The sequence below is a fragment of the Peromyscus eremicus genome, chromosome 12 (genome assembly GCF_949786415.1).
Source record: "Peromyscus eremicus chromosome 12, PerEre_H2_v1, whole genome shotgun sequence".
Lineage (NCBI taxonomy): Eukaryota > Metazoa > Chordata > Mammalia > Rodentia > Cricetidae > Peromyscus > Peromyscus eremicus.
The window spans coordinates 30,612,194-30,684,282 of NC_081428.1; positions in this window are offsets into that span (position 1 = coordinate 30,612,194).

Consider the following 72,089-nt stretch of genomic DNA (forward strand, 5'->3'; position numbering starts at 1 on the left):
CCTGTATAAAAAATTATCTCAGAAAATCAGTAGCCCTCCTATACATAAATGACAAACAGAATGAGAAAGAAATCAGGGAAATAACACCTTTCACAATAGCCTCAAGTAATATAAAATATCTTGGCTTAACTCTAACCAAGCAAGTGAAACAATTGTTTGATTAAAAACTTTAAGACATTCAAGAAAGAAATTGAAGAAAATATCAGAAGATGAATGGTATTCCATGCTCATGGGTCTATAGTATTAATAGAGTAAAAATTGTTATCCTTTTGAGAGCAGTATACAGATTCAATACAATCCCCATCAAACTTCCAACAAAATTTTTCACATTTTGAGACAACAATTATCAGTTTCACTGGAAACATAAATAATCCACAATAGCAAAAACAATCTTGAACAATAAAAGAACTGAGGGACGTATCACTACCTTCAAATTCAAGTTGTACTACAGATCCATAGTAATAAAAACAACATGATACTGGTACAAAAATAGACATTTTAATAAATGGAATAAAATTGAAGACATGGATGTAAATCCACACACATATGGACACCTGATTCATTTTTTTAAATTTTATATTACTTTTTTTATTTTGTTTCATTGCTATTCTTTAGATGCCTATCCGTTTTCTAAGGAGAGACAAAAACATTGTGGGTGTGGATGGGAAAAGATGTAGGCAGGAAATCAGAAGAATTGAAGAAGGGAAACAATAATAAAAATATATTGCATGAAATCTCTATTTAAAAAAAACTAGAAGAAAGGATTATTAGAAAAAAATATTTAGCAGCCCAAATTATGTAGGTTACAGCTTCTATAGAGAGTAGCTTATTTCTCCATCCTGGGTATCACAAGATCAAAGGCACTATTTCATTTTTTTTCACCTTTTCGTTAAACTCACCTGAATCATTTGGTTGTGTGACTTCCATCATATTCAAAGACAATGCACAGAATTCTCCTTGAGATTCAACTATCCATTGGGTGGAAGACCCTCTCCTCCATCCTAAGTGCTTTCGAGTTTGGAAAATCTTACCAGGTAATTTCCAGTTTTTCTTTTTTCATTCTTTGAGCCAAATTTGAAGCAAGCTTTATTAAGTACTGGCCAGGAAGTTGGACACTGGCCATGTCCATAACCAGGATTCCCAGAGAATGGCTGTGAATTATGTTAGTTAGGTCCTTATAAAGGCAAGATATTCATCAAATCTTTGAAAATCCCTTCATTTGGAATGGAATAAAACTGGAAGTAAAAAAAATTATTTGGAGGTAATTAGAATATCATAGCAGCATAGATGAACAATTACATTAACATGAGTTCTGCAGTGATGTCCTTTGATGCTGAATTTGCAAGAGATATTTGGTGGAAAGAAGTCAAGAATGATGATCAAATATTTGGTCTCCACTGTGCTGGATAAGGCAAACATACAGTAAGTTAAGAAAGCCTCAGGAGTGAGTAAATTCTAGAAGAAAATCACATTATGTCTTTTAATTAACTAACAAATAATGATGTCACTCTAGGTATACATGGCTGGCCTCTAATTCCTAAGCATGAGCTATCCTCCTACCTATGCATGCACAGTAGCTGAAACTATATGTAAGCCCACCTGCTTAGAACAAATTAATTTTGGAGCAATTAATATCTCAATTATCATAGAGAAAGTTTAGTGTTGGGGTGACATTTATGTTGTGGGTGGAATATAAAATTGAGAGTTTGTTTTGAAGAAAACACTTAAAGCAGTGTTTAATTTTGATAAAATGAAAAAAATAAATGAACATAAGAGGTGTAATGATTCATGGGCTGATTCATAGTCTCTCCAATATTAGAGATAAGGTTATGAATCTTATAATGGCAGGCTACTAGCAGAAGACTCAAGAGGAACAATATTTCAAACTTAATTGAGTAAAGTATTTCATGGGAGAATATCTATTAATATGCTTTCAATAAAAGGGTTAAATAGGTTTCTGAGAAAAATTACTATTGAATATGACAATATAAATAGAATTGAAGAATTGGACAAGAATGATTTCTGTGGACTAATGGAAACCAAATGGATTCAAAATAAAATGTGATGTCAGGAGGTTCAAATATTGAGTGGAGGTTTTGCTGTAAATAGATAGACCTGAGAAAACAAATGAATACATTAACTTAAGTAAAGAAGAAAGTTTGATTTGTTTATGGGTTTTGTTCATAAATCAGTAATAACATGACTGTCATCATATAAAACAATGTATAAAATTCATGCCAATGTACATTGGGGCCATTTAAGACAAACATTTCAAATTCACATTATGAAAATTGGAATTATAATGTTTATATTCTAATGAATAAAGAAACAGGAGTAAAATTGAAGTAAATATGAGTGTAACACCTTTGGAACTGATGTCCTTAAGTGAATAACAAGTTTTATCCCATGGATGCAGAGTCACGATTATAGATTTCTCAGTCAGTGTACAGCAAGCAAGAAAAAAATCGTAATATAATACTTTGCTAGAAATTTCTATCCTCATAGTTTTTCTTCATTGATACATAAGCAGAAAATAATTCTTAAAGTTGTTTTCAGTACTAGTAAGAGAAATATATAAGCACTTTATTTAAGCTTTAAGAAGTAGAGGTTGTACACATTTGAAAACAGAAGAGCAAAATGAGAAAGATAATAACTGCTTACATAAATGACTCAGACTTGTTGAATTATGCTACAGTCCATCTTCCCATTACCAAGAGTTTTATACATCTAAAGGTATGTTACTGTTATTTTGCATGTCTGATCATTGTTGGAGATCATTGAGATTTGAATTTAACATGATACAAAGTTTCACAAGAAGCATGAGAGAGGTCAAGAGGCCAAAACAAGGAAAGTTCTTTAAGGAAATTGCAATAAGAACAGAAATGAAATCTAAGAACATTGAGAGGTCTGCAAGTATTGCTAAAAGTATAATCTGGTGCATGGCCACAAGGAGTGGCTGAAGTACATTTGAGATGAAAAAACCCAAAGTAACTGTATTCAAAAAATCAGGAACAGGAATTTAACAAGATTATTTAAAACCTACTAAAATCATTTAGAAACTCTTCTAGAATAATGCCATATTAACTACAATAGGGATGAGCTGGATCCCTAAAAGGGATGTTTTTAACTCAACAAGGAATAGTCATAGGCAGTGTAGTCTAAAGACATGAGCTTCGGAGAAGTAGAGAATTAAGTCAGCACAATAATTAATGATCTGTAATGAGGGCAAATTGTAGTCCTCCTAGATTCACACCCTAGTAGGTTCTCCCAAAACTGGAAGACAATACAATGTTTGAATGGGTTGTAAAGAAGCAGTATATTAAAGTAGAGGTCAAGATTCCTATTATGGAAAGTGATAGAACTTTAGGAGAAAATTATAAAAATAAATTAGGAGCTTAAGAAATTATGAGAGCCGGGTGGTGGTGGTGCATGCCTTTAATCCCAGCACTCGGGAGGCAGAGCCAGGTGGATCTCTGTGAGTTCGAGGCCAGCCTGGACTACCAAGTGAGTTCCAGGAAAGGCGCAAAGCTACACAGAGAAACCCTGTCTTGAAAAACCAAAAAAAAAAAAAAAAATTATGAGAAATTATAAGGTTATAGAATGGGAGATTTTTGACATTCACAGTACTCTTGGGGATGCATAGTCTAGAGATAGAATTGATTTGACACACACGGGACACTTACATTCCTATGGACAGAAATAAATCAGAAATGAATGACTTTCTATTTTTAAACAAATTAGCCAGATTTTGTGCATGAGAACATGCCTATCTCTAACGATTGAAGATACTTACCAGCATATTTCCAAGGCTGAAGGAGATCTAGACTAAACTGCCATTGTGGCTGATTATTAGAAACTGGAAGAGGAATAGCAAATAGAAAAATCCCAAACACCCATCAATCATCATCTTTCATATTTATCCACCACTTCTGTGTGTGACTCTTACTCCAGACTCCTTCTACCAAAACTTTAAACTTAAATCTAAACATGAAGGTGTCTATGCATAAACTTGTCAGAAAGGATGAACTTGTGCCTTTTTTAAATCAAACATTCTAGATAATTATAGAAAAATACACTAAAACCATTAAAATGTGCTTAAAAGCACATTCCTAAATTTCTAAGAAATTTTTCATATACCTCTTATGAAGCAATTTCTTCCATGTTGATGCATTCCATCATGGAGGGAAACTAATTTAAACTTACTTTACAAACGTAAATAGCACACAAGTTTCCAGAAGTCCCTGAAATTACAAGATTCACACGGCCTTATCCCCAAGGTTATAGAAGCAGTAAGAATTTAAGGAGAAGAGACTGTCTAGCCTGTCCAACTACCCACACATTGTGAAGAAAACTTTAGGTTATAGAGTTCCAGGGGAAGCACCTGAACCAGGGTGGACTTCTCAGGGATGCAGCTGCCTTAGTTATCACTATGTCTGTCAGTAACGCTAATAAAGTTCTGGTTTAGCAAGCTAGACTTTGGGATCATGTGGTCTTTGCTCAGTACCTTAATCTGGGGATGATAGATGTTTGGTCATGTCTTCCACAGAAATATTTCATACAATCATTTTTCTTTCTTTCATTCTGTTGATAGTGTTAAAGCTCAAATTACAAAAACATGTCCAACCATGTTTAGGATTTCAATTAAGGTTATCAAACAGATGGATAGTTAATTCCTAGTTGCAATCACAACTCCTCCTAGTCACTCTTGGATATGTATGACTGAACTATGGTGTGACTTAAACTCATTTTAGACTTTAGTAAATAGGCAAGAAAATTTTAATACACATTTCTATGAAATACATACACTATATTTGTAACAACTTTCTAGTATTTAAATGATGCTTTTGTATATCTGTATCTGATAAATTTGTGTGTGTTTCAAAGCCAATCTCTCAAGGTGGCTTTGGATCAAGCTAGTTTTCACTTCTCTTCCCTTGCAGTTTTCAAGATCAGCTATAAAAATCGTTGGATTTGCAGGATTCTGAGGTCAGGAGGAGTCAGCAAGAGCAGCCAAGGCTCCATTTAAGTCTCCTAAAAAAACAGGCTTTCTTTTAATAATCTAGCTGGTGTGTCATGTGGGTAGAATACAGGACAAGCCGTGTTCTATATTACAAGTGAAATATGCACTGTGAAGTCTTCCTCTTCCCTACACTGCATTGAGAGCCTTGAGAGACCAGCTAGCACTGAAGTCTAGGCTCTTGTTTTTCCCTCATTGCCTATCTGTAATTTTAATCTGTAATTTTACTTGGTGGAACCTGTCATGCATATGTATATTCTGCCTCACTGACCTTAGGCAACAAGGTAACCAGTGCACCGTAACTTCCTTCAAATATACATATACATTACACACAGTTTTATATGCTTGCAAGTGTTCCAGGTTTCCTAAGTCCTTAAAAATGCAAGTCACCCAAAGTTACCCTAACTATGTTCTAACAGAACTAGAAATGTATTGTTCAGTTCAGAGTGTGTAGCATTATATCTTACCATCTGAGCAGCAAGGGTTGATGGCACAAGTAAACCGTGTATTCATAAACCTCTGTGATAACAAATCACATTTCATGGAAACAGTGATTTTCAAAGACATATTAATTTTCACCCTTAGAAAAACAGTTATTGATTTTTTTTATTCGTATTATCACATGTAATATATACCATACACATATTTTAGTAACTTTTCAAATTACAGAAGTTTGATCAGCTCCCATTTCCCAATTTTAAGGAGGGAGACATCATTGTCATCAAAATTTTATCAACAATGAAATGATAACTTAAAATTAATCTTACTAAGGCCTCAGATATAAGAATATCAGAAAAAATGTCCGGCCAAAATGAGACTTAGAACATTGGCAACACTTCACAGAGCAAAGGGCAAACCAAGGGTTCAAAACAATTTCCTACCTCTGCTAGAGACTTTGTGGCAGGAAAATTTCCCACAGTAGTCCTTAAGGAAACACAAAAACTCGCCTTGTTTTAGACTGCAATGCCCAGAGATCCTTTAGAAGACAGTGAACAAGAAGTAACTGTTGGCTGCCTGTTGAGTCCAAAGATAAATGTGTGTTTTGGCCTTGTACTCTTTGTAATTGTGATATTGAATAAGACACTAAGTTGTTATTACTAACTTAAGCAAAATAAGTTATTAACTCCATTGAGTCTTTTTTAAAAATAAAAATAGATTTGTATACAATAAAAGTTATCCCATACTCTAACTTTAATTGACACTAAGCTGCATCGTACTACCATCATCTTTCATTGGAAATATATACAATGTCAGATGTGACTATAAAACATGAAGTCTGTTCTTAAAGTACTAGCCACACTGGGGGAGGGGAAGGAGATCAAGAGAGGGGAAAGTAGGACGCAGGTCCAATGGAGGAGAGAATGAGAAAAAAACAAGGGGTGGGTGATGTAACTGGAAAGGGGGAGGGGTGGGAACTCAGAGGGAGGGGGGATAAATAACACTACAGACGATTGCAAAGTCATAGGAAAACATATTTTCCTGTTGCCTTAAAAGGGAAACGTATCTCTTTTGTAAATATATGTACTACCAGGCAAACCAAACCTCCCCTCCCTTAAGCTGTTTCTGCTACATATGTTCTTGGAGCAATAAAGGAAGTGATGAATGTGTTCTGCCTCCTTCAGAATAAGCTTCCTCTACGATCACGTAGACCTATTACAGACTATGATTGCAATGATCTGTTTTGTATTTAAAATGTCATTCTGGACATTCTACTTTTGTAGTGCACCAAGTGTCTGCTGACTTGTACAGTACCACCTGTGAGTGTAGACGGAGCTTTCCTGTGTCTCGGCAGTTGCTCTCAAATAACCACAAAGAGGCTTGATATTAATTATAAATATTCAGCCTATAGCTCAGGCTTAGTACCAACGAGCTCTTACAACTTAAATTAACCATTTCTATCAATCTTTATTCTGCCATGTGGCATGTGGCTTTACCTGTCCTCCAGTATGTCGTGTTCCCTCTGTGTCTCCTGGGAATTCTTCTGACTCTGCCATTCTTCTTCCCAGCATGCTCTCTGCCCTAAAAATCCTGCCTAGCTATCAGTCAAACAGCTTTTATTAACAATGAGAGCAACCCATTTTCACAGTGAACCGAAGGGTTATTCCATAGCATGTGAGTTTAAATGCCAGATAGGTATGATGGTTTGAACAAGATTGGCAACCATAGGCTCACACGTTTAAATGCTTCATCCCCAGTTTGGGAACTGTTTGGGAAGATTTGGAAGTTGTGGCCTTATTGCAAGAGGTGTGTCACTGGGGATGGGCTTTCCATTTACAAAAGCCCATGCCATTCCAGTTAGGTCTCTCTGCCTGGTGCTTGTGGGTCAAGATGTAAGTTCTCATCACCTGGTGCAGCACCATGCCAGCCTTTCTGTTGCGGTGCTCCTGGCAATAATGATTACGGACTCTCTCCATCTGAAACCATGAAACCCAAACTAAACACTCTTGTTTTGTTTTGTTTTATAAAACATCTTGATTATGGTGTCTTATTATGATATTAGAAAAGTAACTAAGAATTTGCCATTGGATTTGCTTATAATTCTTGGGGTTAGCCTTCATTAGGTAGTTGTCTGTATGTAAATTCTTCTCAATTAGTCGAAATACATCAAGAGGTCAATAGACAAACTGGCTAGAGTTTTTGGCAAGTGAAAATAAATAATCTAATATTTATCTTGCCTTCCCTACTATAGTGCAATAAAATACCAGGTGAAGGTTATACTTTTTATAAGAAATTCAGTTAATAAGTGAAACCCCAAGTGACAGAAAGAAGCTACATTTTTGAGATGCAAACATCAAGGAGATTGCCAATCAGGTGAGAATTGTCTACTGAGAATGATAACAAAATATCCATGCTAACCACTACCCACGGTCTTACAGAGGTGGTTACACATGCATCTGGCTGTTTGAATGTAACCAGCACTGTATGCAGATGCAGAGGACAAAGCATTCTGCCTTATACAACAATATTCCATTAGCAGTGCAGACGGAAAAGTGTAATAGGTTAAGTAACGATAATTCAAACCTAGGAAAATAAGGAATGAAAACTGACTCCATAGATTTAAAATACATACCACTTTAAAATAAAACACCTTCAAGACAGATAACATCTGAGGATGAATGCTTGAGTGATAAAACTCTAAAGAAAGGCAAGCGCATTTCTCACAATAAAAGTGAAAATATTTTTGGAGTTATAGAGACTGTAACAAGGACAGAGAACGAGAGGGGTTCAGAGATGGCATGCTAAGCTACTATTTTTAATACTGCAGAACATTTAATGGAGTAGTAGGACAGTGTGTGTGTGTGTGTGTGTGTGTGTGTGTGTGTGTGTGTGTGTGTGTGTTATGGGAACAAGATTATAGAAATTTGAGGTACCATTCATAGACATTCAGTGTAATTCTATTAAAAGTATCTTCAGTGTTTCTTGTAATAGAATATAGTACCATTTCTGCACAAACATGCAATATTTAAAAGTGACTACTTCAAAGGTTTAGTGATATTTAAAAGTCTATAGTCTGAAGTTTATTTAAAAAGTCACAATACCATATGAGCACAGATAATGTGTATATTTTCATGACCAATTTTATAGTTGAGAAAATACAGTTGTGTTAGTATGAAGAGTTAGAATTTTCATGCATAAAGGCTTAAGAAAAATATTTTATTTATAAAAGCAGTGTGTGCCAGAGTATGTTTCCAAGGTATATATTTATTCTATATCTGAAATGAGGACTATATAACTAAAGAATGTTTCCAGGAATAAGATTAGAAAATGTATGAGGTCTAGACACTTTGAGCAACCGTGGTTAAGAGAGTGGAACCACGTAACAGGGAAGACATTTGATTGACAGGCTTGAGGATGACTCAACTTGTGAAGAGAAGAATAACAATAGCGCTTCAAGCAAACTTTCTATTTCTGCTTGGATTATTTGAGAAACTCAGGCAAAATTCAAGCCGTTGCTTCGACTCTGCACATCACTTCAGCAGGCGCAGAAGGCTGTGCTGGGAAAATGAAGCACGCTGATTTAATAACTGACAAGAATGCACGGTATGTAGAAAGCACTGGTGACGGGCATTGCTTTGCAAATGCCCTGACTTTGATTCTCTATAATGTAAGGCACAAAAATGTGAGATAATCAATTTGAACACTGTAGGAAAAAAAAGATGCCTAGTCACTTTACTATTCCTATGAAATGTGCATGCAAATAATTATCAGAATGCATTTTGGGCAAATAACCTTAAATTGTAAAGAACACTCTATTTTAGAAATTTTGTCACTTTAGTTTATAACATCACTAAATAAATGCAATCAACTTCAGATTACTAAAACATCAAAGAAATAACTGGGATGTTTGAAGAGATATTTAGATAATACGAAAGAGAAAAATCTTGAATTAAAAAGAGTACAAGCTTGAGAAATGGAAAGAGGCATAATAGCAAGGATTTCTTTAATAGAACTGCAATTGGTTTTCCCAGAACTGCAATATTGAGGGAGGTAATGAACTGGAAAGATTCTGGGCCAAAATCAGCCAGGAGGTTATTGCCATGAACCTGAGTTGTCCAATTCATCCAGGGGAAATGCAAAGATATGCAAGTAGATTATACTCTTGACTCTAGTCCTAATGTGTTTGGACCTAAATGGCAAACAAATTGTTGCTCATCTGTAGCGGTCATTTCCTCTTGCTTCAGAACCTAGGTTTATAAGCTCTATGGCCTCTGCTTCACAATGCCTTTCTTGACTATAACCCAGTTTTTTTTTCTTTAATTGAAAATAGATTCTTTTCTCATACAATATATCCTGATTATAGTTTCTCCTCCCTCAACTCCTCCCAGTTCCTCCCCAACTTCCCTCCCTTCAGGATCCAATCCCTTTCTGTCTTTCATTAGAAAAGAACAGGCTTCTAAGGATAAAAATAAAATATGACAAAATTAAATATAACAAGATGAAGCAGAAACTTTCATAACGAAGTTGGACTCAGCAACCAAACCGGAGTCTTAAGAGCAGGCACAAGAGTCAGCGACCCACTCAATCTCCCAGTCAGGAGTCCCATAAAAATACTAAGCTAATAGTACAATATACTCACAGAGGACCTGGTGCAGACCCATGTAGACCCTGTGCTTGCTGCTTCAGCCTCTGTGAGCTATCATGCAGCTTGCTTAGTTGATTCAAAAGACCAAGTTCTCCAGCTGTCCTCCATCCCCTCTGACTCTCATAATCTTTCCGCCTGCTCTTTGGCAGGATTTCTTGATCTCTGCAGGTAGGGATTTGATGGAGACCCCCAATTTAGACTCTCACTTTCTGCATCTGGCTGTGAATGTCTACATTTGTCCCCATCTCCTGTCAGGGGAAGATTCTCAGATGATGACTAGATAAGGCAACTGGTCTATGAGTATAGAAGAAAAGCATCAGAAATCATTTTTTAAAAATGTTACCTTTAAAAAAACTTTGTATTATCTTCACACATCTGTGTATTTCTCCTTCCACAAGAGTAAACACTGATCTATTTAAATATTATTTCTTCATTTTAGACAGGATACATAAACTATCTTGGATATTTCTCTAAAGAGTTTCACTATCTCTGGTTTTTATGCCAAAGTAGAATCTTTATAATCTCTCTTTATATTATCTGGTCATTTAGCAGCTCCATCTCACTGTAGGTGTTAAGGTTTGTTATTCTAATCATTATAAAAGAAAGTATACACATCAAAACTAAACACAATCTAATTATGTAAAATACTAGCAAATTAATGATGTCATATTTAATATTTATGTTCTTGTAAATTATTCTGTACAATAAATACATATTGGTTTATTTTGTGCTTATAAACGTATGTGCTTGGTTTATGTGTATATAGTATAGCTTTAGATAACAATGATATGAATTGATATATATTTGATTAATTTGGTAACTTCTAATGACTGTTTTTTTATGATGTTAAATAAGTTAGTTAGCATTTAGCCTTCAGTTTCATAACATATAGAATTAGTATTTTAGTAGTGTCTCTGTCATTTGGTTTCACTTACCTCTGCTACAAATACAGAATAACCTGGAAGAATTTAAACAGGTGTCTTCATACCAACAACAAACTATAGATGACACCTGTTTTCTGATTGGTGATATCGTCCAAGATTACTCTGCTGAAAATTTAGTATAATGCTAGCACTGTCTGGGGGACTTGATATTTAGCCAAGTTCAAGACATGACTATTGAAGCAAGTGTGAGATGTCAGTCCACTAACAAAAAGGTTTTTTTTTTTTTTTTTTTTTTAGTATTTTAGTGACACATTTTACTAGTCTGAACTTAAGTGTTGCTGAGCAGGATAAGAAAGTTCTATAGATAATTCTCTGGTTATGTACATAAAACTGTCTGAGACAGGATCAAACCCTGGCCCCTTGCATCAAGGCTGGGCAAGGTGTCCGACCATAGGTATTGGGTTCTAGAAACCCAACTCATGCACCAGGAATAGATCTCGATCCCACTGCAGGGGGCTCTTCAAAGAGAGCAAACTACACAACTGTCTCCCATATGCAGAGGGCCTAGCCGGGTCCTATGCATGTTCCACAACTGTTGGTGTAGTTTGAAAGTACCAGGTTTTGCTGACTCCCCACAGAAACCCTTACCTTTTGGGGAAGCTGTGGGGGGAATGGGAGGAAGCCTGAGAGGGGGATCTGTGGTTGGTATGTAAATGAATACAAAAATTTCTTTAAAAAAAGTGGTTGAACATAAAACTACACTCATTTTCAAGTTGTAACATGTTTTCATAATAAATGATAAACTGAAAGTTTGTTTAATTGGAATTTGACACATAGTTTCTACAACTTGTGTGTAATTCAATGTTTATGGCAGACCATTAAAAGACATCTAGATGGTATTTTGGTGGTATGGGTTGAAAGTTATGAAAATAACATTGCTTCTAAATAGTTATAAGCAAAACCTAAGCTGAATTCGTAGTTAAATACCTGGGAGAGGAATTCAAAACCTGGTAGATACTTTTAACAGAGAAAGAGACTGGGGTTACTTTTGACCTTGGCAGGATAGTAGTAGGAGAAAGAATTTGCATTAATGTATGGTAAAAAACAGCTGAATACACAACACAGTTTTAAAGATAAAGAGTGAGTTGATAAGAAAATTTATCATCCCCAGGTCTCTGATTCAAGGGGAACCTGTATTTGCATGCCAATTCTTTTCTACAGGCTCTCTCTTAAGTAATCATGAGTGTAGTTGCTAGAGGAAGGAAAGCTGGGAGAGACCACTGCCGAGGCCCAACATGAGACACATCTTAAATGCTAAAAGAGAAGTTAAGATTGCAAGCTATGCTTGATAGTCTAGATGTAAGAATGCAGTCTCTAAAAGTAAATGTGATGTTTTCAGAATGACAAAAGAGTTTATACCTAACAAACTATACTGTAAAAATATTAGAAGAATTCCCAGGTTAAAGGATGAAATCCAGATCCACGATTATGATTTTGTGAGAAAAGATGGAGTAGCATCATAGAAACTAATGGTACACAAAGGATAGTGACATCACGGCATAAAATTGACAAGTTAGGGGACACAGCATATTTCTTGAAATATCACAACTTACCAGATTTAAATCAAGGAACAAGACATTTTAAACAGTCTTTTATCTGTACTCCATTTTTGTACTTAAAAAAAAAATCACACAAAGAAAATTCCGGACAGCATAGTGTCTTCATCGGTGAGTTCTGTAAAACACTTAAGAAGTTATACAAAAAATGTCATGCAACGCTTTTGAAAAACTGATGAAGGAATGCTCCCAACCTGCTTCCATATAGCTAGTATAAAACTGACATAAAACTTAGATGAAAATATTATAATATGACAAAATTTCAGGCTATATTGCTGATAAATATAAAATATTGTCAAAACCAATCCAGCAATACATAAAAAGGTAATGGATCATGAACTGGTTAATTTTATACCAGATTATAAAGTGAGTTAACACAACACATTGATGTAATCTGTTCTATATTTAAAAAAAATCATGACAGTGGATATGAAAACATCTTTTGGCAAACATTAATACTGATTCATGATACAAACTAAATCGGGAATCTATAAAACACTATAGCTTATGTCATCTTTAGTGATATGTTAATAATCTTCACATCTCAATACTGGGGGCCAGGAAGCCATCCTTTCGATATTTCTTTCAAGCTCCATATCTGCCTACCAACTTATAAACAGGGTGACATTTACCAGCCAGCCATGACAATGTTGGCCTTCACCAAAAATTCAACAAGAATATTTAAACTGAAGTTATATCACATGGGTGAATCATAAAGAACAGGGATTAAAAAAACAAACAAACAGATGTTCTCCTTTTCATGGAATCCATGATAATGGCAGATGATCCAACTGTTTAGCACTTCCCTTTACTGACAGATCAGCAAGCATTTGGAATGGACATTGAAATTATATGGGAACGAAAACAACCTAAGAGTGGTAGTTAAAGACTCATAATCTCAGTTAGTTCAATTTGCCACTTCTGAAGCAGTTGGTACAAGATGCCTCAAACATAGGCTTTATCTGTAAAAGATATTGGGGTGTATAATGGAATTTTATGATACCTATGGTTAAATTAATATAAAGTATCTCAAATAAAGTACATTGTTGTATGAAATACATGACTTAGAATTACATCTATTTGCTAGACAATAGCATAACAATTCCTAGTGATGCTTTAATAAGATATAAATGGAGAGAGAACATTTTAATAGCATTCTTTCTCATTAAAAAAAAAGAAAAAAGGCAACATATACAAGAAACTTCCAACAAGCTCCAGTTGCACTGTCTTTAAATAAAGATTCAAGTATAATTTCAGATACAAAAGTTCTTGCTAATGAATTGGAAAAGTGAAAAATGCTTAGTTCTATAGATGTGGTCTTCTAATCTGATTAGCGTCATTCATTGATTGTCCCCTGAGCAGTTAGCTGTTGAGAACTGACCATATGCCCAATACCACACTTCACAATGCAAAACTGGAAAGGCAGCAGTACATATACCATGGCTTGTTTCTAATCTCTGCTAAGACATAAAACAGAAAATGGAAAATGAATTACACTGTACCTTATAATGACCTACAGATGTATAAACAGATGTTGCATTGTGTAGAGCATAAAGTTACGTCCTGACTTGAAAAGACACTTGACGATGTGACCTTTCCCACTAACTTGCTTTCGAATGAGATATGCTCAGAAAAATAGAGGTTTGGTGTGTGCACTGTAAGAAGAACACTGCACGTGTACAAAAAGACCTCTCTGGTTTTGAAATTGTATAAAGCTAATTTAGAATGAACACTGAGCACCGAAATGGGAAGTTTTACATTCTAGAAGTCTAGTGAAAAAATGGTAAGAGAGATACGAAGGTTGGAACTGAAGGTGCTTCAAAGCAGCACATGGCCTTAAAGCCCAGGTTAAAGAAAGAGTTAATATCCAGGGCATGCACAGTAGTGGATGTCTGTTTGTTTAAACTAGTCTGCTGTGCTGTGGGATGTTCTCTATGCTCTGAATATGTTGTTCTGTTTGATTAATAAATAAGGTGCTGATTGGTCAGTAGCCAGGCAGGAAGTATAGGCGGGACAAAGAGAGAGGAGAAGTCTGGGAAGTGGAAAGCTGAGTCAGCAGACACTGCCAGCTGCCACCATGAGATGTAAACTACCAGGAAGACACAAGCCACGTGGCAAGGTATAGATTTATAGAAATGGGTTAATTTCAGATGTAAGATCTAGATAGCAAGAAGCCTGAGCCACGCAGCCATACAGTTTATAAATAATATAAGCATCTGTGTGTTTATTTGGGTCCGAGCAGCTACAGGATTGGTGGATGAAAGAGATTTGTCCTGACCGTGGGCCAGGCAGGACCAAGAGATAACACCAGCTACACTGTTGCATGACAGTTTATACTCTAAAGACGTTTATTCTGTGTGTGAGAGTTCATAATATGGATTTGACTAGAGAGAACCTTATGTGGAGGTCCCCAGTCAGGCAACTGAACAGCTATTTCAAGAGAGAGATGAGGACCCGGCCTATACAGAGGTACCAGTTTCATCTCAAATGCATTTCTATATAATCATTATGCAAGAATATAGTGATTTTTTAAAAGAAAAAACCCTAAACTACACTTTACTCAGAGAGCTGGCAGTCTAAGAAAACAGTGGATCAATGTCCTAAACACCTTCCTAGCTCTAATCTCCATGCAAGAGTCTTTATAAGTAGTCTGTGTGGCGTGGAGGAAGGGAAAGGCTATCTTTCAAGAGCCAATATTGTGCCTCTAGACAGATGGTCAGCCACATTTCTGAGACTAGTAGACTTTCACTTTCTCTTTTTTTTTTTTATTTCCCTCATCCTGTGGATGTGTGTGTTCAGTATTTCCTTTAAATTTCTTTCTTTAATTTTGAGATTTTCACACATGTACACAATGAGAAAAACATCTATTCCCCAGTACCCATCCACACTAATTTATCTATATCTTCCCAACACAACCCTCCCAACTTCAAACCTTTCTTAAAAAATAACCTACTGAATACAATGAATGTTTTCCATATGTGTGTGAGTATGATCCAGCCATTGGAACATGGAAAACTTAAGAGTGGGTATATCCTCAACAGATAATGATAATTCCTCCCAAGGAATTACCCACTACAAGTAGTTTCTTAGTAAGTGGTGAAGCCTGGGGATCATCTACCTCCTCATGACAGCAGAAGTCCTGGCTAGTTTACTCCTGTGTAGGAAATAAGGCTGTTGTGAATTCAGAAGCACAATAGCCGTGCCATGTCTAGAAGAGCATTTCACAGCCTTCCTCTCCATCCTCTGATTCTCACACTCTTCTCTTACATTCTGCCTCTTCTTTTGTAGTATCCTCTGAGCCTTAGGGATGGGAAGTTTAATACAAGTATCTCTGTCGGGGTAGAGTCTTCAGTCTCTCATTCTCGGCACTTTGACCAACCTTAGCAATGGGGGTTTAATGCATATATCTTGTTTGGAGTGGAACCTTTCACCTCTCGTTCTTAGCATGTTGACCAAATGAGATCTGTCTGTTGCACCTTCTATCCACTGAAAAAGAAGCTCCCCTGAATAAAAGGTTGAGAACAACACAGCTCTGTGGATATCTAGATAGATATTTAGAGGGCAAAGGGCAGCATGACTATTCAGCAAAATAAAAATAGCAGGTTCTACCCTAGGGTCTATGAACTTTCCAGCCATGGACTGTTGGCCAGGATTTCAGTACAAGGCATGGAATTACCTCCTGTGGACCAGGCTTCAAACTGAATCAGAAGCTACTGCAATACTGACCTGCAGGGCAAGATATTGAAATAATGGCACAATTGTTATGGGGTGGTGTTGATTTTTAAGATACTTCATTCAGTGGATTGCTTAAAGAAATGTATATAGTATCTATAATATTCCAACATTTTAGTCTTTCTCTTTAGAAATTCCCCTTTTACACTTACCTGTACAGCCAAATACTCACCCTTTGTTACAAGAGTGTTAAAACTCTGTTTGCTCTTCAGTGTTTGCTTTTGGATGACTTAATAGAACACTAGTGGAAATACTGGAATTGCTTCAGTGTGTGCTGTAGCATGTTTTAGAGATAAAAGTCCTTACCTATGTCAGCCTTCCTCCTACTCTCTCATGGTTTGATTTTGATGAGGGAAGCAAGTGACATAATAAATAAGAGGTTTAAAATTTTCCTTGGTAAGAATTATAATATTATGCTACTGAAAAAACAATAGGATTCAGGTGTGAATTTGAGTGAGGAGCTAATTCATGCTCTGATGACTTTAGTAAGGGGAAGAAAGAAATGAGGTCTAAGGTCCAAATATTAGACGGTTTAATTTGAAATTTTGTATGTTCCTTTCCAAATAGTACATATATATTACGTTTATGAAGTCATTTTATTTTAATTTTGGAAAATAAGTAATAATTGCCAAAATAGTGTATGTATAAGGACAGTCATATTGGGAGAAAAAAAAACCAGTCTGGTTCATATTGGAATATCTAGAACAAAACATCATTTTCAAAATTTTAGATAGTCCCTTCTTCTGTTCCATTCAAATACAAGTGAATTCTCAAGTTGTCTTTGACTACAGACTGCTATTTTCCAAAGGATCACTTTTAAGACAAAACCTGTTTATCTGTTCAGAGGATGTGATTCCTAGGGGTCTGTCTAGCCCTCGAGGTGTAGGTGTGAAGGATGTGGGAGAAAAAGGCACTATCTCCCACCAGGATTTGATGACAGGCTGCTGTAACCTCCTACCAGAGAGAATTGGTCGGTTTGTTCTGTCTGGAGTCAACCCTTAGCCTCTGCATACATATCAGCTCAGTGAGGAGTGCAGAGGCACTTGCTTATCCATGTGTCTTTGTGTCTCACTACTAAATGCAATCCCAAACATGGAAGATGATGAGTAACTACTCAGGCAGTACCAACAATGTCTGACTCAATAAGCATTCTCCTATCTTCACAATCCCAGTATTAGCTTAACAAAGCTACTTTGGAAGCAAAATTAAGTCCGCATATTCTTAAAAGTCAGTCTTTGTGACAGAAAAGGAAGGTCCTTAGGAAATCTCAGTTTGGGTAGCAGTTTTCTAAAACTGTTCTGATGCAGGCAAGGTCCCTAGCCTTGACACACTTGCACAGGCAAGATGATCAGGAGGTAAAGGCATTTGCAGTTCAATCCTGATGATCTGAGTTCGATCCCTGGGACCCATGGAGAAAGGAAGAAGCTGCTTTCCAAGAGCTGTTCTCTGACCTCAGCATTCACCATGGCATAAGCCATCCAAATACATTAGATGAAACCCACAACAATAAGAAATAAAACAAATTTTCAAATTTATTTGATGTGTTTTGAGTGTTTTGCCTCTTTGTATTTGTGTTCCTGGTACCCACAGGAGTGATAAGAGGGTGGCAGATCCCCTGGAACTGGCATTATGGATGATTGTGAGCTGCCAAGTCGGTGCTTGAAACAAAATCCTTCCTTGAGAAACAAATGTTCTTATCCACTGAGCCAATTCTCCAGACTATAAAAAAAGCCAGTTTCCCATCTCTTTAACATCATGATATTTATTCTTTGAAACTGTGATAATGAACAAAAGACAGTGATCCAAGATTTATTAGTTGTGTGCATAAACCTACCTACCATAGCATATGTAAGTACGTATGTACATACATACAACCTGTCTTAGTTCTTGTTCTCATTTATGTCATAAAATACCATAACAAAACCAACATAAGGGAGAAAGATTATCTGGATCAAAATTCTAAGTTATATCCCATCATTGTAGGGGAAGTTATTTCAGAAATTGAAACAGCTAAACATACTACATCTATAGTGAAGAGCAGAAAGCTATGAATTGAGGCATGTGCTCACTCTAGTTTATCCTATTCATTTATATAGTCCAAGAGCCAGTGCTCAGGGAATGGCCCCACCTACAAATAAGATGGGTTTTCCAGCATCAATTGACCGTAGTCTCCAAATTTCTCAAAAGTATACCCTTAGGCTTTTCTCCAAGATATTATATGCTGTGGGATGTTCTGTATGGCAAATGTGTTGCTCTGATTGGTTAGTAAATAAAAAACTGATTGGCCAGTAGTCAGGTAGGAGGAAATATAGGTGGGACAAGGAGGAGAAGAATTCTGGGAAGTGGAAGGCTGAGTCAGAGACACTGCCAGCCGCTGCCATGACAAACAGCATGTGAAGATGCCGGTAAGCCACGAGCCATGTGGCAAGGTATAGATTTATAGAAATGGATTAATTTAAGATATAAGAACAGTTAGCAAGAAGCCTGGTACAGCCATACAGTTTGTAAGCAATATAAGTCTCTGTGTTTACTTGGTTGGGTCTGAGCAGCTGTGGGACTGGCAGGTGAGAGAGATTTGCCCTGACTGTGGGCCAGGCAGGACAACTCTAGTTACAATTATGTTGACAATTATTATTAACCATAAAAGAACCATGGGATGTTTTAGGACATAGAATGCCCACTTCTCACCAACTTTCCTGCCTTTACTTCTTTGCTACGTGAGGTGTAGTGTCTTAGGGCAGATAAAGAATACTTAAGGCAATGAGCATAAAGCCCATTCCACTCAGAAGTCTAAGCTTTCATTCTCTTGGCTGGTTCTCCTCTTATGTCTGTCCGTTTTATATCAGAATACATGTAAGATTGCGTGGGACACAGAAGGTGTAGTTTGGTCAACTATAAAGAGAACACCAAACATTTGCTCAATGCCTGTCAGTGGACAGAGGAGTGCTGGTTTGGGGATAACAAATAACCACATTTTCTACTAACTCAACCTTTTCTTTTGTTCATGAGGATCAGTTAGTGATGTTTACCACATTCTAAATTTTGTCAGATCAAAATTCATGCAGCACTTTTTTGTGCACCATGGTATGAGGTTTCCTAACACAACCAAAAACCATACTCTTCATTTTCCATCACAATTGTAAAATTCACTTATAATGGTGAATATTCAAATAAAAAGTTGTGTAGCACACAAGGGGGGAATAACATGAAAAGGCATACATGGATGGCAGTCTTACATGTGCTTTGATAAGTGTTTTTCTATCAAGAAGTAGAGCTAGAGACTTGAAAGATGACTCAAGGGTTAAGACTGTGTAACTGCTCTAGCTGAGGACCTGAGGACTTCATCCATGCCCCAGGGTAGGCAGCTCATAAGCACTTGGAACTCCAGTTTCAAGGGACCTGACACCCTCTTCTGCCCTCTGCAGCAACTGCACTCACAATCACATTATCCTATCACATACACACATACACAGAACCTTAACCATCCCTACAAATAAGTATTTTTTAAAAAGAATGGTTGCTTAAATTAAAAAAAAAAAAGAAACTCATCACATAAAATCTAGTAAGCTCTCTTTCTTCACTCATCCATGTCATCATTTACAGAAATCCTTGGGACTGATTTAGAGACATAAGACATGGAAATCTTTCTTTTACCCAGATGACTTTCATCTCCAAGTCACACACACATTTCCTATTGCTCACAGAGTCACTAGGATCCTGCAGGTCTCATATCGTGAAAAAATGACTGCAAAGACCTGATGTGCTACTGTGTTTCCTAAAACATGGTGCTTATTGAGAGTCCCTGGGGACTTGAAGAAGTTGCAGATTGGCTGAGTAGACATAGGATGGAGCCTGATACTCTAGAGTAACAACGGATTCCCAAGAGAGGCCAATGTCTCTGCTTGGTATAATTCATATGAGTGGGAAGGGAAAATTTCCTCTCTAGGGCCCACTAACTTAACTAGTTCATTGCTACACAAGCTGCATTAAATGGGAAGTCTCCAGGGTTTGTCTGAGCGGGCACTGTCTCCACAGTATATTTAATAGCATGGGGCTCTGGCTCGAGTTAAGTGCAGATTTACTGATTATACTGCCAACTTGGGTACAGGGCTTGTGACACTTCAACTGTGATAGAAAAACGAGTTAATCATTGGGATAGTAAGAGCTGTGGAAGAAGTGAGCAGTCCTATCAGATCTTTAATAAAATATAGAATTATACTTTCTCCAAGCAAGAATTTCCGCAGTATTTTCAGTTACCAATAATAATCTGGATATATTGATAGATTTTAAAACTGAATGCAGTGACTTATTTTCATTTGATTTGATAATATGAATACTGAGGATGTATTGATAAACATACCTTCTGATGCTGTGCAGTTACATTTATCTTTTTATTCCTTTACTAAGCAAGCTAAATAGATGTGGGAATAACAAAGAAAAGAAAATTCTGGCATTATTATAATGATCAAAACTTAATAAATTTGAAGAGTGATTAAAACTGTTCACAGCCTATAAAGAAAAGATTTTCACTTCTTTATTGTCTTCTAGACAATTAATTAATTTTGAATTATAAATCATTATTTTTAATTCATTTTAACATCTAAAATAATTAGACCATTTAGGTTGCTCATTTAGTTTTGTAATTTAAAAAGATTTGTATAATTGTTATAAAATTCTATGATTTTTAGTAATTTATTTTTAAATTGTGATTCCTGGAAGCAGATAAGGGCTCCCTCTTCTGGTTAAACTATGTTGGTGCTAAGAATGGGAAGGATTTGGATCAGTTGAATCTGCAAACATTGAAAAGGTAAGTTTTCAAAATCTGCATTGATCTGAGAACAAAAAGAATTGCCTAAAGAATGCTAACTTGATTCAGCAATTTATGTGAAATTAATTACTTCTCCTTGTATACATTTTAGCAATTAACTAGAGCAATAAACTGTTAAAATATTAAAGATAATTAAAAGTATTTATTCAACTACAAAAGTTCCTTATTGTTCCAGAATTATGAGTTCTTCCTAAGATAAATTATCTATCGACATAGCTTTTCTTTCCTGGAGTTACATATGTTTTCTACATGAGTTTTGAGTGAGTAATACTTATCCTGGTCTCTTGTGCTTTATCTTTCACGTATTTCCCAGAATAAATAGGTATCTCTGTGTTAAGTACATAAAACTTCAACTATGTCAGTGGATTTTTCTAAATGTATTTCATTGAAATATTTTTCTTTGGTAAGCAAGTTTTTCACAAATTAAATTTTAAACCAGAGAAAACATCAAGTATCTTATTACAGAGCTGGTATTTTCTATGACATATAGAACGCATTAAGGGGTTCTAAACGACTACAATCTCTTCTTTCCCTTACTTATTTGTTGCTACTTTTCCTTCTTTGAAAAACTCAAACTTCACAATAAATTGATATTAATTTTTTGATTTGAAAAATAAACAACTTGTAAAGTCCTAAACTTTTGTTCCATTTACAATAACAGTAACCAAGGTCTCCTGTGTCAGAGGGGAAAACACATGTGGAGATGTTGTCTCGGCTAAATTCTTAGTTATTACTTGGCAGCTTGCTTCCTGGATGTCAAATAAGAGCTCATTCATCTAGAACCATCTCTAGAATGTCTTAAAAGGTTCATAAGGCCTAGTTTTTGCTAGACCTGCTGTCCTTCAACAACTTCCATGAGTGATATTCCTACACTCAAAATCAGATTTGAAATTCCACCAGCTTTGTGGAACTAATAACTTTCTTTTTGAGCTATATTAATATTTAATTCCTTTTATTCTGGCTATTTTCAATCCACCAACAACTGAACTCCCAGAGGAGTAACAAGTAATTACAATCCAATAAGTAATTTACAATCAAATTACAAGATTCCCCAAACAAGCCTTTCCAAACTTTTAGATTCAGGGTTCTCCCCTTTGCCTCTGGCCATTTAAAAACAGAAAATTTCACAATCTTATTGTGCAATTAAAACATCAGGAATAGTTCAAATGACCACATTATGTTAACGAGAAAATATTTTGGGAAAAAAGTCCTAAAACTATGAAATTGTAAATTCAAACTTCTCTATTCATGATAAAGATTTGATGATTGCAATACTTTCTTAGTGCTTTAGTAAGCTGTGAAAACTATATTTCAATCTATGTATTATAAACCTATCTAAAATCATAATGGCCTTCCAGCTTATCTAAAAATAAAAATATTGCTATAAATGTTTCTCAAAGCTAAAAGAGTACTATGAAAATGAAGTATGAAATAGGTCTACAGAATTAGAATGCTGGGAGCATGTGGCGAGAAAGATGAAAAAGTTAATGAATTATAAGCAAGTCATGACAGAGGTGACTAATCTTTATTTCCACTAAGCGACTTTGGATGGAAGAGCTGGTTCAATACCCCGGATTTCCTTTAATTTTTAAGTAAATCTTAGCCAAAATGGCAGGTGGTTTGGGGACACGTTTTTGACATTTGTTTGACATCCTGTCCTGCTAGTACTTGTCTGAAGTGTGTGTTTCATTTTAGCAGATATTAATTCAATACCAAAATATATCTTTAGATAATAATGACAGATAATTTCATTGACACAACTTTAGGAATTATAAAATCACCTGAAACCATCATGGGTTAGTGAATCAATTCAATATTACTTCAACAAAGTAGCTTTCTCACTTGCATTAAAAAAAAAACTTTAATAATGACTGTAATATAACTGTGTAATAAATCAATGTAGATATAAAATATGATATCTGTAAACTTGAAGAGAATTTATAGGTTCTGTGAAAAAAAATGTCTTCACAACTCTATGCATTGGCATTATCTATCTTTGGAAAGAGGAGGTGAATTTACTCATCGTGGTGTTTTGAAAGAAAATGGCCCCCAAAGGAAGTGGCACTCTTAGGAAGTGTGGCCTTTCAGAATAGGTGTGGTCTTGTTGGAAGAAGTGTGTCACTGTGAGGCAGGCTTTGAGGTCTCAAATATGCTCAAGGCATGCCCAGTGAGACAATTCACTTCCTTGTTGCTTTTGGATCAAGATGTAGCCAACACCATGTCTGCCTGCATGTTGCCATGTCCTGCCATGATAATGGATGTTTTAAACCTATGACAGTGTAAGCCACCACAAATAAATGTTTTCCATTTTAAAAATTGCCATGGTCATGTTGTCTCTTCACAGCAATAGAAACCTTATCTAAGACAGAAGGGGGAGTGGAATGTGGTGGTTTGAAAGAAAATGACCCCTACAGGAAGTGAAATTATTAGGAGGTGTTGCCCCTGTTGGAGTAGTTGTGGTCTGCTTGAAGGAAGTGTGTCACTGTGTAGGTGGGCTTTTAGGTCACATAAGTTGAAGATACCCCCCAGTGTCTTAGACCACTTCCTATTGCCTACGTAAGATGTAGGACTCTCAGCTACTTTTTCCAGCACCATGTCTACCTACACACCACCATGCTGCATCATGATGATAATGGACTAAATCACTGAAAATGTAGGCCACACCAATTAAATGTTTTCCTTTGCTGTGGTCATGGTATCTGAAACCCCAAGACATTCATGTTAATTCTTCCAGCTTCTCATAAGGTATATTTAAAATATGATTTATTTTTCTACTTTTCTTTTTCAGGATGTTTAACAGTTTTTTAAAGTTAGTGAATGTTAACATTTGAGCAATTTTATGAGGTACATAAAGATTAGAAAATAAGTAAAATCATTATAAATACGCCAATTTAGTGAATGTATTTTGTATAAAATATACATATACCTGAATGTATTCAAAAAATTTTATTATAAATGGACATAATTTTAAATAATAATAATATTTAATACAGCTTATTGTTCCTGATCATCGCATTTAACAAAATAAATGTGGAATGTAGGCTCAGGTGTCAGAAATTGATTATTATGAAGAAATTGCAGATATCATAAATATTCAAAAAATTGTATTAATTAAAAATGATAACTCAGACATCCAATCTCCTTCCCAGGAGCAGTTACTTTCATTAGTCTACTTTCCTTCATGAGGATATTTTAGAGCTGGGTGGTGGTGGTGCACTCCTTTAATCCCAGCACTCAGGAGACAGAGGCAGGCAAATCTCTGAGTTTCAGCTTAGCCTGGTCTACAGAGAGAGTTCCAGAACAGCCAGGGCTCCACAGAGAAACCCTGTCTTGAAAAAAATTAATAACATTTATGTAAATAAAGCAAAAGTAAATGAATATGAGGGAAGAAGAAAGGTAATAATCCTTGAGAGTTGAATTATTTTCACTTTGACATTTAATAACTTTGGGTGCATAAAGAACACAATATTTATCCTTTAGCCTCTTTAATTCAACAGACAGTAGGATGAATCTGTCTCTTGCTGAGAAAAATTTCAAAGAATTTACAGAGTTGTGAAAATATCATAGTAAACAATTCTAAAGGTTTCTTTTCCAGACAGTATGAGATGATTTGTAAACTAATTGCTTTGTAGAGATTATCTTGGCTTTTTTTTTCATTGTTGTTCCTGTATGAAATAGATTTTTAGTTCAAAATACTCAGTACTTCTCTGTGTCTTGACTTATTCTGATTATTTGTAGATGTTATGAACAAACATTTTTAGATAGGTGATGAAATTTCCAAAATGCCTAAATGGACTCACAAATATCTACAGGTTCTTAGGCACCATAAAATGAACATCACTGTATTGTATAAAATGAATGTCACATTAATTAGGTGCTATTTGACATAATTTCTTAAGCATAAATAGGTGCCCCCAAATTTCCTGGTGCATTTTCACCAACATTTGATAGGATTTATAACAAGTTTTCTCATTAATTACAACAAATGAAAAAAGGAGTTTTTTCTCATTAATTACAGTGATTTTTCTAATATTTATTTTTCTTTTATGACGTTTGAGTACTTTGCTTGTATGTATGAATAGGCACTACCTGGTGCCTGCAGAAGTCAGAAAGGGGTGTTGTATCCCCTGGGACAGAAGTTTGTGATCTAGACAGCGAGTGCTAAAAGCCAAATCTGGAATCTCTGCAAAGGAAGCAAGTCCTTTGATCTTTGAGCCATCAATCCAGTCACACAACAGAGTTTTTATGCTCAAACACATCAGTGGTAGGTAAACTAAACAATAAAAAAATCAATTAATTTTTTTTTACAGGACACAATTAAGTCATTGTCATTAGGCAATGTAGAAATTTTAAGACATAGAGGAAACAAAGCCAAGGAGAGAAGTTGATTGATTGGCATTGCAAACGCCTCATAGCATTTTTCAATCAGACTTATAGCTGAGGTACTCAAATCGTTTCTTACCTAACTCAGCTCTATGGCCATTTCCTTGTTGACTAGACTACTAATGGATGAAGTGATCTGGCAAGAAAACAGCTGACATGACCTACAGCGACACTATGGCAATATACTTATTTTGGTCTCTGAAGTCAACAATATGCTAATTTTTACAATGACAAATGATGTATTTAACTACGAGTCCAGTATAACCCAGGGAAAATACATCTATGCTTTCATAAAGAAAGCTGTAGATTTTCACATAGAGTGATGGCTACAACTCATAAAAGGAAATGTAATGAAAATACAAGATTTATAGAAAATTGATAATTGGTCAAGAATCAGAAGGCTGCCTAGGTAAACTTCATTAGGGAACCAGAACTGGAGTCTGATGGCTGCCCAGGACTCCTACATCTAAACTTTTACTAGAAAATTAGATAGCACTGGACATTGGACAAACAAAATTTCAGAAGCCCACAAACCCAGAAATTGTTGACTAGAAACAACTCATGAAAAGTAGTTGTTATAATTTCTTTCATTACCTTAGAACTAAGTTCATTCTTGTAAGCAAAAATGCAACTTTAATTATGGAGATCTTGTCAGCAAAGTCAGTTAATGTTGTATATCCTACACCTGTGTTGAAGACATTCTAGCAAATTATCTGCACAAATGGGTTTAGTTTTGAAGAATACTATCCTTGTTCATTTTTATGGCTCATGTGAAAAAAGAAGTTTTAAATATTACACCATTTACTTAGAGACACATCCAAACACATCCAAAATGAAACTTCACTAGTTTAAAATTCCCCTAAAACACTTATTGTGTTTCCTTTACATATGCTAGCAAAACTGGACACATCAAGAAATCAAAACATCTTAAGATAGTTTTGACTAGTGTCTTTCCACAACTGATTACTTCTCATGACTGGTTACCTATGAAAATTAGAAATTATAATATATCACGTGTTTTAAGTGATGAAACATATAATACTATGGCATGAAGTTTCCACTCTATGTTTCTCTAGATATTAATATGGACATCATTATGCATTAACTAAAAGCTAATGGTAAAACTGAGCAATATAAAGAATTTTTGCATAATAGACTAAATTCCTATTAAGAGGAATAGTGAGAATACCAAGCTTAAGATAAGAAGAAACAATGCCCTTATGCATTGCTTGTCTTTGAGTGATTGATCTCACTCACATTGCTAATAATCTGCTTTCTGGGTATTACTTTTCCTTGAATGAGCAGAGCCCTGGGCGATCATCAAAGGCATAGGAGTTTTAAATTGAGAAAAATATTTCATATAGTGGTCTTTTTAATTTTTAGCTGATTTCCTCATGAAACCTGATTTCACTTCCCAGCTGCTCACTAGAAATTAATTCCACATGATTGGAAACTCATCATTCCTTTGCATTGGCTCTGGCACACCTGAGAATGTTAACTATGGAAATATGTGTTACCTGGTTAAATTCAAATCACTAGTCATTTAAATGGTGAAATGAATTAAACGTTGTAGAATTCCCATTTTGGGAATCTTCAAGGTCACTCTAGTGATACAGGGAACTAAAATGATACATTTGATCTTGAAGGTCAAGAAAACAAGATAGTAGCATATCTCCAGCATTGCTATAAGCTATGGCTGAAGGGATTTATTTTTAATTAAAGTGATTAGATGGTGTTATAAGACATCCACATATAAATGGAGACACGGAAATTTTTTTTAAGTATTTATATTAGTCGTTTTTCCTATTGAGACAAAATAACTATCAGAAGTAACTTAAGGGAAAAGAGGTATATGTTAGGAATACTGGTTAGAGGGCATGGTTCATCCTGTTCTATCACAGTACAGAAAATATGGGAGCCTATAGCTGTGAGCTTTCAGATGGTAAGAAGAGACGAAGAAGAGGAAGAGGAAGCAGAAGAAGGAAGAAGAAGCTCTTGTTAGCCCAGAGGGTAGAGGACTCTAACACTCAAAGGCCTGCCTCTAATAACATACATCACTCAGAGAGGACCCATCTCTTAACATACCCCAACGTCCCAAAACAGTGCCATTAGCTGGGGCCTATCTTTTCAGACACACGTGCCTGTGGAAGGCATTTCAGACTCTAACCCTACAGTACTTAAGCTTTATCTAAACTTGCTTTTTGCCCATTTTACATATTTTAAGGCATTATCAATTTTGCTTTATAGAATCTTCAGTAATTATTTCCAAAACTTTTCATAAGCTATTACATATTCAGTTGAGTTTGGAAGTCTCTTGAGTATTTGAAGATAAAGGAAAACTGTTATCTATTTCATTTATATGTATGGAAGAAAAGATGTGTGCACACTCAGAAAGAGGGAAGGAGTTCTCAAATGCATAAAATTCAGCCAAGCTAAGGAGAATAATGATATACATCTAATTATCTTATAAATAAGAAGAATGCATCTTTTTTCTAAGAAGTTCTTCTAAAATGAGAAACTACCAGGCATTTATGAGAAATAATTTATGAGAATAATCCTTCTTTAATGATGAACAGCATTAATATTTGCCTTGAACTACTATTTTAGCTAACCATGTCAAAACAAGTATTTTTTATTAATCTATTTTTTCTGGCATTGCTTTTCATGATATATGATTACAGAAAAGAGTATGGCCATATTTCAAGAGACATTTATTATATTTCAAGAATAAACTTTGAACATCATGTCAAGATAGAGACTGATTTAGGAATGGCTGAGTAACAGTGCAGTACAGGCAAAATATCCATTTTGGATGTACCATTTGGAAAGCCTGTGAAATAAAATCTGTCTTAAAAGGCTGCAACAATGTTTTACAGACAGCCATATTTTTCAGCTTTTATGTGTATATTTAATCTCAATATTCAACTGTTTTCTAGTATATTAAATGTTTGTTTCTTTGGAAACATTCACCAATAGTATTTAAAATAATTTAATAGATGAAAATATTTTGCTTATTTTAGCAATAGGAGCTGTTGGTGCCAGGTTAGGTTGTAAAATAGTTCACACAGTGGGCTGTCAGTACTCCCTGAGCTTCCAGGAGGAGCTTTGTTAACTGGAGAAGCTTCGGTAACCATAGGTGGCCACATATCAAGAAGCCTATGCCAGATACTTTAAAAAAAAATCCTTTTACTTCTGTTACTCTAGAACCACTTCTGCTATCAAAATCTGTGTTAGTCAAGGTTCTCTAGAGGAACAGAACTGATGGTTCCTTACAGGCTGTGTTCCTGCTAGTCCAACAATAGCTGTTTATCAGTGGAGTCCACAAGGCTAGATGTTTTCAGTTTATTTTTAGAATCCCAGAGAAGTAGGCTCTAAGGCCAGTATAGGAATGGACTTGCAAGCCAGAGTGAGGACAAGCCAGGCCATGAGGGAAGGAGAGGTTCCTTATTCCATGTCCGTTTGCATGTCCTTTACACCAAAGGCGTGGCCTAGATTAAAGATGGATTTCCCTGCCTCAGAACATCCAATGAGAAGTGGATTTTCCTATTCCAAATGATTTAATTAAGGAAAAGTCCCTCACAGCTGCTTGGGTTTTAGTTAATTCCAGATGTAGTCAAGTTGACAACCAAGAATAGACATCTCAGCTAGGTACCTATGTTCAAACCTTGCTTATAACTGTGTATGCATATTAGAAAAGAAGTCCTCCAAACAATACCATGCTTTTGAAATATGGGGGTTTTTTTGAGACAGAGTTTCTGAGTGTAGTTTTTGTGTCTGTCCTGGATCTTGCTCTGTAAACCAGGTTGGCCTCGAACTCACAGAGATCCTCCTGGCTCTGCTTCTGGAGTGCTGGGATTAAAGGTGTGCACCACTACCGCCCAGTTGAAATATGTTTTTTATTGTTATTTTTACTTAATAAAAATAAGTTAAAAGAAGTTAAAAGGCCAGTATACATTATTCCAGGATAGTCTAGGTAGCAAGCATAAGACAATGTTCTAAAAAAACCATATTACTTAGAATTACAAAGTAAGTTCTTTGGAAGTAATTTCACATTCTTTATAATTCATTTCTGTGACCAGGAATGATAATGTTGCTCTACACATCATGAACATACCAGGAATTATTGTAAGGACTTATGTTGGTTCCTGGGATATATTAAACACCATATCATTTTGTAATTCTTTGTTCTATTCTGCCCCTTTGCTACTCTTTACTCCTGAACAATGAGAAATTTACTGAGATTGTGTGACTAGACTACAGGCAAAGAAATGGGTTTTGCAATAGTTGTTTCCTACAGCATCCTTCATGACAGGTTCTTTATCTTCCCTCACAAAGGAAATACATACTCAGTATTTGATATTATTTATTAGTAATAATATGTTTGGGGGTAACATGGGTCTATTTTCACAATGTTGTATAACCATAGCATTGATACACCTTATGTAATATGTTGTAAGCTTTCATTTTTCATTTGACCATTATAGTTATCTTAGAACTCATGCTCTGCTCAAAGGGAGTACAGATTTCCCAGACTTTGACATTAGCAATAAAATATATGGTGTTTGAAACTTCTTTTGGGAATATTGCAATGCTTTATGTTTTAGAATCTGTTATACTTGTTTTGACTTTTTTGCCTTAAGCCAGAATATTATCCAGAGGAATTGTAGTATATGTGGCTTTGTCATGGAACATTAATATGTCAGGAATGGAAATTTTATTTTTATGAAGACTGTAGAATAACCAGTCATTTTCAAGAATGAAAATTAAGAACCATAAAATTAATATGTGTCTTATAATTTGTATCTTACTAGGCAACCATTTGTTGAAGCATAAAATGAACTTCACTCACTCATATATATATATCAGCCAAATAATATCACAACCTGGTGCATCGGAAAAGAGGGTTTTTTGGTTTCTTTGTTTGTTTTTGATTCTTTATTGGGCATTTGTTTTTTTCACATACATTTGGAGGGAGAACTCATATTCAATGTGCTCCATTTTTAGTATCAGAGACTATGCAGTCTTGATATAATTTAATAAAAATGCAAATACTAAATCAAGTTACATTTGCCTTTACTCATGTGATCACTAATGTGTTACTTCCCTTAAGTGATTTAAGCTCTGTTATTTTATTGTTATGCATATAATGTCATGTACTGCTCATTGCCATTCTGTCACAGGTGATTTTTATGACATGGTATCCATTTACCAGATATTAAAATCCCAGCTTTTATTACATGCAAAAACTAAGCTGTTTCTTCATTAAAAAAAGTTATAAAGGCAAATTTTTTTTTTTTTTTTGGTTTTTCGAGACAGGGTTTCTCTGTGTAGCTTTCCTGGAACTCACTTGGTAGCCCAAGCTGGCCTCGAACTCACAGAGATCCGCCTGGCTCTGCCTCCCGAGTGCTGGGATTAAAGGCGTGCGCCACCAATAAAGGCAAATTTTTAACAGTATGGTTAAAAGTTACATGTCACCTTTCATCTATGTCCTATTGAGCTAGGAGTGCACATACTCATTTGGTTGGGATCTGAAAATATTTTATATGATTTATTTTCATAATAATTCTTTATTAGGCAGCTTCACTTGTAGCAGATAAAGGAGATTTGGGTTGTGATTACCACTGGAAGAAATGGGGCCAAAGTTGTTTTGCTGAGCTGGGGCAGGTGTTCACTGGAAACAGCATGGGCCTACTATGTGCTGATAGTTAACTTTTCAATAAATAGTGTTAATTAAGGGAGTGCAAATATTTTTAAATTGTATATATTTCATATTCTCTCTCTTCAACTCTTCCTTGTCAAAGGAAATATTCCTATTCAATTGCAGTGTAGAAACCTTGCCATATTAATTTCACACAGGGGAGGGAAGATTCTTGTTGTCTTCCATATCTCTACTAGGCCAATAAGATGAGGGTCTGATGGCCAGTGCTGTGCATATAGGACACTTTTTTCTTTCTGGAATTACTTTCCTTGCTAAATAGACTCTTGTATAATATAATATTATTAAGTGTCCCTTACGTCTCATGTCGGACTCTCACCATTATTATGGGTAATGCCATTCTGTATGCTGTGAAAATATGTTGCTCTGATTGGTTGATAAATAAAATGTTGATTGGCCAGTATCCAGGCAGGAAGTATAGGCAGAGCAAGCAGACAAGAATTCTGGGAAGAGGAAGAGCTGAGTCAGGAGTCGCAAGCCAGACACAGAGGAAGCAAGATGACAAGACAGAACTGAGAAAAGGTACCAAGCTATGTGTTTAAACAGAAATAAGAGTTATGGGTTAATTTAAGTGTAAGAGCTAGTCAGTAATAAGCCTGAGCTAATGGCCATACAGTTTGTAAATAATATTAGCCTGTGTGTGTTTACCTGGATCTGAGCGGCTGTGGACCAGGTGGGACACAGGAAAACTTCCAGCTACAAATGGCACCAGGGGAGGAGATGGGATCTGTAGGTGGTATGTAGAGTGAGTAGAAAATTTTTTAATAAAGAAAAATGAAAAAAACAAAACAAAACAAAACAAAAAAAACAAATGGCAACAAAATGTGGGGCAAGAATTTCCACCTAAAACCTGAGAAAGCTTTAAAAAAAATTCTAAAATGGAGCTAAAAACAGCTTTCCAGTTGTATCTCTCAGGCAAGCCATGAGCTACAGTATGGTAGGTTCACAGCAGTATGTCGGCTTGAGTACAGCATGGCAGATTTCTGCCTTGGTACACAGCGGCATCTCCAAGTGGCACAATGCACTGCATGGAATATTTAGCTTTTGCTAATACACACACACACACACACACACACACACACACACACACACACACAAAGTTTTTTGGGCTGCTGGATGGAGGCATAGACCCCCTGCCTTCCAGAGTCTGACAGTGAGCATGGCTCCCCAAAAGCTGGTGGTAAATGTAGTTCCACCATGTTGGAAAGCTGAGGTAAGCAGAGCCAGCACCCAAAACTGCCAATTCAGTCCTAGTCATGCTGCAGTTTAAAGCAAGAGATTCACAATAAGACAGATTCAGATGGGATAAACTCTAAACAGTTGGCAGTGTGTGTAAAAATGTACATAGGCTTGGAAGTGAGAGGAAAAAAATATAGACAGAAAGTTTTAAAAATTAAAGTCTTTAAAGAGAAAGTAAAAGTAATATAAAAAATAAGCCATGTAAAGAGGGAAATCACACAGAGTCTGAATTATATTGTCTTTGGGATTTTTTAACTGCAGAGAGACATTTGATTGTAAAAGCTGCTAAGGTAAACCAATATGTATATTTTAAAGGTATCTTGACATCAAAATTTGAATCTAAGGATATATTGCTTTGGAAAGGAGGTTCTGTTTTTGTTTCCACAGGAAGCAAGAAGCTATGGATTTGTTCCAGGCTAAGATGGATCAGATTTGATCAAGCCAGACCTCCTGAACCTTAATAGATGGTACCTATCAACAAAGGTTATAGCCAGTCTTAACAAGACTTAACCATTATCTCAATTTTTTTTCAGAATCCCCATAAGACTACCAGTGCCCCCTAACAGCAGGAAGTAGCCTAGAACTCTACACCCACATTCCCCCAAAAAAATGAATTATGAATGTTTGTCTTTGTTTGGATTGTTAGTTACAAATTGTTATTGGTCATAGTCAATTTCTTTCTAAAAGAATAAGGGGGGTATGATATAGAAATATAGGATATTGATATGATAGGATAAAAGGGTGGCTTGTTGAACCCACTTTTAAAGAACAGCTTGTTTAAAATGTTTTACATTGGTATCGATTTTAGTTTATTGATACAAATTTTAAGCTAATTTTGTTATACTATATGTATATTTCTACTCTTGTTTAAGGTATTATGTTTGTGTCGCTCATTTAAATTGTAATGAATAATTAAGAAATACAGATTAATAATTAGTCTTCTATGATGGTCAAACTTATAGTCATGGTAAGTTTTCTAGATATACATAGATATAATTCAATTAGGTAGATAATCTTCAAACACTTCAAAGACCTACAGAATATGGCTTTTAAAATGTTTTAAAACTTAAGCTTTCTGAGCAATGAGACATATCTGCTCCTGGCAGTACCAATTTACTTCAGAGAGGAGGATGGTTGTCAAAGACACTCCATATGGAATTTATCTTCTTCTTGGCAAAAAAAAAAGTAGCCATTTGGGCAAGAAACTGTTCTTGCCTAGACTGCTGATAATTTGGTGTATAAACTGGACATGCAGAACTCATAGAAAGGTGACCACAGAACTTTTCAAGGCAAGATGGTCCTTCAGGTTTCTGCTTCACAGAAGTAACTGCCAGACATTCTACAGGACACAGGAAGAAGGAAATGAGAGACTCTAGGTCTGTGGGCTGAATATGGATGCCCCAACGTTACAGAGGAACTTTGGATTACTGTCCAGGCAGGCAGATGTCTCTCTCATTCTAGATTTTTGAAAGTTGATTACAATGCTCTTTCTGTTTACTTAAATAATATATCTTTCTGGGATCTTTGGTGTAGTTGAAGACTAGATTGTTATAATTATGGTTTTCCTTGTAGATATGAAAACTTGGACTCACAAATATAAGATAGATAAGATATCTTCTTTGATTTTGCCAAATACAAATAGACTAGATATTGTAACTATAATTCTTGCTTGATAACTGTTTTGTTATATATAATTTTGCTGTGTTGAAGTTAAAACCTTCCTTTTGAATAGAAAGTAAGGGGGAAATAATGGGTGATGTCATTCTCTATACTATGCAAATGTGTTGCTCTGATTGGTTGATAAATAAAGCTGTTTGGCCAATGGTGAGGCAGAGTGAGGTTAGGCAGGGCATTCTAAAGCAAGAGAGAGGAAGGAAAAAGACAGAGCAGGGGGGACACTGCTAGCTGATGGCAGAAGAAGCAAAATGTGAAGGTACTGTAAGCTACAAGCTATGTGGCAAAGTATAGATTTATAGAAATGGGTTAATTAAGATGTAAGAACTAGATAACAAGAGGCCTGCCACGGCCATGGTTTAACAATAATATTATCCTGTGTGTGTTCACTTGGGTCTGAGCGGCTGCAGAGCAGGCAGGACATAGGAAAACTTCAAGCTACACCATTATACTTGGGTATTATCCAAATATATATTCATTTCTAAAATATGCCATACCCATATTTTGAGAAAATTTTGAAAATCTTTTACTGTAAATTTGTCAGTCAATTGTAATGGAAACACCTCATCCATACAACTGAAAACAAGGAAAGATTCATTTTCACTAATGATTGTAAAGATTTCACAGACTCAGAGAATCCCGTGGACATTTGATTCCATTGTGTCTAGGCCTCAGGTGAACTTTATGACAAGAAGGGCATATCTTAATAAGCTTGCTTGCTGTATGGTGAGCAAAATTGACAGAGAGAAGACAGTGGTGGTTTTGTTAGATTTTGTTTGTTGACAATCTCACTTACAAACGTGTTTTTGTTTGTTTATTCATTTGTCATTATTTCATACCTCCCTTGCCCCCACCCCCAAACTTTCTCTTTCTATTTTCTTTCCTACTCATATGTCCTTTTTGTGACCCCCCTGACTGTAACTTCAATCTGTCTCCAGATCTTTCACTTTCTCTAAGTTCACACGCATGCATACCTACACCTATTCATTATTGTTTTGGTTTCTATGACATAGGATTCCAGCATAACAGCAAAAACCAAGTCTTATTCATATAAGAGAGAGATGTAAGGATATAATGAAAATTGTTCCAGAAGATCATCATATTGCATGAAATAAGATAGACATAAGAAGACGAGTTCTGCAGTTTTTATATCATATATGGGATCTTGTAACAAAAAAAAAGGAGCAGAAAGAGCACTAGAGTACTATTGGGGGATAATTGTGGTTAATATGTGGTAAATATGATGGACTTACATACATACATACATACATACATACATACATACATACATACATATAAGAACATTTACAATGGCAATCACTATTTTGTACATTTACTGTACACCAACCAACTTTATATGCTTGTTTAATGATCACTCTGCCCTATTGTGCAGTAATACTCTATGACTTAATGCATCAAGATAATAAAAAGTCATTCAGAAAGTGATGAAACCAGATGTGCATAATCAGACTTTGCAATCTCCACAAAACTGAGTCAAAGGATTTTTCCCAGTCAGTTTCTTGAGTTCTGCAGAAATACTGTGTGGAATCTCTTCCCCATTGTTCTTCCAGGGTACTCTGCACTGAAGCTCTCCTCGACATCTTTCAGAAAATTCTCACCCTGTGTTTGCACAAACATTTAACATTTCTAATTGGGTGCAGACTACTAACTTGGCTGAGGTTTTCCTCTCTTTAATATGTTTAGTGGCGTATATAAAACTGCTTACTACTAATGAGGAAGAATTTGTCTTTGCATTTTTAACTTACACTGCTCTGTTCTGTGCTCCTACATCCACTGCCTTTATTGTTTGTTTTTACTACTGTAAAACAGAGAGGGATTCTCCTGCCAGGACTTTATACATAGAGTACTTTTTTCCTAACTAAACTAAAAAGATCACTTCTGTTACTGATGAGAAATATGAACTTCAGCTTTCTATCTCCTCTAGTAAGTATATTTGCTTCTTGTCTGGGTTAGTTTATGTTCAGAGATTATGCCAGCTTCTCTTTTACATCCTTTAATAAGATATTATCTCTCTCTTTCTCTCTCTCTTTCTCTCTCTCTCCCTCTCTCTGCTTTCTTTATTCTTTTCTCCCACCCTCCCTTCTTTTATCTCTTCTATCTGACTCTATTTTACATCAATATTTACCAAATTGTTAAATTATATACCTTTTACATACCTTCTACTTTGTTACTTACAGGAAGTAAAATTAACCTGAGTCTAGTTAAATGGCTCTAGTGAACCTAGAAACTTCAACTTATAAAATAATGTCACAATTATGTTTCCCATATTTTGTCCTATATGTGCAAAATGCAGGATGGGTACTTCTAAGTTCCACTAAATTGCTAATATGTCTCAGAATTGCTGGAAAAAGAATGTGTTTTAATCAAGGAAACATTATTTGTTATTTTAATTTTTTTTATTCACACATCTTGGACCTTAAACAGAGTCAGCTGAGTCTTTCTAATATTAGACATTAAAAAGTTGAATTGTAGATGGACTTTTCTTTTTGAGCCGCCATTTCACAAAAAAATGACACAGAGACTTATTATTAATTATGAAAGCTCGACCTTAGCTTAGGCTTGTTTATAACTAGCTCTTATAACTTAAATTAACCCATTTTTTAAAATCTACATTCTTCCACATGCTCATTACCTCATCTCCACTTTATGCCCATCCTGGTTATTCTATGTCTGGCTGGTGACTCTGCCTTTCTTCTCTCTGTCAAGAAGTCCCACCTATACCTCCTGCCTAGCTACTGGCCATTTAGCTTTTTATTAAAGCAGTCATAGTGACACATCTTCACACAGTGGAAAGGAAGATCCCACAACAATGAATAGTTAAGTAATTCCAAACAGATATTGAAGGAATACATATGTCTCATTTTGAGTTATTTCGTATCAACTCTGGCAGTTCTGTTCTACCACATGTCCCCAGTAGATAAGTCAGTACTGGCCATGTGGCCCCCAAAGTGTGTCTTCCCTGAATAGAAAGTAGAGAGTGAATGGAGGAATGCTTTGTTCCTGAAGGCTTAAGTTATTGTTTGAAAGCAAATAGAAAGAACTTTTCAGAAACTTAACAGAGAAGCAACCATCTTCATTTCCAATCTAAGTGCAGTGCAAAATAAAACAACATATACATATGGGGCTTATTTCCTACTGGTGACACCCATTTCTTTCTTTAAAACCCCCAGCAGTCTGTCCAGGTAAAGACAGTTATAAATTGTTCTCTAAGGACCAGTTGTAAGATTACAAAGCAATAAACCAACTTTTTTTTTTTTAGAAAGCTGGTTTTCTAGTAATTCTTGAATTATATTTATAAAATTAATGTTATTTTTCAAAAACAAATACACTAATAAAGCTTTTCTAACCTTAATTAAATTACAGTATGCTTAATATTTTTATGAGTAGTTAGTTAGGAATCTTTTTGTAGTGCTAATTACTTCCTAATTTATCTTTGCTAATAATTAGAGTATACTAATTTTCATATAAAAAGACAAAATGTACTACACATTGTGGCTTGTACCTACCACATAATATAATAACATTGTAAGTTCATTATGTTTAAAATGTATAACCTGAGTATAATCAGCTTAACCACTTATGTGTTTTTTCTCAAGGGATCCCATTATCGTGGCGGCCCGCTTAGGAATCCATAATCTGAAACTGAGCAACTTGTGAGATCTGTAACACTGACAACTCCTACGTTTAGATCCACTAAGTGCAGCATGACGATCAAACTGTGACAGCTAGTACTTATAAGATGTTTAAGACCTTCTGAATTTTCTTTAGATCAATTCAATGACTTTCCTTGTTAAGCAAATCACCTTTATGACTGTAAAGGAAAACTACCTTACTTCAAATTAATAGCAGATTAGGGATGGTTTGTGTGCACACATATCAAGGTCAAGAGTACAATGCTGCTTGAAATAGTGGTACAAAACTGTTCAAATATACTCATGTTTTGTCTGAACTAATGAGAAATTAATATACCTGTGGGGGTTACAACTTGATAGTTTCAATTTTCTTAAAAAATAAAAAACAGGTCTAGTCCCCTCCTCCCAGGCTGAGCCAAGCGACCCTGCATAAGCCCCAGGTTTCAAACAGCCAACTCATGCAATGAGCACAGGACCCATTCCCACTGCCTGCGTGCCTCCCAAACAGATCAAGCCAATCAACTATCTCACCCATTCAGAGGGCCTGATCCAGTTGGGGGCCCCTCAGACATTGGTTCATAGTTTATGTGTTTTCATTCGTTTGGCTATTTGTCCCTGTGCTTTATCCAGCCTTAGTCTCAACAATTCTTGCTCATATAAACCCTCCTCTTTCTCACTAATTAGACTCCCGGAGCTCCACCTGGGGCCTAGCTGTGGACAAAGCTTAATATAAAAGACAGTATAGCCTAAAATACATGAAACAAATATCTAAGGATGCAAACCTACTATCACTTTAAGAACAATGACGCCTAGGAGAATGCACAGATTTCTGAGTACTGAGTAATGCTCATGCTCTATCTGGTTTTGTAGAAATGTACACTGTTGTTTTTCAGAATATTTAGCTTAAAAGGTGACTAACCAATGAGATTATTAATCACTTTGGCCTAACTCTTTGTATAGATTCCCCACAGGAACATCTACTATAACTTGTATATGTACTATCACATGAAGATATTTATGTACTAATTGATTGTCATCTACTGTTATCACTGTTGCATTATTATATGACTGTAGTAGTCTCATTAATGGACGGGCAACAAATGAGTACTGGGCTGAATGTGCCGTTAGGCAGGATGTCAACCTGAAGAAACAAGGTCACTAGGGTATCATAGTTATTAATCCTGGGAAGAGACACCACAACCAAGGTAACTTACTGAAGAAATTGTGTATTGGGATTTATACTTCCAGAAGTTTAGAGATCATGACCATCATGATAGTCATGATGGAGAGCATGATGTCAGGCAGGTAGGCATGACACTGGAGTAGTAGCTGGTAGCTTGCATCTTGAGACAACAACCACAAGGCAGAGAAAGAGCTAACTGGGAATTTGGGCTTTTGAAACGTCAAGCTGATTCCTAGTGACACACCTCCTCCAATAAGACCACACCTCTGTATCCATCCCAAACAGTTCCATCAGCTAGGGACTAAGCAGTCACATATCTGAGCCTATGCAGCCAATCCTCATTCAAACCACTACAGGAGGTGTACCTTAAATTATATATCTTTCCTAGGGACCCTTTATCTTAGATCTTTGTGCTACATGGATATCATGAGATGAGTCATTTTTTTCCCCACCAAACATACCTTCCATTATATTATTCTGACTCACTAATGGTCTGTAACAGTAGATGCAACCATGAAGTGAGACCTCTGAAACCATGAACAAAATTAATGTTTTGTTTTGTGAGCTTAATTTCTCAAATGTTTTCTTCCAGCTATAGCCAGCCATCCTACCAACTCCTGAGCAATTTTAAGGTAGTCAGTTTTACCAGCTGGAAGCACAGGTAACTAGGTTTAGAAACATTCAGAAATACCATCTTCTACCAACCAAAGCTTCAAAAAATGCATGGAGGATCAACTTAGGCCTAGAACAGTGGTTCTCTACCTGTGGGTTGTGACCTGTTTGGGAGATGCTTATCAGATATCCTTCATATCTGATAATTACATTTTAATTTATAACAACAGCAAAATTATAGTTGTGAAGTAGCAACAAAATAATTTTATGGTTGGGAATCACCACAACATGAGGAACTGTACTAAATGGTTACAGCATTAGGAAGTTTGAGAACCACTGGTCTAGAATATTATAGTTGACCTGGATCAAAATAGATTCTGAAATAGTAGAAGAGCAAAGCTAAGTTAAAAAAAAGATCTACAACTTGCCCAGGAAAATTATGGAATGAAAAATCAAATGAAAATTTCAGGAAGATGAAACATATTCTCTTTGATTGAAATTGGCTGGACATGTTATGTTTTTGATGAACAGAAAAGGGTTAATAAACAAATGAAAAAATGATTATAGTTAGATGTTTGGGAAACTATCAAAGTCACTCATGATATAATATGTATAAAGCTTCTTTATGAAATGAATTTATTTTTTCTCCTATGACATAAAATTTATGTTGACAAAAGAAATTGACATTTATACATATATGCATATGTGTATACACACATGTGTATATATATGTGTGTGTATATGTGTGTGTGTGTGTGTGTGTGTGTGTGTGAATAAATAGGCACATATTTCTGACCCAAACAAAAGTTGTTACTGAAACAGACAGAGTTACTGCTCTGCTTATTCCCTTCCTATCTTCGGGGAAGGGTAATATTCAAATAAGTGCTTCATGTCACTGCACTAAAACAGTGAAAGTAAACTGTTATCAGCTAGGATACAGATATTATTGAAAGTTTGTTCTTTGTTTACCATAGTATAGAATTCACTAGACAAGTTTTATAACTTTATTCACTTAACAAGGTTACTCACTTAGATTTTGGTAGTCAGGTATTAAGTCCCCTTTGCTGAACTGTAACTTAATTGCTTGCTGGCTTATACTGCAATCTCTTTCACACATGATCAGAGACTGGATATGTTTGGATATCCTACAGAACTGAGAAAAGCAGACCATGGTGGGCTGGAAAGGTATCGTTTCCCCCAGTGAAGCCTTGCCTGCAGCAATCAATGGCCTTGCTTTATCACATTCACATTGACAGGGAAGCAGAACCTACAATGATCAGAGACACACTTCCCAGCTGGAAAGCTCTCACTGTTTTTGAGAATTTATAACCGCAGAATTCTATAGGATTTAAAGACAAGACTTTAGAGAGTATAGTGGACATTAAAATAAGTATACAATTTAAAAAATAAACATTTATTTCAAAAGGTAGATTATTAATCACTCTAGGGTATCTGTATGTTCATTAAAAAAGGGAAAAGTGTTAAATAAAAAACTGGGCAAAGAGGCCAGGTTTGCTAACGACTGAAATCCACCAGCTACATGAATAATTTTCCTCTCAATATTCTGATAATGGCAACTCACAAAGCTCTACAGAGTGGATCCATTGTATTCAATTAGGTAGAGAGAAGCAAAGTGGCCGATTTTGGGAGATTCTGCACCTGTACCTTGCAAGTGGATCATGAAAAGAAGAAAACTACTCATATTATAATAAATTATAAGAACATTACTGATATTTCTCTCTAACATAAAGAAAAACAAAACTTTATTTTGAGTAGTAAAATATAATTATGTATATGATAAGGTAAATTCCAAAAGAAAGGATGAAGATATAGTCCCTGAGTTAAAGTTTCTATAAAATAATGTTTATGATCATTAATGCTTAGATATGAATTAAATTAATATAGAGAAATTGCTGCAGTTTTATATGTCAAGCAAATATACTAATAGTTTAGAGGTTTTCTTTAGGAATCATTCAACCCTATAGAATTTTGTATTTTGATTTTCAAAAAATTTTATTTTATAGCAACATTTCTGAGATTGTTTTGAAAAAGGTAATGTTCAATAATTGCATATAAGACTAATAATATTTCTGTTCTGTTTCGTATTTCATATGTATAAAGATGTAAAAATAAAGCTCTTGGCCCTTCTTTAATCATAGTGCATCAAAAAGTAGGTAAAAACAAATATTTATTAAATCTATGAATGTTTACATTTGAATATTGTTCAACTGGCTTCTAGCTCAAAGTGACTTTGGGAATGTTTCACTTTTTGAGTGCCAAGTTTGTTATTCAAGCAGTTTACAAATTAGATGAAACAAATGCCCATACTCTGTTAAATTGCTGAGAAATCAGCCACTTACATATCAACACATACTTACATAGTTTTATAAACTTGTCTCTGCTTCAGCAGTCATAAACCAGTTGGTTTGCCAAATTCAGATCAATTATTACCTCCTTCTGTTTCACATGCTTAATTGAGAGCTTGTCCACTGCTTGAAGTGTGCAATGTTCTTTCTCAAAAGGATGTCCCTCATATTTGCTTTTGTCCAAAATTAGTTACAAGAATTATCCCAAGTCATGGTGAATATTAATTTACAAATGTAATTAATGTGTGTTGCCTCTGGCCTTGGAGCAGGATGGCATTCGTAGTTGGCCTCACCAGGATGAAACTTATTCTTTTTCCATTACTGTTTGGATTCGTGTTTCCATTTATATATATTTACTTACTATATAAACCTAAAAAAAAAGGAAAAGTAAGATTTTCAGAAAAAGAACACCATATAAGGCTGCAAAATTCATAATGAAATTTAGATAAGTGGAGTTACTTTAATAATGACTTTAGAATCAGCCTAATGCATCACCTAGTGTGTTTCAATATCATAATGTATGTGTATGCCCCTATGTATGACTCAATAGTTTCTTAAAAGAAACAGGAGTAAGAAAGAGAAAATCAGGGAAGTTTTGTATAGGTCAGGGAGTGATTTGACACTAAGAATAAAAGCATTAGTTTCCTCCTATGGTGGCAGAGTTGACTTGAAATTGGTATGCCATCAGGATGGTCAGGATTTGATCAGAGAAAGCACCCATAGGGAAAGGCTTGGCTGACATTTATGGTGTAACTCATTTGTTTTACTTGAAATCTCGTACAATTGAGTAGAAAAATAGATTTTGTGGATCCAAGGATGAGTGGTTTGGCCTAAGTTAGGGCATGAAACTGAGCCCAGATGTGTGTGAGGGTATGATTTAAGAAATCAGCCTACCTCAGACACTATGAAGGGAGCTGAGTCTACAAGCCAACAAAATAGTTTTAGCAGAGCCCAAAGAAACAGAACCACAACAGTGACTGTCAGGAAAATTAGTCTGACATTTGACAATCCCATAGTCTTCAGCACACGGCAGGATAGTACATGTTTAAACACATTTTGCATTTGAAAAGTCCTTATAGATAAGTAATTTCTTATCACTTATGTTGTCATAACTCCATATCTAGAATTTCTTTAAATCTTAGCCTTTTTGATCTTACTCTTATACTGTCTCTGCATGAACGAACCCTCGCTGGCAGAAAAGAGGGGAAAGTATTGTATTTCAGCTTTCATGTATCTAATCTATTGATATGGCAGAAATGCCACTAGGTATCAGGTTTCATCAAGCCTAATCAATGAGACAAGATTGACAAGATGAGGTGGTCTCACATCTATAAAATTGTGCTACAGTTCCAGCCTCCTGAGATTGATTTTTAAACTCTAGATGGTAGCTAGCTCACACAGTATAACATTGTTTATTTTCATTATTTTTTTTTTGACTCTTCTCCTGAAGGGCTGACACTAGCCAGGTCTTGAGAGAAAATGATTCTACCTAATGTCCCTTAGAATCTTCTAGCAAGTACCAAACTCAGAGAATATTAGAGCTAAGACATGTACTGCCTCACAATTTTGGAGCATTGTGACATGAATGTCTAGGGAAAGTCGTGCACTCTGTCTGATGCTCTGTGGGGAAAATCTTCTTTGGGTTTCTCAGATTTTCTTACTATGTTTGGAATTTCTTGGCCTGGAGATAGATCTCTCAAGAAACATGTGTTTTCATACTGTTATATTTGGTGTTGTTCCCTTGTCTAAATTTCTAACTTTTATAATAGCAACTATGTTGTATATTGGTCTCCCTACTAACCACTCTTCAACCAGACCACATTTTTCAGTACTCTATTTCCAAATGAAGTCCCACCTTGGGTATGAGCAGCAAGTATTCGGGGAGAAGGCACAAATTAACTCACAAAATCCTGCAACGTGGATGCAGGGACTGAGATTATTGTGTACTGCATTTCTATATCGGTGACCAGCTTTGAAGTAGATTCTTCTGCAGGATTCCAATATGGCAACATCATTGTGATTGAGTGTACTAAAGGACTTCTCCAGAAATTATAATGGTAGGGGCTATAACTGTTAGCATTACTGGCCTTTCCCTTGCCTTGTGTTGACAAAACTCCAGCTTGGTTGTCAGTGTATGGTGCCATCAACACCTGTCTGTGGAGAAACGTTGAAGTTAAGATGTGGAAAAATGAAGGATTAGTTAAACCGAAAAAGAAGTTTGCCGAGATTTGCAAGATTCTGGATTGCTTCCCAGGTAGCTGCTCAGTTTCCCCTTACTGACTTCAGTTTGCCACCTTTGCTCAAAAGGTAAGTCTGACCTCACTTTTAAAGTTATCATGAGGATAATTTGTGTTATATTACACAAAATGGTTCTAATATTAAAAGATTAATCCCTTTTGCCTCTAAACATATGATTAACCATAAATTATCATACTAGACCAGATCATGTCTTTCAAAAGCCTATTAAAAAACAAATTAACCTTTTCTCTCTGGGTTGAACTCCCTTGTTAATATGAAAATCAGGAGTAACTCAGAACTCTTAGCTTTTGTAGTCCTTGCTGTATTCCTTTGTGTTGTTCACATTGAGTTGTGACGGGAGAGTGAGTCATACCAGCCTAATTAATTTAGTAAAGCACCAATTAAAAACATTGTCTTTGGGAAATCTTGTCTGAAGTGTCTTGAATTTCAGAAGATGTTTCCTTATTACCCATGCCTCCACACAGATGATTTGTGTCATGCTGTGGGTAAGGACACTTGCTTATTGACTAAGACAATCTGTAGGGTTTTTTTTCAACCAAAATACCATTGAGTTTATTTTGTGTTAGCCATCTACTTCAGGGAATGGAGCCTACCTACCCTTAAGTGTGGTGTATATACCCAGTGAGACACCATTGGAGAGAACTAATTCCTCCTTTGCAAGCAGATATCAATTGTAGATAGCTTCTTAGTTAGTCATGAGAATCAGTGTCTACTTCCTCCTGTTAGCACTGGGACCCAATCTGTCTTGAAGACAGTGCAGGCTCTGGACATGTTACCACAGTCTCTGTGAGTTCATATGTATGGACAATCTGTAGTTTTTATTGCAAGATAATTTACATGTCTTTAGTTTTAAGGAGGGTATACTTTTTAGTTGTTTTTTTAAATATTTACCACACAGCAAAAATCACTGCAAGAATTCTTGTTTTAACAATGTTGCAGGATTTTTTTTTTAGTCTTTGACTTATGTATGTTCTTCTTACAGTAGAACAATTGATCTAAACAAATACAGGAGACACCCTTTTTTCATCCTTCATATCATAATCATTTGGACTGAAGGACTGTAACACAGGATATTTTAAAATTAGTATAATAGTCAGGTCTGGTAGTACATGCTTATGTTTCTAGTACACAGGAGCAGAGGCAGGGGCTCCCCTATTCAAAGCACTCTTGTATATAAAGTAAGTTTGGTGTAGGTGTGGTGACTTTTCAACTCAATTTCCAGCAAGCAAAACATTTACCACTCTCATGTTTGAACTTCTCATCCTAAAATGAGGTCAGACTGAGGAACTCAGATGTTCTCTTAAACTTTCCACATCTATGTTTACAGAAGAAAATAGGAAATTGTCAGACTAATTCTAGACTTAGGTAACTGATTTAGTGATGTTATCTTTTAAAATATCCCAATTAGAAAACGGATAAGGGCTTTTCTCTCTATGTATAAATACTACCTGGAGTAAAACAGAATTGTAAACATCTATGACATTCAGGATTTCAAGTTGGGGACCTGGGGTAGTGTGGTGATATATGGTGTCCCCCAATATATTGTGCATCCTAATAAACTTTTCTGGAGTCAGAGGACAGAACAGCCACTAGATAGACATAGAGGCCAGAAAATGGTGGCACACATGCCTTTAATCCTATCACTTGGGAGGCAGAGATCCATCTGGATCTCTGTGAGTTTAAAGCCACATTGGAAACAGCCAGGTATGATGACTCACGCCTTGAATACCAGGAAGTGATGGCAGAAAGCAGAAAGGTATATAAGGTGTGAAAACCAGGAACTAGCTGGTTAAACTTTTAGATTTTTGAGCAGCAGTTCAGCTGAGATTCATTTGAATGAGAACTCAAAGGCTTCCAGTCTGAAGAAAGAGGATCAGCTGAGGAATTGGCAAGGCGAGGTGGCTGTGGCTTGTTCTACTTTTCTGATCTTCTAGCATTCACCCCAAAAACCGGCTCTTCTAAGATTCATTCTACAGGGTAGACTCCATGTTTACCATGTACAAAGCCATGTGCTTAATCTCAAGCAATACAAAAAAGATATCAGTTAACAAATCACTTGTAATTCACTAATTATTTCATTCATATACTCTATTTTAGGAGAGAGAAAAATTATAATACCACTTAGAAAGATGTAAATCAAAAAAGCACTTTTCAAACTTGCCTATGGGAATCTGAGTACTATAGATATAAATATTAGTTGAAGACCAAAAGGCTATAAGGCATGCCTACTGGAAAAATATCTGGCTTCCACAAAAATATTTTTACAAAAGGTCAAACCATCACTGGAGAAATTCTCTTTGTCCTAACACCTCATTACCCAGCAATGCAAAATAAATAGGGCATTGCTCTCTATTGGCTTGCCTCTTTTCCTCTGTAGCTAAACGTGGCCTTAGGCAGTTCTTCCAACAGCAGGATCCTTGAATGTGTAATTGTTGCTTGAATAATTTTCCATTCTCATTACCCCTGGCTCACAATTACTCCTTGCACTTCACATTACATGTTGGATCTGGATTTTGACCCAAAGTCATCCATGGCAAAGGCTTTGTTCCCAGCTAGTGACAACAGTGGACAATGGTGTAACTCTAGAAAGTAGCGCCTAAGATGAGGAAATGGGTCACTGAGGACACACCTTTAGCAAGCACATTTCATTGAAAATATTCTCTCCCCCTTACCCCTCTCTGTCTCTGCCACCTTGGGAGGAACAGTTTTACTTCACATTTCACTTTTCTCCATGATGGTCTGCCTCACCACACGAATTCACAGCAACAGAATGAAACAGTACATTTTCCCTCCTTTCAATTTAGGTTTTCTAGTTATTTTATGACAACAATGAAAAGCTAATATGTTTGAATATTATTTAAATATGCCGAGTATACCATCTTTTCTATCATAACAGAATTAGTCATCTATTTTCAGTTTTACTATCAAATGTACACATGTTGAGGGGAATCTTACTACACTATGAATTGAAACTATTGAGGTGCAAGTAATCAATTTTCCTGGTTCTTACATTAAGTTAGGTTTTTTTTTTCTTGCTGTGAAGAGATTCCATGACCACAGCAACTCTTATAAAGAAAAACATTTAACTGGAGTGACTCACTTACAGCTCAGAGGTTTAGTCCATTACCATCAAGGCAGGAAACAAGGCAGCATGCAGGGAGACATGGTGCTGGAGAAGGAGCTGAGAGTTCATCAGTCTTGACCCATAGGCAAGAGGAAGTAGTCTCAAACACCGGATGTGGCTGGAGCATATATGAGACCTCAAATCCTACCCCTACAGTGACACACTTCCTCCAACAATGTCATACCTGCTCAAATAAAGCCATACCTCCTAATAGTGCCATTCCCCATGAGCTTATGAGGTACAATTACATTCAAACTATCACATACATTTTTTTAAACTTTTATTTCTGTGTTTGTGAGACTTTCTATGGAAGGATATGCCACCTATGTGCCAGTGTCCACAGAGTCCCAAAGAGAATGCAGGAGCTCCTAGATCTGAAGCTACAGGGTTTTATGGGCTACCCAATGTATGCATTGGGTGCATGTTTGGTATAAAACTCTTGGCCTCTAGCAGAACAACAAGAACTCTGAACAGCTGAGCCATGTCTCCAGCTCAATGCACAAATTTTATTTCTTGGATGTTCTTAGAGGATCTCTTTACTTCTGCTTGAACTCTTTTAATGAAGGCCCCACTCATATTTAGGCAATGAGGATTCTACACATTTTAGTGTAAACTTCATGATTTGGACATGCCCTGTATAAAATTTGTTCCAAGTGTGTTTCTTTTCATAGAGCCCCATTCAGAGATTTTTTTTTCTATCATGAACAAACTCTTTGTCACTTAAATGTAATTTCTGTTATTAATAGTGTAACAAGGGGCACAAAAGTTTGTTATATAACTTGACTTACTGTATTTGTCTTACTATATTGACCTGTGTTGATTACTATTTAAATGTATGTGACAAAAACACCCACCAGAAATTACTTAAGGAAGGCAGGCTTTAAAGTTTGAGTGGTGATGGACACTGAGAATACAGTCTGTGATGGCACATGAGGCACGATGGTGTGAGCTGTTCACACTGGATGGGCAGTTAGGAAGCAAAAAGAAGTGACTGTTGGTGTGTTGGTGCACTGTTCAATTAATCCTGTTTTTACTTTTTGTGCACCTTGGACACCAGCTCATGGGATGTTGACATTCACTTTCAGGATGAGCTTTCCATTCTTATGCGAAATGTCTCTGTACAACCTGCCACAGATACACCCAGAAGTGTACACCCTAGGTGGTACCTAATGCGGTTTACAGTGAAGAACAACCATCAGAGTAGTAAGTGGAAAGTTGATGCATTGCATACGTCCTTAAGGCAGAAAATGCTGCAGTTTTGTTATGTTGATGTTTTCCTATTTGCAATAAGGGAACATAGAGAAGAATATAATTTCATGAGCATGATCCCACATATTGGATTGGCCTTTATGACTCCATTGCCTGAGTGAGGGAGTCTAATAATTCACCCTCCCTGGCCAACTGATAGAATATAAAATTATTACCACTTTATCAGATAAATATCTCACATCAAGCACAGATATCTTTTCTACCAGAAAATTTCATTGAATGTAATTATTATTTATGTTATTAAAGTTTCTGTCTCTGCTCATTGCGAATAACAAGGCTTGACAAATTGAGATGGCTTCAAGATTTCCGTGCATATGATTGTTTGGTTTGCACAACAACTCAACAGCTACTATAATACAATTTAAAATCTAGTTTTTATTAAAGTCTCTGAAATATTATTGAATATGCTGGAAGTTGTGATCATTAGTCGAAGAAAAATCCTAAAAATTTATTAAATTAGTTCAACATTTGTTTAGATCATTTTTTTAAGACTGCCTAAAACTTCAAATTGTTCAAGCAACTTTACATTTGTAGTAATTTATGAGCTCCTTAAAATTTTTATGTATGCAGACATTACGAGCAGATAGGGTATTAGTAATTGAAGTATATTGCTGTACAGTTAGTCCCCAATCCATTTCCATAGGTTCCATGTCCATAGCTTAGAAAATCACAAAGTGAACATATCTGAAAAAAAATGATTGTATACAAGATTGCTTATTTTTTACAACTCCCCAAAAGTACAGTATAGTAACAATTTTATAACATTTTCATTTTATTGCTTTAGTAGGATAGTACTTATAATAACAGAAATGATTTAGAGTATATACAAGGATGGACCTGAGTTCTGTGCAATACTACTCTACTTTAAATGAGACTTAAACAAACGCAAGCTTTTATCTGCAGGGTGCCCTGGGATAATTTTCCACAGACAATATCAAGCCCTATAAATTAGAACACATTCCACCCACCTGTCAAGGAAAGATGGACCTAAAAGCAGAAGTAGAAAATGGCCATTCATTTTGATAAGAATATTGATATCATTGTCTATTTATGAAAATATACATTAACTCATGAATATATTTATTAATGGTGTTCAACAATGCTTGGTTTCATAAAGATTATTTATATTAATCTAGTAAGTCTTGTTTGAAACTAGATCATATAATAAGTGTCTTGCATTTTGATATACATTAATGAAGCCATATTTACGGGCCCAGAATTTAATAATTTAATATTTGAAAGCACAGTGAGAATATAACCAAAGAATTTATTATCAATTTATTATCTTTCAAAAGTATCTAACTTTGTAGTACCATTAGTGTGTTTCTGAGTGTGTTTCTTAATGTGTTTTGAAGCTTTTGGCTACTAATCTTTCTGTAAGTCTGCTGGATTGACCAAGAAGAATGCCAAAGGCAAAGTGAGATTTACATGCTTGAGCTTGAAGAAAAGGGACAAGGAGACAGAATAAAATATTGTCTTAAAAAAGAAATTATTTCCACTGGGGTGTATCCATTAAGAAAGGCATTTTTATATCCTCTATTGAAATTATTCATCATCAATTTCCATCGGGATTACATCACATAGAAATAGCAAGGCTTAAGGCAAAAGGTGAAAAGTTTCAGTAACATTAAAATGGCCCTGTGAAATTTTCAAAAGAAATAGGGGATGCTTCCCTAATAAGAACATTAATAACTTACGGGTGTGTTTTCACATTTAGGGCAACAATTTATAGTCCATTTCCCCAAGTATCTGGATTTCTGAATTTACTTAAGGAAAACATGCCAAAGAAACAAAATCTAAGCAAAATCATTGTTGAAACTATTTTCACCTCAAAGTAGTTGATTCTGGCCAATGAGATGACTCAGCAGGGAAAGGTTCTTGCCACCAAAACTACCAGCCTGAGTCGTCCCTCAAGCACCACGTGGCAGAAGTGAGAAATGACTCTCACGAGTTTTCCAACCTCTGCACACATGCTGCATGTGTGCACACAATCAATCAATCAATCAATAGTATAATTTTAAGAAACAGTTGATTAATTCTTTTCCAACAGTATTTCAACAGCTTTTTCTAAAGTGTTCAGTTCTACATGTAGTCATATCTAAACTCAGCTTATTGAATTACTTCATGTCTCTCATTTGTAGCTTTGTCATTATTAATGGTTTAATAGTAACAGCAACTTGGCTAACAGAACGACTGTTGTATATGGTAATTTCTATTTCTTTTATTTTTAAAACAAAATTCTTTTGCTCCTTTACCATTTTAAGGTATTGTATATATTCCATCATATATATATATATATATATATATATATATATATATATATATATATATATATATATATTAAGAGAACTTTGGTTACAATGGTCACAAACCAAATTCTACCCAGAATAAGCAGAAGTGATGCTAATGAATACACACTAGTCACAGAAGGAACAAGCTTGTGTACTAAGAGCTGAGCAGTTTGGGCTCTGCCAATTTTTCCAAGTGCATCAGACAACTTCCATAATCTTCCATGCTTCAATTTTGTCCTCTGTAAAGTTGAAAGAAATATATCCCTTAATTCATAGGAGTATTGTGATCAGTAAGTGATTCAGTTTTAAAGTGTATCAAAGATGGAATAAAGCATATAATGTTCCCATTGGTTAATTTCCATTCATTTAGTATGTATATAAGTACTTCTAAAGATAAGATCACATTTTCATTAGTAAAGCATTTATCTTAGTTGGTTTTATAGAAAGGAAATGGGTTTGTATTTCACTGCTTGCTTTTCTGGAGATGAGTGATCGCTCTTGAGAGACCATAGGCATCTCAATGAAGTACATGGGGAGAAGAAAAGAACAGACATTGCTCACTAAATTAGTGCCATGTGATCTAAGCATATCCACTTTACTAGTTCCAATTAATCTAAACATTCAAGAATATACAAAGCCCATACATTGGTAAACAAAATCATCACATCTAGTAAAATACTTCACTATGATAGAATGATTCTTGGCACAGCTGACAATTGGCAAAGGGGATATGCAACACCATGATATATTAAATGAACAGAATTTTAAGTACAAGAATATATAATCTGGGAAATCTTTGAAGTAGTCCTCGGTCACTAATTCTTTATTTCAGTCTTAGACAAATGTTGAAAGTAGAATAAATTAAGTATACATATTCTCTTTTCATGTTCTAGGGGACAACATCCAGACATAATAATCAGTTATTTCTAGATAAATAGAATGCATACACATCGAGTTTAGCTTTAGGGAAGTTTCTCACATGTTCTATAAACTGAAATTGTGAAGACCCCATGCTGAGCTCTCTGTAATCCAGAGACTCATGAAAGCTAATGATCCAATTTGAAGTAGTAGGAACTGGCAGGCCAATAGTGTAGATTCTAAACTGAACATGACCTGGAACCTGATGAGTTAGGACAGATATCAGTGTCCTGGTTAATAGAAATGTAGAGTCAAATGAGCCTTCCTATTCTTCCTCTGTTTACTCACTTTTTCACTCTCAGTTCTGTTATTTCATATGCATGTATATTGGGAAGGACCATCTGATTGCCTCAGTAATAATTCAAATGCTGGTCTTTTTCAGAAATACCTTCACGCGTATACACACACACACACACACACACACACACACACACACACACACACACCCTAAAATAAAGTCTGTTTAGATATAAGCATTGTTTAGCCAAGTAAAACTGACACATAAAATTCAGTATCACAATGGATTAATGGATCCAATGGACCTCTCTGTTATTGTTTCAAAGCCTTTGAAGGCGTGTGGAATCAGTTTACCAATTAGACCATGGTTCTTGGAAATTCACTAAGGGACTTGTGAAAGAGACAAGGAATGAAGGAATCCTTCTATAGATCTGAGTTATGGATTATAAAGTGAAGAATTTCTTCAGTCTCTGTTTTCTATTGCTTTAAAAATGCCCTCCAGTGAACAAAGAAAATCAATGGCCTGAAACAGCCAGAGGGTACACTCCTTTTAAGCCTTCTTTCACCCTCTTTGCAACAACAACAACAAAAGACCTGGACTAGGGGATGAGGAGTGTTGAGCTGTATGCTGAGTTCTCCTTCTATTCTGTGGTGGCATATATTCTATGTGTTTATTCTCACATAAAATACATCATTTATATTTTAACTCCTACTGCTTTCTTTATTGTCCAGTCCATTGCTCAAAAACAAAGGACTTAGACGTCTTGTCAACGACACCCAGGAGCCTTCTATAGTAACAATAGCTTATAAGACTCTAAACAGGACATTATCATCCTTCAAAATGAATTATATTTGTCAGTCCCAGAACCTTACAAAGTTAAAGATAGGATTATAATTTTTGTTTGTTTTTTGAAATATTTTTTAGCAATTCTAGAAAATTCCATCAAATGTATTTTGATCTACTCACCTCTCACTGATCCCTTTAGTCTCTCCCAGTTCTACTTCCAATCCACCTACCTAACAGCCCCCCAACTTTGCTTTCACTATTTTTTAATGGAAATATGCAATTACTATAACTTGTGCTGTCCATATACTTCTGGGTGCAGGGTCATCTACTTGAGCATGGTTGGCCTACCAAGAAGCCACATTCTTACAGAAAACCACTTCTCCCCGAGAGAAAATCAGAAGCTGTCAGCTGTTCATAGCTCCTCAATTATGGTTGGGGACATCTGAATCCCCTCCCACTCCATGCTAGACTGTTGACTGGCTCGATTTTGTGCAAGTCTTTCCAAGCAATCACAGCTGCTCTGAGTTCCCAAGTGCAGCTGTCTTAGCATGTCCAGGAGACACATTTTGAATCAGTCTTCCTGATCTCTGTCTCTTACAATGTTTCATCTCCTTCTTCTAGAATGGTCCTTAGCCATGGATTGGTTGTTACATAGATGTCGCATGTGTAACTGACCTCTCCACAGTCACTAATTCCCTGCATTTTTCTGGTTGTACCTCCAACAAACCACCATTCACTACACACAAAAACAAAGCAAAGCAAACACAGTTTCTGACGAAAGAGTCAATATTTTAATCCATGAAAAAGTTGAATTAAGCCTCCTCCTTGAAGAATAATGCCGCTTTTACATTAACCAATTATCAAGAGGAATCAGAAATGCTGCACAAAACTTGGCAGACCATGCTTCCAGAACTCACCATGAGCTATCTGAATCCAGGAAATGATATTTTAAAGTTGGGCATTTGTTACATTGTTTGCTTCCTTAGCAAGTCCTTGAAAATGTTTATCCTGGACCTGTTGTATGGACCTCATCTGTTAAGACTCTTCAAAATTTGTTTCATCTTACCTGAAAGCTACTGGACTCCAGATGTTATTTCAACTGGGCATCAGACTAATCCAGAACAAACTTAAAGGTCTGGTGTTTTTACAGAGCCAACTACAGAGAGAGTTAAATGATCCCCAATATATAGGAACTACGTCCCTTGCCAATTGGTAGCAATTGCTGAAGATAAGGTCTCTTGCCCCTGACTTTTCCACTAAGAAATTTAGGGTCCGCATCTGTCAAGAGGAGATGAGACAGGAAGACATTGTCAGACACACCAAATTATGAACCATAATGAGTGTTAATTCTCAGACCCAGCAACCAGAAAATGGATGACATGTGACTACCCTGGACCACTTCTAGGATATACAAATACCCTCTACCTAACAAAAAATATCAACTATTTTGGACAGTCAAAATGGATTATCCCTTTCTATACTCTTCTTTTTCCTTTTGGATAAGCAAAAGCCTTTGACCCAGGGATGAGAAGCCCTTGCTTGCTTACTCTGGGCTGCTCTCATCCTGTAAAATGTATTCTAAGACTTTGCCCTCTCCTTTAATAGATCTATATGTTCAACTCTACTACTCTATTTCTTGACCTATTCATTGTTCAAGAAATGAGGAGCCATAACCTGGACATCTCACCATCAGATGCCCCTGACAACCAACTCGGTTAGTACACCTATCAACATGGCCCATAAAGAAGAATCGGATAAAACTAATGGTTTATGGCTTAAATGGTTGGGAATAGTGTCATCCATAATACCAGTCATTCAGGTGCTTAGGGTCAAAGGGAGTGTGGAGTCAACTCTCTAAAACAGTAGCTTAAGTATCTGTATGCTGCTATTTTAACAGATTCCCAACTCCATTTCGAAATGTGCTTTTTGCTATTTTGGCTGGAGAGTTTGTTCAGTGTTTAAGAGGACATGTTTCTGTTGTAAGGCACACGAATTTTGGTCCCAGTGGCTCACAACAATCTGTTACTCCAGTTTCAAGGTTTTTAACACCTTCTTCTGACTTTTGAAGGCACCGCATATGAACTTGGTATACATGCATACATGGAGGCAAAACGCTCATACATATAAAATATAATAAATGAAGAACAAGTAAAGATGGGGTCATTCTTATGGATTCCTGAGAGCTTCCCCAGCACCTTGCCTCTTCCTATTCCCATGATGTTTTCATTTATCATGATATCTCTTTCCTTGCTTTCCCACTCTGTTCCTGTTCCAGCTTGACCCTCCCATTTCCATATGTTCTCATCCCCCATTCTTTGCCATCCATTGCTCCCCCACACACACTCCCAGATTGCTCATGTAGATCTCATCTAGTTCTCCTTCACTGGACAATCTATGTGTTTCTCTTAGGGTCCCCCCTTGTTAGCTAGCTTCTCTGGAGCTGTGGGTTACAGTCTGGCTATCCTTTGCCTTACTTCTAGTATCCACTTATGAGTGAGTACATACTCTGTTTGTCCTTCTGGGTTACCTCACTCAGGATGATATTTTCTAGTTCTATCCATTTTCCTCAAATTTCATGATATCATTGTTTTTTACTGCTGAGTAGTACTCCGTTGTGTATATGTGCCACATTTTCTTTATCCATTCTTCAGTTGAAGGGCATCTAAATTGTTTCCAAGTTCTGGTTATTACAAATAATGCTGCCATTAACATAGTTGAGCATGTGTCCTTGTGGTAAGATTGAATATTCTTTGAGTATATGCCCAAGAGTGGTATAGCTGGGTCTTGAGGAAGATTTATTCCCCATTTTCTGAGAAACCACCATACTGATTTCCAAACTGGCTGTACAAGTTTGCATTCCCACCAACAATGGAGGAGTGTTCCTCTTGCTTCACTCCTCTCCAACATAAGCTGATCTTAGCCATTCTGACAGGTATAAGATGGTATCTCAGAGTCATTTTGATTTGCATCCCTGATGACTAAAGATGTTGAGCAATTCCTTAAATGTCTTTCAGCCATTTGAGAATCTTCTGTTGAGAATTCTCTGTTAAGCTCTGTAGCCCAGTTTTTAATTGGATTGTTCAGTATTTTGAAGTCCAGCTTATTGAGTTCTTTATATATTTTGGAGATTAGCCCTCTGTAAGATGTGGGGTTGGTGAAGATCTTTTCCCATTCTGTAGGCTGTTGTTTGTCTACTAAATACCCTAACTGTCATCATAGAGCCTTCATCCAGTCACTGATCGAAGCAGATGCAGAGATCCACAGCCGCACGCCAGGCTGAGCTCTGGGAATCCAATCAATGAGAGAGAAGAGGGTTTAGGTGGGCAGGGGACATTGAGATCATGATGGGAAAGTGTGCAAAGATGACCAGTCACACTAGTGGAAACCCATGAACTGTGGACTATGTAGTCTGCAGAGGACTAGACTAGGCTCTCTGGATATGAGAGACAGTAGTTTAGCTTGAACTGTTTTGGGGGCTCCAAGGCAGGGGGATCAGGATCTGTCCCTGGTGCATGGGCAGGCTTTCTGGAGCCCAGTGCCTAGGGTGTGACACCTTGCACAGCCTTGTTGCAGAGGGAAGGGGCTTGGACCTGCCTCAGCCGAATGTGCCAGGCTCTGCTGACTCCCCATGGGAAACCTTGATTTGGAATACGGGGATGGAAGATGGGTTGGCGAGGAAGGCTGGAGGGTGGGAAGAGGAAAGAGGGGGGAATCTGTGGTTGGTATATAAAGTGAATAGAAAATTTCTTAATAAAATAATGAAAAAAAGAACAAATAAAGAAAATTGTCAGTCATTTTTACATTATTCATAATTATCTTATTTCAACCCTGTAAGAGAAGAAAATCTAGACATGAATATATGAGGAAAGATGATGTAAAGAAACTGGGAGGAAGACCAAGAAGTGAGGGCTGATCCTTCCATGAGATTCTCTAGAATTACAGTTTTGTTTTTATTTAGGAACTTTTTATTCATTTTATATACCAACCACAGATTCCAGATTCCTCTCTCCTACCTCCGCCTGTACCCTCAGCCTCTCCCTCCCAACTCAACCCCCATTCCTTCCTCCAACAAGGTAAGGCCTCCCATGGGGAGTGAGCAGAACCTGGTACATTCAGGTGAGGCCGATCCAAGACCCTCACCTGAATCAAGGCTGTGCAACAGGTCCCACCATAGGTAGTGGGCTGCAAAAAGCCAACTCATGCACCAGGGATGGATCCCAATCCCACTGCCAGGGGGCACCTGAAGAAGATCAAGCTACACTACAGTTTTGATCTTGGTCTTCTGATAATCAGAACTGTGAGAAATGACATTTCTGTTGTTGAACCACATTGTCTATGGTAACTCCTAAGAACAGCATTAGCAAAATAACATACCTGAAGTTCACCATGCATTTTATTCACATTCCCACCTATTACCCTGTCTTCACTTCATTCTCCTGCTACTCCTCCCCTTACTACATTCAAACTGTTTCACATCTACTATCATGTCAGAGAAATATAAATCTAGATTCTACATATGTTAGAAAATATGTGACATTTGTCTTTCTGAGTGTGTTTTATTTCATATAACATGATGATTTCCAGTTCAGTTCATTTTCCTGAAAATAATAAAAAAAACTTATGTCTGATATTAAGTTCTAACATATATATATATATATATATATATATATATATATATATATATATATATACATGTTTGTGTGTGTGTTTAAATATATACCTATGTATTTACACACAGATACACACACTACATCTGCTTTACTCCTTGAACCCTTAATAGACATTTGTGTTGACAGCGTCTCAGTGAACATGGCTATGGAAATATGTCTTTGGTAGGCTGATTTAAATTTCTTTGGGCAAATAATCAGGAGTAATATAGCAAGATCACATGAAAGTCTTGTTTTCACTTCAGAGGTTTGGTTGAAGAGGAGTAAACTGAAGAACGGCGCTTTAATCCCGACTCAAGGGAAATCATTTTTAACAGTGCATGGGAAAACATTAAGTCTACAGACATTTTACAAACTGGAGAACATGTGGCGATTGTCAGAAATCTGATACATTCACAGGGGTTCAGGATAAACCACTGTCATCTTTGAGAGACCATAAACATACCTTAGTGTGTGATCCCTGGTTGCCAATATCAGAGGCCTCATACTTCAAAAATGTATGGTGAGGGAGAAGGGAATTCAGGGAAACACTCCCCAGTCATTAAAGAAATAGAAAAACAGATAACGCCAGCAAAGCACAGGTGGTTTGGATACAGGATACAATGAAGGCAGTTCAAAGAATGGGCATCTATGCACTCCACTCATTCTTTATGGCAGCTGTGCCATATAATGTCATCTCGAACACTGAATTAATGAACTATTTATTCCTGTAGAAAATAAAGTACTTTTCTTACAAACTTATGACCACATAACATTGCTAAGCAATCAAGAATTAACTTTTTACATGTATGTTCTGTTTGGAGACATCATATGTATATATGTGTATATGATGAAGCTACATAAAACAAATTACATAAGTTTGAGTTTGGAGAATTTTGATGTTGCTAGATACATCTATGATGCAGAAGAATAGAGTATCCCACACCCCATGGGGATAGACACTCATGTGTTCAAGTTCCCTCCAGACTTTCACTCTTTATCTTTGCATCTATCTGTTCATCTTAATCCTTCATTATATATTTTTTCATGCAGTGGTCTAGCAAACATAAGTGTTTCCACAACATCTGTGAGTGACTCTATACAATCAATCAGATCATAGGGGAGGACTGTGGGTATTTCCAGTTTATAAAGTATAGGCTCACATTTGCTTTCAGCATCTGAGAGACAATGTTATGGAACTAACTATTAACTATTGGATGACTCTAAGTACAATGTTAACCTTGTGTTAAATTATGAGGTGCACAGTCTGTGGTCACTGTAGATTGCTTAGTGTTTGGAGTAGTATCTCACATCCGGCACAAGGAATATTGTGCTGCATTGGTATTAAACTGGGGAAAAGCAGCTAGTTTATTGTTGTTTTCCTATTATACACTGAATAATGTTAAATTCTGATGGATAGTTTCATGTGGATCATATGTAAAAATAAATGATTGCTTAATTATTTAGAAAGATTACATATTAATTCACTATAAAAAGTTTAATTGCCAAGTAGACCAGAAAATTGTAGAAAATCATTAGCTAATACATTTTTATTTCTGATTTGGAAGCCAAATTAACATGAGATGAATATTAAACCAGTAAATATTTATGAAATCAAATTGATGTTTCTATTTTTTTGTTTTATTTATGTGCTCATGCCCCAATTATGTAACAGATGTTCAACAAATATTTTTTCATTATTCTTAGCCCAATGATTAAACGCATTGAACTTATAAAAAAAACTAAGTATTAAGTAATCAACTGATTTAGAAACTATAAGAAAAAATACCATTGACATATTTGAGGAAACTTTGAAAGGTAAGTTGTATAGCAAGAGGTAGAACCTGCCATTTTGAAATGAAATGACAGATCAACGTCTTTGACACACAATATTTGACACAAGATCTTAGTAACTTTTCATGACTTTTCTACAGTGTGGACTGTAAAAATACTCTTCCTGTTTTGTATGGGGAATGAATTCAATCATCACAGCAGTTAAGATGAATTGTGGGAAAGTCTCCTGTATGAAACTCTGGGGGTTGAATCAAGGACTCCATATATGCTTAAAAAAAATGCATAATTGACGAATTAGATCACTAGCTTTGAGACAGAAATTTCTAAGTGGGATACAATGATGCAAAAAAAATAACCCTTTTTTTATCCCATCTATCAATGAAATCCGTTTACGGCTGCATGGTCATAGATGGACTCTCAATTTTTAATTAATATGATTGAAGTAAAAAAGAGTGAAAAACTTTTTCTCTTTAAATATAGGATCAGAAATGGCAGTAATTAATAAACTGAAGATAGTAACTTAGGAGATGAATCAGTCTGTAAATTCCCTTGAAGACCTGAATTCAAAATCCTAAGCACCCACACAAAAAAGCTCTGTGTGACCATTTGTGCCTGTAACCACACATCTAGGGAAAGAAGAACAGAGACAAGAGGACGACTGGGGTTTGTTGTGTATCAAGGTAGCCATGAAATGAGGAGCTTCGGGTTCGGTGAGAGACTCTGCCTCTAGGGAATGAGATGAGGTGTGATAGAGGACAGTACATATGTGCATAATGCATACAACATACACACAAAAAAAATAAAATACAAAATAAAAATAAAAATAGTAGATGGAGTATTCATCATTTCTAGTTTACTTTGCCATGTATTAAAATCATGAAGTAATGACTCTTCTGTCACGTTTTGTTCTTTTTTGTGTTCTTTGTCATTATCTTTAGAATTTTTCCTATATAGCCATTTTATCACCTTAATTTATAACACCACTTTTGGAAGAATTTGCAAGAACAAATTCACAATGACAGTTCAAATTATGATTCACTATGAGATCAAATTTTATTTTAGAATGAAATAACATATGTACATGGGTTGAAAACTAATATAAAAATGTGTATGGAAACAGTGTGCCTAAAAGTCAGGTTTTGTTGATCCCCATAATAGAAATATACTTGTAATAATTTTTTATAGCATGTCAAAAACTCAAACAAAAATATCTATATATCTATCCATATATATCAAAAGAAAATATGAAAAAGACCATATAAGATATATACAATATCTTATAATATAATGTATGTTCTTTTTGAGATGTTCTTTTGAGATATAATGAATATATATGTATATATATTTCAAAAGAACATCTAAGTATGGTTTAATTTTCATTAATTCACCTGGACAAAACACATTATCATCAGTATGATTTACTATTGTTTTTTCCAACCTTTTGTTTTAGGCTCAGCGATTTTTAGTTTCCACAGAGTTGATTGTTTATGATTCCACAGATCTCCAAACCTTGGAAACATTTCATCTGGAGGTAAAGTTGAAATCGTATGTGTTTTAACAGCACTAATTTGGGGATATGTGGAATGATTGGCATTACATATCCAGAAGAGACAATACTTCTTTGCTCCAAGAAAGATTATTTTTCAATTTAAATAGTTTTTCCTGATTTGAAACATAAATTTATAAGGAAAAGAACCACCGTTTTAATTAATAAATTATTCATACAAAACACATGTATCCCTACTGTTGCTTTCTCATGCTCATATTTTCCAAATACAGAAGACTATCTTCCACCAAGGCGTCATAAACCATAGAGAAGGAGGTTACAGATAACCAATCTTTATCCATGCCCAGCTTGAGAATTTCTTCTCTAGGTCACCCAATAGAATATTCAGTCTTGGGAGTGAAGTCATGGCTCAGTATTAAAGAACACAAGCTGCTTTTGGTAAGGACACAAATTTGAGGCCCTGTACCCTATTGGGAGGCCAGTAACTGCCTGTTGCTCCAGCTGAAAAGCATCCTACACCTCTGGCCTTCATGGGCTCTGGCACTCCTGCCTACACTAACCCCACAGTCATACATATGCGTAATTTATGAAAATACAGTGTCTACTAGACAACGTCCTGAGATGCAATCTCATTAAAACTCTTCAGGTTATAATTTGAACATCCTTTTGCATTTTGTTTTTTCTTTAAAAATTGTATTTATTCATTCAACAAACAGTTAGGGAGTACAGTATGAGGACAAAATAATTAAATTGTGCACAGTGCATACAGATAAAAGCTTGCTGTCAAATGGGAAAATGCACCAACAGCCATTCATTCTTATTTAATCTCAAGGAGAGGACACAGGTATTTGAAATTATGTTGGCCACTATTTTACAGACTAGAATCATGTGGACAAGGAAATAGTTATTCAAATGATTTCCTAGACAATACCATTATAAATACTTTTATAACTATGAAACCAATCCTTAGTAAAGACCAAGAAGGAAAATATAAATGTAAGAAAAGTGGAATTTTGTCTTTGATACTTTAACTTAGTTATAGATCCTTGTATCTTTCCCAAGTGTGTGTTTAGTATATTTATTGTGATTATTTGGAGTCAACTGTCTCAGGTCACCATTCACACATTGTTATTCTTGCTTTCAGTGTGCCCTTCATAACGTTATTCTTTATATGTGTATATATATGTATATATGTATGTGTGTATGTGTGTGTGTGTTTCTATATTTCATTTATAAATATAAGGCTGAGTCAATGACAAAACCCTCAGTTTTATGACTACAGACTTTCTTTTTTTTTTTTTTTTTGGTTTTTTGAGACAGGGTTTCTCTGTGTAGCTTTGTGCCTCTCCTGGAACTCACTTGGTAGCCCAGGCTGGCCTCGAACTCACAGAGATCCGCCTGGCTCTGCCTCCCAAGTGCTGGGATTAAAGGCGTGCGCCACCACTGCCCGGCTGACTACAGACTTTCTTAATCAGATCATGAAGTCTGTAACAAAAGAATTGGCTGAACACTTTTAAGGAGATAATTTTAAATTATGATCTGATATTCGAATTAGTATCAAAACCTTATGCTCCCCTGGTATATTTGAAAAGCAGTTTTAAAATACTAATAATTGTCAGAATTCACCTGATTTAGATATAAACTATTATGAAACTATGTACTATGTGAACCTGTCATTCTTTAAGTTTTGACTTGGTTATTTAATTTATAATGTACAATAATCAAAGTCTTTAAATTATATTAAATTTTTCATACCAAAAAATGATTTTTTCAAAAATTAAGTAAAATAAAACAATAACACTTATTTCCATAAGGAGTGAAATTGATTCTGGGATACATTTTAAATAATACATTCATTGAGTGCATTTTAATAAACACATCACTTAATCTCAAAACTAGGCAGTTGCAAAATATTTTCTTAAAGTTTTGTAAAATACTTTTAAGGAGATATATAACGTCTCATTAATAAATATGTTCAATATGTCTTAAATAGATTTTATAAATATCCTCATATTAAAATTTTTACTGCTTTAGTAATAAAAAACAGTGCCTTCAATACTAATCTAGGTTATTCATGCTACTTTATTTCCTTTGTGCTTGTTTCCATAGTAACTCTTTGTACTACCTCTTGTTTATCATTTGCTCTTAACCTCTAAGATTTACAGAAGCATGGACAGTTTCTATCTGCTCCTGTTTTATGTCATCACGCTGTAGCATAGTGCATAGCATAAAACACGTGAACAGTAACTACTTTTATTCAATTTCAAGTTACAATAAAGTTAGAGATCTCAGGAAGAAAAGCTGAAAATTTCAGCTAAATATTGAAATGATTAATATTGTAATGATTAAATTTTCTTGACCATAGACACATTTCGTCCTTGATAAAGACAAAACCATAGCAGTTCTTGGTTTGGTTTGGTTTGATTTGGTTTTCCTTAAGGCTCAATTCAGTTTGTGGCTTTTTTGTTATTTAACATACTCTAAGAATTTGCATTTTCTAAAAATACACTTGGAATGCATCCTCCAAAAATTCTTATTGGATTTTAAGCCAAGTTTGATAAACATAAAATGTCGTGAGAGGCCAGGTGCTGGCTTGCATTACACATCCTTTTCAACAATGTATAAGCTGCCTTCCCTTCAGGGTCTTCCCACAGAAGACAGTGGTCGTGCACTTCCTGGAGTATGATACACACCCTGCTATGGGCACAAGGAGCTGGCTCATGTCTATGGGAATTAGAGGCAGCTACAGTCTCACTGTGTTCCGGGCATAATGGACTCCTTTAATTACACATCTACATGGCTTCCTTAGCTGCTAGGAGACCCCACTCAAGTGTTCAATGAAGGAGACCCTCTTGATTCAAAGACTCAGGATATGCGAATTTGAATATCCACTACATCCTGCCCCCTGGTACCACTCTAGCCCTCTGTTGTCTGCAGATGGCCTGGCCTGGTAAACACTCCCCTTGTTTTAAAGGAGATTAGCAGGTGTTAAAGACCACTGGCTTCTAATCAAGGATTTCCCCTTATGCAATCCCAAAATATGAAAGAACATGGAAAATGAAAGTTACAGATAGAAAGAGAGCTGCTGTTTAAAGCATTTTATGTAGGAAATAGATACTGGTGGACCTTTGATGCTTAGAATCTTTTAGATGTCCCCCCTGAATAGACAGGCAACTTCCTGTAATCTGGCTAGCAGACTTTACTTACTAATCCATTTCTATCCTTGAATTGAGCTATTGTCTACTGTAATAGGCTACCATTCACATAAATATGTATTAGCAATGTATAACCAGTGTAATTATCCTTTGAGGATATCAAAATTAAATTCCTGAGTATGATAACTGAGAAAAAATGCAAGTTTCCTCTAAGTATATTTCTCTTAAGTATTGTGGGGTGGCTGATTGTAATCTAAGTTATCTTGAGTTGATGACAAAAATGTGTACTCACACCAAAACAAGTTGAAAGGAACCTGCCTGTACCTGGCCCTTCTTTTCTGCTTGCTTACTTGTAAAATGTTGAGATGTTTTCCTAATTTTTACATACTTATAAACCATATAAGTGTTTTTAATAAAACAATAATCTTTGACTTGTCTTAAGACATGAAGCAGAATATTTCCTAAACATAGTGATTATTCATATGAGTCAAATTTGAAAGAGAAGTAAATGGGAAAAGTAATGCTGGGGGAGGGCTCTTGTCACCCACATCAGGGTCGGTGCTCTTACAGGAGTCTTTTCCACCACGCTAGTAACTACTTTGGTTTGATACCAAAATTTACCTACAGAATATCATCAAATTAAATTTGGCTCCCACAGTTCTGTGAGATCTGACTTTCTGCCAGATTTTTGAGCCTTAATCTTACTATGCTTTCAATACCGTTATTTTTCTCTAGTGAGATTTGTGTCTTTTCTAGGTACTTTATACTCCATGGACATATATTCACTGAGATAATTTCAAGTGCCTATGCAGAGCTCAGGAGAAAACATGTCTTACGTTTTCACTTAAAAACTGAAACATTTAAAATGAAATCAAATATGCATTTTTCCTATTATTTTCCTAAATAGCTTTCCACGTTTGACTCCAAGATCCTAGTTGAGGAAATTTAGAAAAATCCAGAAGGGGATCTTCCTGGTTTTGTTGCTTCTATTTAAGAGTCCATGACATAATGTCATCAAACGTCTGCCTGTCAATGTTAGTGCTTCCCAGATAATGGCAAGCAAATGGCATGTATAGCACTTATTGTTTTTTTGTGGTTTTTATGAGACTTTCAAACAGCATGTGCAGTACAAATTTTGTAAATCATATGTGAGATCATAAATTGTTCTTTAAATAAAATTTAATGAATTTAAATGTTTCCTGTGGATCATACATTTTTGTGTTTGTGGTCACCGATTTGTACTTGTACACATTCTTTGAAGAACATGCTATGTAGCCTTCTTCTAGTGTCAATAAAAAGGATAAATAATTGCCAGTTTGCTCTAGACCTCAGGTACTACACTGTGTGAATGAGCATTTTTTTTTTGTATTAGTGATTGTGCTAATACATATTTCTGATGTTCTGCTGTTATTTTCATTTTTCAAAACAAAATCAGACTCAAACTGTAGCCAGTTATACAATTATACTTGTCTATTTAGTAAGAGTCATGGACATTATCAAGCAGGCATGGACATTATCAAGCAGGAACTTCAAAACTATAACATTTCCTTTTTAAAATGGCTTACTATTGCTAACATTACTAATCTTGGCTTTAAAACACAGTTAATGTAATATTTTCAAAAAGAGATTTGATCTTGGGCCTCCATGGTAGGAATATTTTGTACATTAGCATCTAAACTCTATCTTCAATCTTAATCCATTATAGGACAATTGTGACAGCTCAACAAAACAGTGTCAACTTGTACTTTAAGAAGGGACCTTTAGATGTTACGTCCTGCAAACTAAGTTTTTTTCCATGTATATACTGAGGCTTCTGCTTTTAAAATGTTCATCTGTCCTGCAATTGCATGAAAATGGCAAACATGATGTAAGAAGAAATGATTTAGAATTATAGCAATTTTTAAAACGCCACCAGTGAGATGGCTTAGTTGGTAAAGGCAATTGTCACCAAGCCTGAAGAGCTATTTGTGAGCTCCAGCCCCTACATGGTGGGAAGAGAAAACCAACTGCTTAAAATTGTCCCCCGATCTCCACGTGTGCTGAGCCGTATGTCTGGGTGCATATACACATAGAATTAAGTAAACAAATGTAATAAAAATTTTAAAATAGCATGCATACAATATTTGTACACTGCCACAAGAAATACATGTGATGTTGATTACTAAATGCACTTGAAGTAAAGCTGCCAAAAGGCCAGCCATTTCTTTTTCACTTTGGGTATGTTTGTCATCATAGTGTTCAATTAGTCACTTCATATCACAATACTCCCACAGCTGGGCACTGAGCAGTCTAACATGGGTCTGGGTGCATATACAATACTTAAAATATCAAATGTTCTGTAGTTATGTGGTAGCTTGTTTAGCACAGGACTGGAAGAGCATAGATTGCTTTATTCATGTATATCTGTAATCCCATGTCTGATACTTTGGCTCTTTTAATTAACAAGCTTCAGAGTATATGACTGAACTACAATATGAATTCTCTACTGAAAAAAAATTAAATGAGATAATTCATTTTAAAGATTTAAAAACTGCTTGAGTATATAGGAGGAATGGTCGCTTTCCACACCTTGGAAAATGTCTTTTAGAATTTAAGACCATTGGTCAGAATCATGCAGCATTTAGAACCTCTTGTTCTACCATTTCTACCCATGTTCCATCCCTGGACTTGGTCTTCAGCAAGTTTACCCTTGATAAAACACAAAATGATTAAGGAAAAATGTGACCAAAACATATTGTATAAAAATTTATTTTCAATAAAAGATGTTAAGTTAATGTGAGCTGAGTTCTTATAACAGTACATTTGAAAAGTACAGATCAGAATGTTTACTACTACAACAATTATCTCTTCTGTTCTCTTGAGAGTAAATCAGAAGGAAAACAGTGTATATGATTGGTCTTAGTTCCCAATTCAGATAGCTTGCGGAAAAATTCTACCAAAGAATTTAGAAAAGATTGTAAAAAAAAAAAAAAAATATATATGGTTAGATGAGTAGGCATAAAGAGTAAAACAATACGGCTTGATACAAAGACACATCATATATACGTGGCCAAGAGGTCTTATGTATCATCCTAGTGCACAGATTTCTACATCCTAATAAGTTTAAGCTGAATTTCTAACACTTAGCAGAAGAAAAGAGCCAAAGTGTCAGACATGGAATTCTAGACACACATGAATAAAGCAATCTATGCCATTCCAGTCCTGGGATAAACAAAATGCCACATAAATACATAAAGTTTGACATTTTAAATATTTTATTGTTGGAAAGCCTTGCTGGCTGGTTAGAGGTTGCACTCTATCATGGCCTGGCAGCTGTTTCCAAAATCTCAGTTACATGGAGAATCCATCTCTACTCAGTGAAACTTCCTGCTTTCTACCTGCCCTATCTGGAGAATGTCGCTGGGGCCAGAGAAATGACCTGATCTGAAAGCTGTTACTAAGCCAGATGCCTGGTTTATCGTTAGCTTAACTCTTGTCACAGATTCCTGCTGGAAGGCTCACTTGCTGTATATATGATAACTAAGACTTGTGCTAGGAGTCTTACGATAGGACTGTGCTGCTTAATACAAATTAAGGAATTAGGATTTGTCCCCAGGCTCCCCAATCCTATATATTCCTAATACGCTGGAATAAAATTGAGCTGATTCACTGAAGTCTGTCTCCCAGAGTGCTTTCTTCAACGTAACCACAGCTGTTCAAACCCTGTTCACTGCGTCTGCTGCCTTTACCCTTGTAGACCAATGCAACCAATGATCTGGAGGAAAAAGCAAAACTACATTACATATGCCCCCAGACCCATGTTAAGATGCTTAGTGCCAAACTGTCTAATATTATGAAGCCTGTGCATGGGGCATAGATGATAGATGTAGGTCAGCAGGGTCAGGACTTTAAAGTTATACCAGCCCATGATTCTTGCTTGCCTTCTCTGCTTCCTGTTCTAGACCATGTGAATAAGCTATGGCCACATGCTACAGTCACTGCTGTAATAACTCAACCATGCTTTCCCTATCACCATGGACTGCACTTGTGAGTCCATGAGCCAAAATAAACCTGTCCTCCCTGAAGTGGTTTCCATCTGGCACTCTGTCACAATGGCTAGGAAAGCTAATAAAGTAAAATCTAGTGCTTATGAGTGGAAGTTCGTTAAAGGAAAAGATGAATATGAGCATCACAAATCAAAGCAATGGTTGAATCAAAGGCAGAAGAGTAGTAAATCAGGAACTAGATCTCCTGATGGGACAATTCAAAATTTAATGGTGATGAATTAACAAAATCACATTCCCTGGAGTTTTACATATGTATTTCAGTATATGTCCGACACTCTACTGAGTTCTTGCTTTCCACACACTATCTAATTTACCTTTCCAGCAAGCCTATGAAAGCAAGAACTTAATTATTATATAGCCAAAGTTCACACTGCAGATAAATGGAAAAGATTAGATTCAAACCCCAAATTTAGGACTATACAGAATGGTTCAGGATCACTTTTGTTGATAAAGAATGATGATAATTGGATGCACCTCTGTTCAATATTACCAACTAATCAATGGAAAGGTTTAGAAGTTTAGTCATCTAGAGTAATTAACAGAAATAACAGAATTTTGTCCATGAATCTATTTATTTGTTTTGATAATATAACAGGTTATCACAGATGTAGTTAGTACACAACAGAAATGAATCACTTTAGAGCTCTAGGCATTAAGTGTCTAAAATGGGTTTTAGTGGTCTGTATTAAGGTTTCACCATAATTCCTTTCTAGAAATTCCAGAGGAGAATCAATTTTTCCCTCAGCTTCTAGTTTCTTGACCCTAAATTAGAGGTTTCCTGAATTCTTCCAGTTAGCATGTCCTTTCATGTTTAAAGACAGCAGTGCCCTGTTGATCCTTTCTCAATAATATTTGCTTCTTTGTCTTCTTCCACAAAATAGGACCCTGTTATTGCATCTGATCTGATTAGTCCAGGGTCACCTCCTGACTTTAAGGTTGATTCACTTATAACCTTGGTTGCATCTGCTGATTTAATGTCTTTTTGGATGTAACACACAACATTCACAGACTTAGTGACTGGGAGGTTGATTATTACAAAAAAACAACAAATCTGTGTACAGTAGTAACAAAACCATAAAAGCTGCCAGCCAGCAGTTGTCAGGAATGGGCATTGTGAAACTGAGGTGTGGGGTCAAAATTCAGCAGCAGGAAGCCTTGTCACACCAGCCAGCATGCAGATAGGATGCTCCAAGTATAATTCAAAATTCCCTGAGGAGTGTGGTTAAATGATACAGCGTTTACCTAGCATGTATGAAGTTCTGGGTTCAACCCTCAGCAAAGTTTGTAAAACAACTGCTTTCTTTGTCTTTGGAGTTCTTCTTGATTTGATTAGATACATATTGGTTCTTGTTTAAAATCTGTGGTCAGGATGTGCTACTTAGTTTATATGTGTGTGTCCTGAAACACCTTCAATTAGTAGTAATTACTTGTGGGGCATACATGGGCTGCAAAGAGGGTGCCGAAAGAAATTTAGACAACTAGAGCTTAAGCTTTAAGCTGTTTGTGCAGAGAGTGGATACAAATGGTACCAGAGGAAGTTAGTTTAGGCTTTTTGTAAAGAGAATAGATACCAAGGATGGCTAAAAGGAAGTTAGCTTGGGTTGTTTGTATGGAGATTAAAGACAAATAGTGAGAAAGAAAGTTAACTCAACTTATTTATGCTAAGATAAGATACTAAAAACAGAAGATGATGTCAGGGCATAAACAACTTGTAAATAGGGTGATCTTTAAAATGATTGGTTGATTCCTTCACCCCCTCCTAAGTTTCTGAGGTTTTCTGGTATAAAAGAGGCTTACTGCCTATCAATAAATGAGTTCTTGCTTGACTTGACTCCCAGCTGCATCTGATTGTCTCCAGGTAAGAGGGAGGCTGGGGACTGGCGAGAGGTGCTCACTTACCTTTCCTTGGTTCCAGGCCACCTCTTCACAGGTGACCTAAGTTCCCGGTGGGGCAGATCCCCACAATTACTTCGTATTATTTTTCCTCACACAACTCTCTATATGGAAATTCTTAACAATCTGTTCATTGTTCATCTAACCTTTCTGCAACACTTCCACACCTATATATTTTTCTGCTTGTCATACTGGATGGCATGATTATTGACTATTTTAATTCATCTTGTTACTATAATTAAATTATCATGTTTTAAAGTACGCAGACCGCATTGTTTCCTAAATGCAATTTCTGTTCCTGTTTAGTTCTTTTCCAAAGCTTTTTAGTATTATTTCATGCTCTGGCATTGTTTCACGGATTCAAGCTTTTTCGTTTAGTTCACAAATAATCCAAAACATATCCATGTCTTGGTACTTTATAAATTGGTGTGTCATTTCCAATTGCTCAGAGGCATTTTTTTCTGTTTGCTTTTTGCCTTTCTCTTTTCCTGTCTTACCATTCCATTCTGTTTCCATCATCTGATTTCTTAGGTGATACTATAAGCTCTTTTGCGATGAGTTGCGTTCTGTTAACTCTTGGAATGAAATATAAAGAATTTATTTGCTTCAATTGGAATGGCAGGGAAGTAAACTGTTGTCTTTTGTGTTAATTTCTTATTCGGGGACCCTGTACCTTGTGTGGGAGTCAATTTGTGTCTCTAGGTAAGCAAGACCAGGAATAAAGCTTCAGTTTCTCATCAGTGACTCAATTCTCCCACACACTTGACAGACTGCAAATGTCCTCATTGTTCACCTGGCCTGGAGGCAAAGCTTTACAAGTTACTTCTCAATGATGTGGTAGTTCCTTGGTGGCTAGGACCTGGTGGCCAATTGACAATTTGAAGATTAATGCCATGCTTCTAGCTAGAGCTCCAACACTCATCAATAAAGGTCCCCCTGGTGTGACTACTTTCTAATATTAACCTTATTGTTTGTTTGATAATTATGTATTTCTATTAACTTTCTATGAAAATTGTACTTTAAAAGCTGCTTTAAAAGTTTACAGATTATTGACTGCTTCTATATGTTCATAATAGGAGAAGTTATAGCAAGTATAATTATTATTTTTATTACCAGTGTGTCCTCCCTCCTCTCCTTCCACCCCTCCCCCAATGCTTTGTCTGACTTCCAGAAACCTATTCCTCATACTAAGTTGCTTTGGCCAGCCTTAATAACACATGGGGAGGAGGCTAGTCCTACCTCAACTTGGTTTAATTATTCTTTTTTGTTTTTGTTTTTGTTTTTTTGATTTTTGAGACAGGGTTTCTCCGTGTAGTTTTGGTGCCTGTCCTGGATCTCACTCTGTAGACCAAGCTGGCCTTGAACTCACAGAGATCCACCTGGCTGTGCCTCCCAAGTGCTGGGATTAAAGGCGTATGCCACCGCTGCCAGGTTTAATTATTCTTACTGCTGAACTATTTAAAGCTACAGAAATTTTGTTTGATGTCTTTTATGGGCTACTCCAGCAGTTTATTAATTAAGTGTGTTCATTAATTAAATTAAAACTTTATTCACAAACTATTAAGAATGTTGAGGAATAGTTAACATAATTTACACATTAAAGCAGTTTCTTAAAATTATAAAATATAATGCATTAACTACATTTTGATATATTGGAGGAGAATATGTAAATCTTCTCTATAACAATAGCATTTTGTCAGATAATGTGAAATCTGCTTTGATACTCTATGATAACCAATGAAGTTCAATATAAGGTAGCAGTTAGTTTCAAACATTAATGAAGTTAGTAGAAGAAACAAAATCACTCATGTGATACATCACAAAGAGACAGAAACTTATTACAAAGAGAGGAAAAAATTCTACAACCACTATTCTTCGGCCTTTTCAAAAAGTTGTGAGAACTAAACATGGTGGAATAGATCTGTAATTACACCACTTCGTAGGTTGAGGCAGGATAATCCAGAGTTTACATGTAGCCCAAAGTGTGTGGCAACACCTAAGCAAGCCTATACTGTGACCCCGTCTCAGACAGATAAGATATAAAAGCCGGGCAGTGGTGGCGCACGCCTTTAATCCCAGCACTCGGGAAGCAGAGGCAGGTGGATCTCTATGAGTTTGAGGCCAGCCTGGTCTACAAAGCGAGTTCCAGGACAGGCTCCAAAGCTACACAGAGAAAC